At 38.1% G+C, this 72,089-nt stretch overlaps 3 protein-coding genes and 2 non-coding genes across 5 annotated transcripts; 3 read left to right on the plus strand and 2 right to left on the minus strand.

The window, feature by feature from the left end:
• Window positions 1-9,861: 9,861 nt before the first annotated feature.
• Window positions 9,862-9,967, minus strand: LOC133820286 (small nucleolar RNA R71). The gene has a single exon (XR_009886706.1). It is a non-coding gene; the product is annotated as a small nucleolar RNA R71 (small nucleolar RNA).
• Window positions 9,968-11,804: 1,837 nt separating this feature from the next.
• On the plus strand, window positions 11,805-12,284 carry LOC133814987 (uncharacterized). Its single transcript, XM_062247886.1, has one exon. The coding sequence runs from the start codon at window positions 11,805-11,807 to the stop codon at window positions 12,282-12,284; it is 480 nt and encodes a 159-aa protein (XP_062103870.1).
• A 2,741-nt stretch (window positions 12,285-15,025) lies between these two features.
• LOC133814988 (uncharacterized) lies at window positions 15,026-15,445 on the plus strand. Its single transcript, XM_062247887.1, has one exon. It carries the CDS (start codon window positions 15,026-15,028, stop codon window positions 15,443-15,445), a length of 420 nt encoding a protein of 139 aa, XP_062103871.1.
• Window positions 15,446-49,410: 33,965 nt separating this feature from the next.
• On the minus strand, window positions 49,411-50,654 carry LOC133814989 (uncharacterized). The gene is made up of 3 exons (XM_062247888.1): window positions 50,304-50,654; window positions 49,990-50,148; window positions 49,411-49,884 (listed from the first exon to the last, which is right to left on the minus strand). Exons 1-3 carry the CDS (start codon window positions 50,652-50,654, stop codon window positions 49,411-49,413), a joined length of 984 nt encoding a protein of 327 aa, XP_062103872.1.
• LOC133820272 (small nucleolar RNA R71) lies at window positions 50,380-50,486 on the plus strand. Its single transcript, XR_009886693.1, has one exon. It is a non-coding gene; the product is annotated as a small nucleolar RNA R71 (small nucleolar RNA).
• Window positions 50,655-72,089: the final 21,435 nt, after the last annotated feature.

The following is a 72,089-nucleotide window of genomic DNA, read 5'->3' on the forward strand; positions in this document are numbered from 1 at the left end:
AAAATCATTATATTGTGAGCTATTGATCTGCCTTTTACAAATGCACCCTGATTAGCTTGAACCATAACAGGAAGAACCTTAGCTAATCGAGACCAAATTAGCTTGGAAATACACTTATAAATGGTAGAGCAGCAAGCAATTGGTCTATAGTCACTAGCTCTTGAAGGATTCTCACATTTGGGGACCAGAGATAACGTGGTGTCAAGGAACTCCTCAGGGATTTTCCCTGTATCAAAAAACTGATTAATAGCTTGACAAACTTCATTCCCAACCTCCTGGCACATAACTTTGAAAAATCCTAATCCAAAGCCATCCGGACCTGGGGATTTAATGCAAGGAATGCTGAATAAAGTTGTTCAAATTTCCTGATGAGAAAATGGCTTTAACAAAGAGAGTTGCTGGTCAACATTCAGTTTAGGACCCAGCGCTATACATTGAGTATTTATCTTCTGCTTAGCTGAACTAGGTCTTCCCATAATACTCCTGAAGTGGTTCAAAAAATGAGAAACCACCTCAGAAAAATTATCCACCAAACTGCCTTGCTCATTAATAAACGAGGCTATTCTGTTTTCAGCTCTTCGTTTCTTAAAGTAAGCATGGAAATATGCTGTATTTGAGTCTCCCTTCCTAAGCCAATCTATCTTACTTCTCTGCATCAAAAAACTGTGATACATCTGTTCTTTCCTGCCAAATATTTCAGCAGCTGTCTTAACAACATTCTGGAGTGCTATATCACTAGGGAAGCGCTGAGCAATAAGACGGGCATCTTGAAAGTCAGTTTCAGCCTTCTGAAATTGAGAGCCAATATCTCCTATTTGATCTTTATTGAACTGTTTCAACATATGTTTTAGCCTCAATAATTTATAATACAAAGCTTTTAAAACTTGCTCCAGCTGTCAATAACCACTGATTTGAACCTTCTATGGCCTGCCCAGAAATTATAGAACCTGAAGAGTTTGACCCCCAGAAACTCCTTAGTCTGAATAGAAATAGTGCAAGAACTGTGGTCCGAAATTATTTCCCATTTGAAAATTGCTGTGGCAGTAGGAAATAAATCCTGCCATTTCTCATTAGCAAAAGCATGATCAATTTTTGAATAAATTCGAGCCTGGCCTTCTTGATTGTTCGTCCATGTAAAAAATGAACCTGTTTGATTGAACACATCAAGCTGAGAATTATTTAACCATTGAGAAGAGTCCACAATCTCAGCCTTGGAGATAGGCTTTCCACCGTCCCTTTCATTAGCCTGAAACACTGCATTAAAGTCTCCCAATATTATCCAACCATCAGCTGTACTCATAGGTAATTTGTGCCAAAGGTTCTTACTTTCCTCCAACGTGTTGCGCCCATATACAAACGTTACATAGAAAGGAAATTTCAACCCAGCCATTCAAACTTGACAGTGAACAAACTGACTATCTTCTTCAATCACAGTAACCTTAACAAAGGCCCTCCTCCAAATTATTAAGATTCTCCTTTCAGTAACTGAACTAGAGTAGTAATCCCAGTTCATAAACCTATTACTCATCATCTCAGTTATTTTTGATCCCCTCATTTTTGTTTCCAAAAGAGCACCCACTCCAATTTTATTCTTACTACACATATTCAACACTTCTACCTGCTTTTTCGGACCATTCAAACCCCTTAAGTTCCAGCTCATAACATTACAATTGTCCATGAGATGAGCAAGGATCACTGAAACCTCCTTTCCCTCTCTCAACCTGATCTTGCAGAACCACAAAATAGTTAGATTGAGGCCTCTCTAAATCAGCTGAGTCCATGTTTTCCCTCTGCTGTCTTCCATCTAGCTTCCCCTTCTTATAAACCATCTTCTTAGGAGATTTCCAGACTGCTTGAGGCCCCCTCTGGCCCTTCTCATCTGTCGAGACCTCAACAGTCTTTTGAGTCTGATCAGTAGCCATTTCTGCATTATTTGAACTCTTTTTTACTGAAGATATCCCAACAGGTACCTCAACATCGTCCTTTTCCTTATCTTTCCCAGCCACAACAGACATATCAGTAGCCTCCTTACCCTTGTCTCTCCCTGTCAGTTTAGAGCTCTTTGAAAGAGAATCCTTCTGCATCCCCTGAACTTTCTGCTCCTTACGGCAATCAGCCATTGAATGGCCATACCCAGCACAAGCTTTGCATTTCACAGGTAACCATTCATATTCAACCCCTTGTTCAACTAACTGACTATGCTCGTTCAAAAACTGAATTGTCCTGGGTGGGTTATCATTGATTTCCATCTCCACCATAACTCTAGCAAATTGAATACTGGATCGTTCTCGAGTAAACTTGTCCACCATGATTGGCTTACCTAAAGTACTAACAAGAGCACTAAGGCATTTGCTTCCCCAATATTGGAGACCAAGATCTTGTAGTCGGATCCAAAGGGGGACTGACCGAATCAATCAAAATGCACTCAAATCTGGAGACCAAGGTTGGATAATCACTGGTTTCCTGTCAAAGTGTAAAATTCCAGTTTCCAAAACCTAATCCCTTGTGGCTTCATCATTAAATTTAAGCATTGTCAAACCCATTATCATCATTGCTATCTGCATAATCCCTAAATGACCCCAAACCCATTTGATAAACCCTTCAAACACAGCCAGGGGTGGGTTTGCTCCAAGCACCATGCAAATAACAGCAGAGTTCCAATTAGTCGACTGGCTTATGACTTCCTCTACATCCATTTGAGCAATTTTCTTGCCATCCTTAAACAATGGTTCAGTATACTCGAGTTTTTGGTCAGAATTTGAGAGGTTACTCGAATTGAAGTTCTTCCAATGGCTCTGGGCTGAAGCTTGGAAGTCATTGGCATCCATGGAGTCCGCCCATCTGGGAGACGATTCCCTCATTTTCACATTAGCTCCAATCGCACTGGGAGTAGCTTCCGTCACTTTCGTTTCTTCAACAACATTGGGAAAATCAGCCTTCATTTCATGACCATCCATCAACGTTGCCTCATCAACAACTCCATCCAACACAGCTTCTTCTTGGATTGAAGGCAGGCTCTCTAAAACTGATCGCGTAACAAGCTTCCTTGTTGATTTCTTCCTCTTCGCCATGGAAGAGAGGAAAACGAGCCAAACAAGCCCTTACTTTACTTTTTTATTTGGCACAATATTTTGGGTTTTAAATAAAGTTATGTTATTTCTTATATATGTATTCAAATTAGTAGTTATGTTTAGTAGTTTATAATGGTCCGAGGTTTAGAATTGGTCAGGACATTACATGTTCATAGTGAATTGGCTGCCTAACAACCCTCCTAGTACAGCGAAACTCTCAATTGTTATGACTAGAACTTGTTGTTTCCTCTTGTCGTTGTTCATTGGAAACATTTGGTGATCTTATTACTTTATCTGAGATCTCTCCTCCAGTACAACCTTACTGCGAGGTTTGTGATTGTTAATATAGTCATATTAAAGAAAAGTAGCATTTTTTGATAAAAATGTTTTGTTTTCTTTAGGACTATAAAATATATCACCTCTAGTCTCTTTAGATTATCCCACAAACATGTACAGTTTAGTGGGAGATTCCAGTTTTCCAGTCTTTCCTTTCAGCACGTGTGCTGGACACCCCCAAATATGAAAAAATGGTGTAAACTAGGTTTAATACCATTCCATAATTCAAATGGTGTCTTCTTGATAGACTTGGAAGGAACGACATTCAATATGTACATTGCACATTGAATGGCAGAATGACAGTGGCAATGATGAGTAACTCATCATTGATCTAACCATGTCTAATAACGTCATGTTCCTTATTTCATAAACACCATTCTGCTGTGGCGTTCCTAGTGCAGTGAGTAGGGATTGAATTCCATGCTCACGTAGGTGGTCCTTGAATTCATAATCCAGGTATCCTCCTCCTTGATCAAATCGAAGAACTTTCAGTGATTTACCTAATTACTTTTCAGCTTCAGCTTGGAATTCTATAAACTTTCCAAAAGTTTCAGATTTCTTTTGCATCAAATATAGGTAACCATATCTAGAATAATCGTCAATGAAGGTGATGAAATATTCAAACCCTACTCTAGCTTGCACATTAAGTTGTCCACACACATTAGTGTGTACGAGTTGGAGTTGTTCTATGTCTCTTGAACCCTTTGCAGAGAAAGGTATTTTGGTCATCTTGCCTTCCAGACAGGATTCACAGACTGAAAGAGAACCAAAAGTTAATTCTCTTAAAGGTCTCTCCTTTTCTAGTTTGTTAATTCTATTCAAATGTTTAACGCTCAAAACGTGCATCCACTAAGCGGCGGTTGTAGTAAAGATCGGGCGGTCGATTCCACAAGGAGGTAACTAAGAGCAAAAATATTAGTGGAAAATAAACAAAAAGGTTAGTGAAAGATAATGAAAGGGAAATGAATTTATGATTTTGGTTTGAGAATTTGATTGTAAAACAAAGCAAATAAAAATAAGATGTAATCCAAGATTAGAGAATAGAAAGGCATCAAGAGTCACCCATATGCATTGTTAGCTATTTAGATCTTTGATTCATAAAATTTACACAAACAAATAGTTCACATCCCAACTATTTATTTGGAGGATTTAACATTAAAGTGCACGCATGTTTCACAAATATATATTTGAGCAAATATGTTCTTAATTTGGAAGCAATATGTTAATATTATGAAAAATCTAAGAATGACACCATACCATTAGGCCATAATGCAATAAAATATTGAACATAAAGCTAAGCATCAATGTTATTAATACTAACTTTAAATACATAGAAAAGGCATGAATAATTCTATATATAATATTAGCAACAATAAATAAAGATGAAGAAGATGATAGAAGAACATAAATTACTCAAATGTATAAACTTTAAAGACACATATATTGAATCAAAAATATAAATAACATCACTTTGCATATGGGATCATCCTTAACCTTCCAAAGAAGATTAGGCCATTATGCACATCATTCTCACAAAAATTCTATAAAGAAATATGAGAGGAAATTTTTCTATAGTTTCTTTACTCTAAAAATTACATCCCAAATAGATAAAAAAAGCTCTTATTTATAAATCCTAAAAATGACTAAAAAAATAAATAAAGATGATTTTTGGGGTTTGCAAATAAATATAATATCAATAATAAAATCTTATTATTTAAAATAAAATAGAAACTAGAAATTAATTATTTGGTAATTGATAAATCAGTCTTCATGGGATAATACTCGTTCTTACCGAGATTTATTACAAATTGTGATTATGTATACTTGCGTAGCTTAAATTTTGCAACATGTTTTTGGCGGCGTTGCCGGGGACTGAAATATTATCAATATCAAATTGTTAATTTTATTTTTAATTTGGTTTGTTACTTAATCATCTTTCTAATTTGGTTTGTGTGTGTTTTGTGATCTCCATTTCAGGTACTATTGTTATATGTGCAGTAGAAGGAGAGCTGACAACTTAGTTCCTATAAATCTCGAAATAGAGAAAACCTGCAAGCAAAACCGAAAAAAGAAAAGGGCAGAAATCAGAATGGGTGATGTTAGGGATGAGAAACATAATGTTGAATGTAGGTTCTAATGTCGCTCAGGGCCAAAATGCACGAACACTCAGAGATTATGCACTCCCTAGTATTATTGGAGTACATTTGTGTATTAGACATGTAGCATCCCGTGTTTTGAACACCGTTAGTAGCCGGTTGGTGTCGGTGAAGAATTATGTGAAATATTATTTGGAAAAATGATATTATATGAATTTACGATGATTAGTGAATTTTATAGCCACTGTAATGATCCGATAATGGATCTAGCTTTATGCCAATAAAGATTGGTCTCAGACCAAAGAATAAACCCTAATGGAAGAAAAATCTTGGATTTAATAAAATAGGAAACACTATGGCATAAAAATATTAATTTTTTCTAGCAACTAGGACTTTATAGTCGAGCCAATAAGTTAAGAAAAAATTGATTGAGGTTTGAATTCCAATCAACTGGGCTTAAGAATGAGAATTTCTTGCTCAGGCCACTAAGGGCATTTTTTTCAATTTGATAAAATTACCAAAATTATGTGATATGTGAGAAATGTTATTTGTTAGGTCATATTTAATTTAATTAATTAAGCTTGAAGATATTTAAAAACTATAGGGTAAAATTTAGGGAATTTTAGATAAGTAAAATTACCAAAGGGCCCTTGAGTGTCTAAGGAGAGAAGTAAAGATGAACAAGGGCATAAATGTCTTTTCCAAGGGAGGAGAGAGAGAGGGGTGGGCGGCAAGAGCTAGGCCTAGGGCTCTCAAGAGCCTAGGACACCTACCCTAGGAAGAGTAAGATACTTACCCACCCATTGGCTAAACCCCCAATCAATTCCCTCTTACAAATCCAATCATTTAAAAAAAAAAAAAACTTTTTCCTCAAAAAATAGCTCTCTCCATTCTCTCTGCCCAAAACTGAAGCCCTAGTCTCTCTCTACTCTCCATTGCTACCATTTTCTCTCCAAGAGCAAGAGCACTCTTTCCCCATTTAAGAAGGGGAGAAGCTCAAGAGCACACTAAGGAAGAGTAAGTTTCAAACCCTACTCTATTTTTCTCATCTCTTCCTCTTCAAACCTGAAATCCTAAGGGTTTATGTTGCATGCATGTGATCTAATAGCCATGCATGGCTTTGATCTTGTGTTCTAGGGTTCAAGAGAGGCTTGTACGAATAGTACTTCAAGGAGACAACACTTTGGTGATCTAGTGGAAGCAAGGTAATGAATTTTGGTAGTTTGCATGTTTTCTTTCTCATCTAAGTTTTCTACCCTAATCATTTTCTTAAAAAATTGCATGTGGAACTTGGGGCTCGGTTTTGAGAGTTTAGAGCACTAAGGGATGGTCTTGAAGAGCTAAGGAACACATCTCCAAGCTAGGAATTCGAAAGGTAGAATCTATGGTTGAGTTCTTTAATTTTTTTGGTGATTCTTGTAGATCTGGTTGTATAGAGTGTTTCAATAGTTTTTGAGCTTATTTTATGCTTAAGATTGATATTTATGTGTGGTATGATAATTTGCATGCATGCATGTGGCTAGGGTTATGCTAGAAATTCTTATTGATGTTAGGTTGTGTAAAAATGTATGCTGCCAAAATTTTGTGGTCTGGCTTCCAACGGGTCAGATCGCACTCTACTGCCTCTGTCTATGAAAAATATTTGTGTTGTTGCATATTTCCTTGTGAGTACTTGATGATAAGTTTTGGAAAATAATAAAAATGTATTTTTAAACCCAAGTTATGAACGTTTTGGCATTTTCATGTAAAAATTTTAGAGGAAAATTTGTTAAGTTATCAAAGATATGAGTTTTCAATGTTTGCCCTAGAATCTGGAAATAAAACTTCTGGGCAACAAGCACTGCCCAGATTTCTTCAAATTTTTTGATGAATTTTATTATTAAAAAAATTATGAAATTTTTAAGAAAGCTAATTTAGACATTTTTAAAGATGCCTATAAAATTTTAGAAAGAATTGGGCTACGGTATTAGAGAAGTGAATTTTCAAAGTTACCTTAAAATCTAGAAAAACTTCTGGGCAGCAGGCACTGCCCAGATTGCTTTACAAATTTGAATGAGTTTTTCCATCCCAAAAATTATAAAATTTTGAGAAAAATTAGTTAAGATGTGTATAAGGAATTTTGTAAAATTTTAGAGAAAAATGTATCATGGTTTAAGAGAAATAATTTTTCTAAGTTTTCCCTAAAAAACTGAAAGGTATTAATTTCGAACCTTAACGAAAAATGATTTTTGGAAGGTTAGTTCTCTTAATCTAAAACAAGTTTTGACGTGAGACTTTCACCTAGTTTCCATCCTTATGACACATAACACATGAATGATAGTTTAAGGGTTTTTGCCCAAAACTCAACTTAGGGAAAAAGGTTAAAAAGGAGACTTTACCCCTTAAGTTAAATAATAGAAGTAAAGTTTTGGAAATTAAAAGAAATAATCCTTTGTAATGATAACTAAGGATTTGGAGACTTAACAAATCCCAAACTAGTTTGAGTTAAATTAAAATTTTATTTTTACCATTTTAAAGTTAAGGGTCCAATTTCCCTTCTTTTAAAAATAACGTAAAAAGAGATCCTAGGTTATGGATAAAAAATGGTAAGAATGAGAGTTAGGTTTTTGTAGAATCTTTAAGAGAATGGTATAACATTGTCATTTATTATTTGTAAATGGTCAAAAAGTGGTATTTTGGTAAATGATATAAAACGGTAAACTTTCGTGAGAGGACCACAAGTTGGTATTTTTCTAAAGATAGGAGTTGAGTAGAATTCCTTTTTCCAGAAACCAAAATACAAGTTATCCAATAAGAGAGTTCTCTAGTTAAAGAATATTAAGATGCATGACACGGAGAGCGTGTTGCGGTGAGGCCAATTTTCTCATGATACTATAAAGATGGAAACAAAATTCGGCATTGTACACTGTAAGGTGTATAAGAGGCTATAGTATAGAGTCTCTAAGGGAATGTTAGCTATCATAGAATATTAGCTATAAGAGTATGTCATAGTTTAATCTGAGTACACTGTATTAATTACAGTAATTGTGAAAAAGGAAAATGAATAGCAGTGTTAAAGATCCAGCAAGGAGCTAAGGACTCCAAGTAAGTTAGCCTTTCTCTTTCTTGGCTACAACATGAATATAATATTGTGTGCTTGTAGTAGTAGATTACACTAGTTTTTTTTGGGTCATTAAGACCAGGGTATGCTTAATGCCTACTCTTGCAATGCTTTTTAGCATTCTGTGGCTAAATGGTAAGTAGGTTCGGGTTGGAGCTAGAACCCTAGCGTAAGATAGTCCGGGTTGGAGCCAGGACATAACTGTTGGAACCGGGTTGAGACCCGTATCCCTTGCCGATGATTAAATTGCTTAGTCTTGATGCGTGTTAAATATATCTTTAATATTCAAAGAATCTTTTGAGTGCAACTTATTGTGATATATGTGAACTGTGTTGTTAGAAACAACCAGAGTATTTATTTAAGATATGGTTATTTATCTTGAATGTCTGGGATTTTCTGAATGCAGGTGGTTTTGATATGTATGAACATTGGTTGTTGGGCACAACCAATGTGCTTGATTTTCTGTTAAGACTATTATTAAGAATTGTATGATAAGGTTGGGATTTATCCAATACCCTAGTGATTGATAGTGATAACTCCCTTAGGGCGACCTGTTAATGGGTTTAGTATATTTGTGTGAAAGGCTATTCTTACTAAGCATTTTTGCTTAACTAGTTGTTTCATGTTGTAGGTAAGTGCAAAAGCAAAGTGGAGCAGTGAACGCCGGAGTCTGCTTGTGGATATGTACATGTGGCTTGACCTGGGGAGGTTTTTGATGGATCACCATTCTGAAAAGAAAAAAGCTGGAAGTTTGTTATTTCTTTTGGGGTAATTGTTTTGTTCTAACTTTGTGGAAGAGTAGTTGTATTTTTATTTACTAAACTAAAAGTGTGCGCAGGCGATCTTTTAAAAGTTGTTTTTTTATGGATTTTTGGAACAATGAGTTAAAAGCAAAAAAATTTAAATTTTCGCATTATTTGGTCTTGTATGTTTTGAGAGTCGTTACAACACCACTGGTGGTTGCTACAAAAACCTTTGAAATAAAGCTAAAAATCTTACAAATTGTCCAGTCCACAGTTTAGTTTGGTGGACTCCCCTTAGAAGATCCTTATGTGCACATAGCAAATTTTCTAGAGCTATGTGAAACGTTCAAATATAATTGGGTGAATGATGATGCAATCAGGTTAAGGCTATTCCCTTTTTCACCGTGTGATCGAGCTAAGAGCTAGTTGACTCCCTTTAATCCAATTCCATTACTACTTGGCAAGATTTAGCTCAAAATTTCCTGGCCAAGTTCTTTCCCCCATCCAAGGTTGCGAAGTTGAGGGTGAAATTAATAATTTTTATCAGCTAGATGGGGAATCTCTTTATGATGCATGGGAAAGATTCAAGAAGCTGCAAAGGAAATGTCCCCACCATGGGATTGAGAAGTGGGTGTTAGTCCATGATTTTTACAATGGGTTGTGTGGTACTACGCGTACAATTATTGATGCTACAGCAGGTGGGGCATTTATGAGCAAGATTGATATTGAAGCACATGAGTTGCTAGAGGATAGGGCGATGAATAATCACCAGTGGTCGAATGAGAAAGCCACCAATAATAGAAAAAGGGATGGGGTTCATGAGCTTGATGCTATCACTGCTTTGACTACTCAGGTAGCTTCATTAACTAAGTAGTTGCAGCAAACTACTGTCTAAGCCGATGCTATTTAGATGCACACCGGGTGTGAAATTTGTAGGGGTCCTCATCCTTTTGATTAGTGCACAATAGTTGACCTTCATAATAATGTTCCTATGGACCAAGATCAGGTCCAAGCGGTGGGGAACTTTCAAAGGCAGTATAATAATCCGTTTTCCAACTCTTTTAATCCTGGGTGAGGGAATCATCCTAACTTCTCTTGGAGAAATACTCAGGGGCAACAACCATTGTTTCAGGGTCAGTATCAATAGAATATGCCTCAAAACATGCACCAACAACAATCTATGTGTTGACGCGGTTCTTCGCCAACAGGTAATTAAGAAAATAAGAGAAAGGGATTAGCGCTGAATGATGAACCGAAACAGATGAATGATCTTAAAATGAACTGATGACATGAATGCGTTTTTAGGTGGTTCAAAGGTTAAAATCCTTCTACTCCACTAGCCAATATTATTGGTATATTTATGGTATTCTTTATAGGGTATTTCGTTACACAATTGAATCCAACCCTTTGCAACTCCCAGGGTCTCCATATTTATAGGAGAGGGCACCTGAGAGTTGGTAAAAGGGGGGGTCATCCCGTGACCTCCTTACCCATCATGTCACTTCTGTGACATTCATGATTAATTCCTAAAACCTAACAAATGAAGTGTGGTCTAATCAATAGGTAAGGGGGATAATGGGCCGCACGGCCCAACCCAGTCGTGGGTGCCTGAACATGCACGTTCATGCGGCGTGTTCGAGAATTCAGGGATATATCAGACATGTGATGTCTGATATATGCACGTTTACATTGCGTGGTTGACTTTATAAAGGATCACAGCTTCCAACTCCAGCTCGTGCCTCGAGCTAGATGCCTTCTTGACCTGCGGTCTTCATATTTCTGATTCAGCCCTTGAATAATCTTGATAAACCTTTGGCTACCTCAAGCTAAAGAGGTGGGACCTGACAACAGTAGCTCCAGCCACGTGGTATCCACGTGGCTGATATAATTATGCCATATCTCAGCTCGCTAATAGCCCGTGGAAAATTAGGGCGTACACTATGCCTCAAGCATCATCTTCTCAACAATTCAGACCACCAGTGCCTCAAGAGAAGCCAAATGAATTGCAAGCTGCATTGTTGACTCTTACAAATACCTAGACTCAGTTCATGACATAAACTAGATCCTTTATCCAGAATCTGGAAACACAAGTGGGTCAGTTGGCAAACATGCTGAATAATAGGTCTCAGGGGAACTTGCCTAGCAATACTATGGTGAATCCGAAGGAGCGGGTCAGGAAATAACTCTGAGAAGTGGGAAGAAAGTTGATCAGCCTGTGTTACAGCAGTCAATTGAACATAATTTAGATGTGGGGGAAAAATCTGAATAGGTTGAACATGGGGTTACTGAAGACTGACCTGTTATTAGCAAGAACACACCAGTAAAGGTTTAAACACAAGTCAAGATTCCATACCTTCAAAGGCTTCAGAAAACTTCTCTTGATAAGCAATTTTCCAAGTGTTTGGAGGTCTTTAAAAAGTTTCATATCAACATTCCCTTCGCTGAAGTGTTAGAACAGATGCCCAGTTATGTGAAATTCATGAAGGATATTTTTATGAAGGAGAGAAAGATGGAGGATTATGAAACTGTGGCTCTAACTGAAGAGTACAATGTCATTTTGCAAAGAAAACTTCCCCAAAAGCTTAGAGATCCAGGGAGTTTTACTATACTGTGCGCTATTGGGAATTTTGAGTGCGAACATGCTCTATGTGATTTGGGGGCGAGCATAAATCTGATGCCTTTATTTATTTTTCGTCGACTTGGTTTGGGTGAAGCAAGGCCGACAATAGTGACTCTACAGTTAACAGATTGGTTAGTGAAGCATCCAAGGGGTATCATTGAAGATGTGTTAGTGAAGGTGGATAAGTTCATTTTTCCAACAAACTTCATTGTTCTAGACATGGAAAAGGATATTGATGTTCCAATTATTCTTGGAAGACCATTCTTGGCCATGGGGAAATCACTTATTGATGTTCAGAAAGGTGAGTTGAGGCTCTGAGTTCATGGTGAAGAAGTTGTTTTTAATGTGTTCAAGGCAATGACGTATTCTAGAACAAGTGACAGTTGTTACTCGATTGATGTGATAGAAGGGGCAGTTTCTGAAATGAATGTTAGCAACGATGCTCTTGAGGTGGTTTTGACACAGCTTGAGGAGGATGATTGTGATGATGTTGAGCTCATGAATTATGTCAAGTGGGTAAATTCTTATGGGCCATACTATCGAAAGAAATATGAAGAGTTGGGACAACGGCTTGAAAGACCATTTCCTTCTATTGAAAAGCCACCGGTGTTAGAGTTAAAGTCATTGCTAGACCACCTTTGTTATGGTTATTTGGGTGAGAATGAAACCTTGCTAGTGATTGTGTCCTTGTGTCTTTCTAGCGTGGAAGTGGAAAAATTGTATAGAGTCTTAAGGGCTCACAAGATGGCTATTGGGTGGACATTGGCAGATATTAGAGGAATAAGTCTGTCAATGGTGATGCATAAAATCCAAATGGAAGATAATAGAAAGTCATCCATTGAAGCTCAGAGAAGATCGAACTCAACTATGAAAGAGGTGATGAGGAAATAAATTCTTAAATGGCTAGATGTTGGTGTGGTTTATCCAATTTCTGACAGTACATGGTGAGCCTAGTGCAAGTGGTGCCAAAGAAGGGTGGTATGATTGTGGTGAAGAATGACAATAATGAGATCATCTCGAATAGAACTGTAACGGGATGGAGAATATGCATTGACTATCGCAAGCTGAATAAGGCAACAAGGAAGGATCATTTTCCTTTGCCTTTTTTGGATCGGATGCTTGATAGGCTAGCGGGCCATAGCTACTACTGCTTTTTGGATGGTTATTTAGGGTACCATCAGATTGATATTTCACCAGAGGACCAGGAGAAGACAACTTTTACATGTCCATATGGCACATTTTCTTTCAGAAGAATGTCATTTGGGCTCTGCAATGCCCCTACTACTTTCCAATGGTGTATGATGGCAATATTCTCTAACATGGTGGAGAAAAGTATGGAGATTTTAATGGATGACTTTTCAGTGTTTGGGTCCTTATTTGATGAATGCTTGAAGCACTTAGAGGCATTGTTGTAGTGGTGTGAGGAATCTAATCTGGTTTTGAATTGGGAAAAGTGCCACTTCATGGTGAAAGAAGGAATTGTTCTTGGGCACATGATTTCTAACAAAGGTATTGAGGTAGATCGAGCAAAAAAATTCACTATAGAGAATTTACCACCTCCAGTTTCAGTGAAAAGGGTTAGAAGTTTCCTTGGGCATGCAAGGTTTTGTAGAAGGTTTATCAAAGATTTTTCTAATGTTTCAAAGCCTCTTTCTATCTTGTTAATGAATGGTGTTGCATTTGACTTCAACGACGAATGCCTTCATGCTTTTAAGAAACTCAAAGAGAAGTTAACTACAACACCTATAGTTGTTGCACCAAACATGGATTTACCATTCAAATTAATGTGTGATGCAAGCGATTACACAGTGGGGGCAGTTTTGGGGCAAAGAGTGGATAAGGTATTCCAGTCCATATACTATGCAAGTAGAACATTGAATGACGCTCAACTGAATTATGCTACTACCGAAAAGGAACTTCTCGCTATAGTGTATGCATGTGATAAGTTCAGACCATACCTGATTGGTAATAAGGTGATTGTCTATAAAAACCATTCAGCATTAAGTATTTGATGACTAAGAAAGATGCCAAGCCCCGTCTCATTAGATGGGCATTATTACTTCAAGAGTTTGACATGGAGATTCAGGATAAAAAGGGCACAGAGAATCTTGTAGCAGATCATTTGTCAAGGCTTGAGGTAGGGGAAAGTCAAAATTCCAAAGAAGTACAAATAAATGATCATTTACCCGATGAGCAACTGTTTCAGGTAAGTGAAAATCTAGTGGCGCCATGGTATGCAGATTATGTCAACTTTTTGGCAGCAAAAGTTGTACCTCCAGAGAAATCAAGGCAATAGCTCAAGAAATTTTATTATGAGGTGAAGCATTATTATTGGGAAGAACCCATCTTAAACAAGCATTGCGGAGATCAGATTATTCGTCGTTGTGTGTGTGAAGATGAGATGGTGTCGATTTTGACTCATTGTCATACTTTCCATTGTGGTGGTTATTTTAGAGCAACAAGGGCAGATGCAAAGGTATTACAGTGTGGTTTCTATTGGCCTACGTTGTGGAAAGATGAAAATACCTTTGTGAAAGTTTGTGATCAATGTCAACAAGTTGGCAGTATTTCAAGGAGAGATGAGATGCCTTTACTTGGGATTCTTGAAGTGAAATTATTCGATGTATGGGGTATCGATTTTATGGGTCCTTTTCCATCTTCTTACAATAGCAAGTACTTCCTGCTGGCGGTGGATTATGTATCTAAATAGGTGGAAGCAGCTGCAACTCATACAAATGATAGCAAGGTGGTACTAAATTTCTTGCACAAGCACATATTCACTCGTTTTAGCACACCTAGGGCGTTAATAAGTGACAAAGGCAACCATTTTTGTAACAAGATGATGGAGGCCTTGCTTGCTCATTATGGTTTTCTTCATAGAACCTCTCTGCTATACCATCCTCAAACCAATGGTCAAGAGGAATTTTCAAATAGAGAAGTCAATAGATCAAGAAGAGAAAGGTCTAAGAAACTAGATGATGCATTATGGCCATACAAGATAGATTCCTATTGGCATGTCACCCTACCGGTTAGTTTTTGGAAAAGCTTGTCATTTAACTATGGAATTGGAACATAGAGCATACTGGGCAATGAGGGAGTTGAATATGCATGCCACAACAACAAGATATCATAGGTCTTTGGAGCTGAATGAGATGGAGGAGTTTCACAGCAAGGCCTATGAGAACGCCAAGATCTATAAAGAGCGTACTAAAGCTTTGCATAATAAAAATTTTGTTTGCAAGGAGTTTCAACCTGGGCAGCAAGTGTTATTGTTCAATTCTAGGTTGAAGTTATTCTCAGGAAAGTTGAAGTCAAGATGGTCTGGACCCTATACTGTAGTGAGGGTATTTCCTTATGGAGCGATGGAATCACAGAACAAAAATAATGAGACTTTTAAGGTAAATGGTCAACAAGTGAAGTCATACTTGGGTGGTCCCGTTGATCAAGGCAAGTCTATCATCATGTTGAAGCCGGTCTGAAGTGAAGGAAACATCTAGCTAATGATATTAAACAAAGCGCTATTAGGAGGCATCCCAATCATTTAATTATTTTACTAGAATTTATTTTTCGTTTTTGTTTTATTTTTGAACAATTATAATTTTTGTTTTGTTTTGTTTTGGAATTAATCTTGTAAATGTTGAACCGTGGAAAGAGTTACTGTGGGGATTTTGAGTCGCGGGGCCCATTTTGTTTAGCCGCGGCCCCTTTATTTTTGAGGCATTTTGAGCCGCGGCGGAGGTGTCAAGCACCGCAGCTAGGGGACTTCCAGAGGCATTTTACTTTTTGGGTAGAAGACAAGGGCCGCAGTGCAGAGGAAGAGAGCAGTGGTGCTTGGAGTTGAATTTTTCCAGAAAAAAAAACACGGGCCGCAGCGCCCAGAGACATGAGTTGCGACGCTACATTGAAAACAGATGGTTTTGAGGCAAAAAGCCCCAAAAATTTTCACAATTCTCATTGCCATTTTCTCCCATTCTCTCTATAAACTTCGACCCATACCCCCATTTTCACCATTTTCTACCTTCCACTCTCACAAATTCATCTAATTTTCTCCATTTCAATTTCCTTGAATCCTCACCCAACAAACTTTTACCCCAAAAACCTCCCAAAAAATCACCTATTTCTCCTAATCCAAACCCTTGGTAGAAAATGGAAGGGAATTCTCCATTCAAGATGGTTCTTGAAGTAATGTGGACTCATTGAAGACTTGGAGTACTTTTCTCTACAAGTAAGTGGTCTACAAATTTTTTTGTTAAGAATCAAGCTTTTGATTTTGGGTTAATTTCATAATTGGGAGGGGCAGAGACTTTGTGGTGATTGTGTAGTGATTTTTGAGAAATTTGTGTTGTTTTGAAAAATTGGGATAGTGAAAAAATAAGGGGAAGTGCTGCCACATTTTTGATAGAAAAGTTGGGTTTTAGATAAGATTGTTATCATGGGTCTGAAAAGAAACCAACTTCAATCATCCAAAGCCCCATCCTCTAGAAATCCTTCTCAACAACAACCTACACCACAAAATAAATTTGATGCTCACAAATTTGTCAATAAAAATGCATTTGATTTGTATAAGCGTTTATGTGAGGGCTCATTGATTCTAGAACGGGGTATGGAATACCAAGACCAACCCTATGTGAACAACCCCATTTATGAAATCACCAGGATAGAAAATGGCAAGCTTTTGTGGATAAGAAAACGACTAAGGCAAACTCTTCCTTAGTCTATGAATTTTACGATAATTTTCCGGAACAAGGTGCACAATAAGAAGTTTTTAGTAGAGGCAAGCGAGTCCCTTGTCACATACAATCCATAAATGCCTTGTATGGGTTGCCATCTCTGGATGAGATTAATGATGAGTATCATCAGTTTGCCCATTTTAGTGTGGTTGATTTTGTTGAAGTGGAAGAAACAATAGGCATGTTGGGTGCTCATTTCACTTTTTCACAAGGTGTGGCCAAGCACATGTGGAGATATAAGTTAAACCCAATAACTCGTGCTTGGACGTATATTGTGAGTGCTCGATTGCTGCCTTCCACCCATTTCTCAAAACCCAATTTATTTGTAATATCATTTTATTATCAATAAAAGAATATAAATCATTTTTTGACTTGGTCAATCACTTTGCTCACATGTTTTATTTTCATGATTATTTGTTTAATATAAACTTCTTTAAATCCCGAGCATATAGCTAATCGTATTTATAGTGACGTAATCACAGTGAAATATAAATATGATTATATGTTCAAAATAAGTCAGTCCTAAGATTAGTCAGTGCATAAGATTTACACTGACTTGCCAATTTACGATATGATCTACTTACACATTGCTGTGTTATGTTCTTTCTAGAACATTAGCAAAGTAGATAAGATTAGATGTATTTGTTACATCGAACTGGACCGATATTGACAGTTGACAGGATAAGTAAACTACTGTTACTATCTATTCTAGTCATATCATATAGTTGACCATAGGTCAATTCAATCACAATTCTGAGTGGTTAGTATTCTAATTGATTGTATTATTTGAGTTCTTTGACTTGTTTGTTACCAGCTTACCCTACGCACTAGCCCATACTTACATCTTGGGAACTCGGTAGTATAATTGAGTGGGAGTGTTAATCATAGATATGAGCATCTATAGCTTCTGATGAAGAAGTGAAACGATGGTTTCCTTTTAGTTTGGTTCAATGTGCTAAATGATTGAGATCTCATTTCAGTAATTAATATTAGTTTACTGAAATATCATTTACAAGGAACTAAGTGTTTTAAGGATAAAATACAATGAGGGGTAAAACAATATTTTAGACCCACCTCATTGTAGACCGTCTATAGAGGTTTGAGTGACAATTATGGTTGTAACAATGGATAACTAATAACATATCTATATTGCTTATAGAACATTCTATGAATTCAAGAGTGCAATTCTGAGTCTTTAGTGGAGTCACGAGGAATTAGTAAGTTGGTAAATTTATTTGTTAGAATTTTGATAACTAATTGGAGCTTGATTTCATAGGCTCATGGTCCCCACTGTACCTTGGATAAAATCATCTAGATAGTCTCAATTAATTGATTTAATTATCAATTAGAATTATCAAAGTTGATCAGGTCAATTTTGGATAGTTTCAAAGAGTTATGTAATTAAAGAAGAAAAGAGAAATTATGAAAGTTTTATTAATTAAGATAAATTGATATCTAAATTAATAAATAAGTTTAAATCAAGGTTCAAATTATAAATAATTAATTTGATAAAGGATTTGAATAATTATTTAATTAATTAATCAATAAAAAATAATACAGGCCTTAATTTTAAATCCACAGGCTTATAATTAAATGGGAAATTTCATGGGCCTAAAGCCCATGATAATTTCGACCTAGGGCTGATATTATCTATTATTTTATTGATTTTTTAGTTAAATTAAATGGTCTAATTGAGTCTATAAAAGGAGTGCTAAATGGCAGAAACAAGTTTTTGAGAATATCAGAAGATCTAGTAGGTTTTAAAATTTCTCTACAAACATAAGTCATTTTATAAACCTCATTATTCTTTTCTCTTCTTCTCTCAGTATTTATCTCATGTGTTGAGAATTGTCCACCCTAGTCTAGGTGATTCTAAGGACACTTTGGAAGGCTGTGAAGAAAATTGAAGAATGGTTCAGTTTCTTGGTAATACTCTGCAACAGAAAGGATATAATGGTTAGAGAAACTGAAGGAATGATTCAATCATTCAGCTGCATATAATGTAAGTATTCTTGTCATTATTTCTGTTTGAATTAAATTTTAGAAATATGTTTTAGGTTTTCTTATATTAATTCGTTTAATATAATATCTACATGAAAATAAACAAGATCTTGTATTTTTTTTTCCAATAGTTGGTTTATGCCATTATGAAGGGTCTCTCGATTGATATCGGTCGAGTACTTCATATGAGCATCTGTGATATTTTTCTGTTAACTACTACAGGAGGTTTAGGTCATGGATCCTTGATAACAGAATTATGTAACATCTCGTGTTTTGAATACATGTTAGTAGCCGGTTGGATCCGGTGAAGAATTATGTGGAATATTATTTTGATAAATAATATTATATGAATTTGTGATTATTAGTGAATTTTTATAGCCGATGTAATGATCCAGAAAAAGATCTAGCTTTATGCAAAGAAAGATTGGTCTCAGACCAAGAGATAAACCCTAATAGGAGAAAAATCTCGGATTAAATAAAATAGGAAATACTATGGCATGAAATATTAATTTGTCTGGAAACTGGGACTTTATATTCGAACCAATAACTTTAAGAAAAATTTATTGAGGTTTGAATTCCAATCAACCGGGCTTAAGACTGAGAATTTCTTGCTTGGGCCCCTAAGGTCATTTAAGTCAATTTGATAAAATTACCAAAATTATGTGATATGTGACAAATTTTAATTTTTGGTCATATTTAATTTAACTAATTAAGCTTGGAGATATTTAAAAACTATAGGGTCAAATTTTAGGGAATTTTAGATAAGTAAAATTACCAAAGGGCCCTTGAGTGTCTAAGGAGAGGTAAAAATTAGCAAAGGCATAAAGGTCTTTTCCAAGGGAGGAGAGAGAGAGAGGGGTGGGCGGCAAGGCTATGCCTAGGGCTCTCAAGAGCCTAGGATACCTACCCTAGGGGAAGAGTAAGAGCCTTACCCCACTCACAAGTTAAACCCTAATCATTGTTCTCTTACACTTCTAATCATTTTCTCAAAAATTCCCTTTCTCTCAAGAAAAACACTCTCTTCCATTTCATCTCCCCAAAACCGAAGCCCAAAAGCCTCTACCCCTCCATTTCTAAAATTCTTTCTATCCATAATATAAGCCCACTCATTCCCCATTGAAGAAGGGAGAAGCTCAAGAGAACACTTGTGTAGAGTAAGTTTTGAAACCTACTTCATATTTTATTCTCTTTTCCTCTTCAAACCTGAAACCCTAAGGGTTTATTATGCATGCAAGTGATCTAATATTCATGCATGGAATTGATCTTGTGTTCTACGGTTCAAGAAAAGCTTGTCCTAGTTGGATCTCAAGGATTTAGCACTTTGGTGATAAAGTAAAAGCAAGGTAAGAGATCTTTGTAGTTTCATGTTTTGTCCATCATCTAAGTCTTTCTGCCCTAACTCTCTCTCTTAAAAATCTGCATGTGGACTTTGGGGCTTGGTTTGAGAGTGTAGAGCACAAGGGGGAGTTAAGAAGCTAAGGAAAATACATTTCTAAGCTAGAACTTGTCCAGCTACTTTAAATCCTTCTGGCTGATCCATATAAATGACTTCGTCAAGCTTTCCATTAAGAAAAGTTGTCTTGACGTCCATTTGCCAAATCTCATAGTCAAGAGCGGCTACTATGGATTGGAGGATGAGAATGGACTTGAGCATGGCTACTGGACCAAAAGTTTCCTCATAGTCCACGGCTTCTCTTTGGGTATAACCCTTTGCCATTAATCGAGCTTTATAAGTCTCGATATTTCCATTAACACCTCGTTTCTTCTTGTAGATCCACTTGCACCCATTGGCTCTAAAGTCACTAGGTGCTCCCACAAGATCCCAGACGGAATTTGAGTACATGGACTCCATTTCCTGTTTCATGGCTTCGAGCCATAGTTCCTTTTCAGGTCTAGCCATTTCCTGTTTGAAAGACAATGGATCATCATCACTAGTGTCACCAACAACCATATTGGTTTCACCATCCAAACCATAGCAAACTGGGTTCCTAGAAACCCTCCCACTACAACGAGGCTCTGTGACTGTTTGCTCAGGAACAGTGGTACTTTCTTCATTTGAATCGACTTGTGTCGGTTAGACATGAGGAGTGGGAATTTCATCATCAACTTGTGTTGATGATGATGGAACATTGGTTGGATTCAAATCTTTAACCATCTCCTCTAAAACTTCTTTGCTGCGAGGTTTAAAGTTTTGGACATAGTCATTTTCCATAAAAGTGGCATTTGTAGAAGTAAACACTTTCTTTTCTGAATGACTATAGAAAAGTCCACCCCGAGTACCTTTTGGATAGCCAACAAACATGAAAACTTCAGTTCGCGGTTCTAGCTTTCCCTCCTTTTTCCTCAGGACGTGGGCGGGACACCCCCAGATTCTATAATGGCGTAAACTAGGTTCACGACCATTCTAGCGTTCTAAAGGTGTTTTGGGGATTGATTTAGATGACAAGACATTGAGAATGTCGTTCGCGGATTCAATTTCATGTCCCCAGAATGAAGTTGGTAGAGTTAAGTAACTAAGCATGCATCTAACCATTTCCATTAAAGTTCTGTTCCGACGTTCTGCTACACCATTTTGTTGCGGAGTACCTGGGGCAGTAAGTTGTGATAAAATCCTAAGTTCAGTTAAATGATCTTGGAACTGCATATCCAAATATTCTCCACCCCTATCAGATCTCAAGATCTTTAATGTTTTACCTAATCAGTTATGAACCATTGCTAGAAATTCTTGAAACTTCGAAAATGTTTCTGATTTCCTATGCATTAGGTAAAGACATGAGTATCTAGAGTAATCGTCAATGAAAGTGACAAAATACTCAAAACCCCCTCTGGCTTGTACATTCAAAGGTCCACAAACATCTGAATGCACAAGATCAAGTGGTTCTTTGGCCCTATCACCCTTTGCAGAGAATGGACGCTTTGTCAGTTTGCCTTCTAGACAAGATTCACAGACAAGTAATTCACCTAAGGTGAGTTCCCTCAAAGGTCCATCCTTTGTAAGTCTTTGAATCCTATCATAGCCAATGTGACCTAGTCTCAAGTGCCATAAATACGTCATATTATCGTTATCGGTCTTTTGACGTTTATTGGTCGTAGGTTTAGCTACTTTGAATAAATCATTATTAAGAGAGATGGGTTCGTTAGGTCACAGAATATAAAGCCCGTTTTCCAAACATTTAATACACAATTGTGATCCATTGAAAGAAATAGATATATTAGAACTTGTGAAAGTCATAACAAATTGTTCTAATCGTAACATGAGAACTGAAATTAAATTTCTACTAAAATCCGGAATAAAAAATACATCATTTAAAATTAAAAATTTATTTCTGAACTTCAGATGAGCTCTTCCTTTAGCTTGGACCGCAACGAACGCTCCGTTCCCAACTCTAAGCTTTAAGCCGCCTTCGTTCACTTCCTCCTACGATTCAAGAAGCTGTAAAGAGTTACAAACATGGTTAGTAGATCCATAATCAATAATCCAAATAGATTTATCATTCTCTAAAACACATGTTTCCAAGATAAATGAACTATAATCATTACCTTTGTTTTTCGCTGCTATAAACTTTGGGCAATCTCGTTTCCAATGCCCCTTCTCTTTGCAGTGAAAACACTTTTCTTTACCTTTCTTGTTCTTCCCCTTAGGCGTCTGTGGACTAGGTGCACTCGTCTTTGAAGCCTTTACAGGCTTAGTGTTGTTGTTTTGTCCACCTTTCCTCTTATTTCCAGCTTCCGAAGACGAAGCCGGGTTTGCTTCAGCCTTAGCTGGATCAGCAGAAACAACAATAGTTTTATTTTGTCCTCCTTTACTAGGTCCACCCATGATAGACTCGAAAGTCTGAAGCTCGTTCATGAGCTGCGTCAGACCATAGTTGAGTTGATCACAAACGTGCAGACACGGTGCTATTCGAGCATTCACGGTGTCATCACGTATGTGCGGAGATGGTGCTGTCCAAGCATTTATAGTGCCATCACGAACATGCAGACACGGTGCTCATTTTGGGGATTCCTCAATCATGACGAATTCAGAGTTGTCACCAATCAACTCTATGTTGATATTCTTCTTCTAATTAAGGAAGTTTTCTCCAGTGAGTTTCTCCATCGAAAGTTGAGAAAGGATGGGAGTAGACACAGACACTACTTAACATAAAACTACAAATTATCAATAAAATAGCAATCAATCACATTTGCTCAATAAAACTTCTATTCACACAAATTTCAAGAAATAGCATAACATATGCAAAAAATATGTAAGATATGAGAAAAAATATAAAAAACAATCATATCTCTATTTCTTTAGGTTTTTAACTAATCTATTATATCCTTGTCCCGGTTGGTGAGAGTAAGAAATATCACTGGTTAAATAGAGTTGAAACTCATTTAATAATGGACACCACTATTAACAACCTACTATTCCATCAAAATAAGAAAACAAAATCTCTTATTTTATGAGCTAGACCCACGGTTTCGATAATCATAGATTTAGTCCTAGTAGTCACCGTAGGGGTGAGTCTAGTAGAATTTGATCTATAATTATTTATCTTTCGAAATCTAACATTGTCAAAATAGCTAATGAACACATTTTGTAGGGGGACGAATCAAAGCGCTTCGAGGCCTCAATAAGCTATTGATGTTGTTAAACCAACGGTGGAGATCGAATATAAATCTTAAAATAAGCTCATTATTAAATTAAAAATAATATTTTTATTATTTATTTTTAGAAAATTAATGACTATGGTTTTTCAAAAAATTGTAAGATTAGAATTTTTTAAACCAAAGTCCTATAATTTCCTATTAATTCTAAAGTGTCACATTGAAACAAATTCAATTAATTTAGAATTAATTTGTTGCTAATCAATATTTAGGTTTAACAAATATAATGAACCTATACAATTAAGTCCAACTCAGGTAAATGGGCCTCAACAATTGGGCTTGTATGGAGGAGGGCTGGGTCCAGTATATCGTTCCCACTATAAAGGCCCCCTATATTCCTTACAAGGTCCAAAAGACATGAATTTAAACCTTTGTTTTATTAATTTTTATTTATTGATTAGGCCCACTATAGTCATGCAAAGCAAATGAGCCTTCACAAGTGGAATCACCCACAAAGAGAAGAATTTAAACTTTACATTTTCTAATGGGTCCAAATAAAACCTATCATTTTATGAATATTTTATTTGGAAAAATCCATATATCTAACAAACATAAGGGCCACTATATGCATCTAAGCCCAATTGAAAAAATACCACATATAGTGCAAACAGACATGTTATAATTGAATATGCCTAATCATGTTACTATATGAGCAATTCTATGAATTTATGCAAAAATACCACAATTAATTATCTAGAATTGATCAAAAATTCGAATTAATTTAATTTTTACAAAATTAAGTCAATTTAAATGAAATTTATCAACAATTAACAATAGTTAATTTAAATTTCATGTATCATCAATCAACTTTGTTTTGGTTAATTTGAAACAAAATATTAATTTAATTTAAATAGGATTTATCAACAATTAACCACAGTTAATTTAAATCCCATTTATTAAAAAATATTTTATTAATTGGCTCACAAAAATGATATTTTTCAAAATTTAACCAATTTTAAATTTTAAAATCAATATCTTAACTGTTTTTCAAAAATGTCTTGTGTTGTTACAACTATAGCAAATATTTTAACCATAAAAAAAATAAAATATTAATAGTTATAACAATTATAAAATATCTCAAAACAGTTAATCAAATTCAAATATCTATAAAAATATCTAACTAACAATATTCAAATTTCAAATAATTTAAATATTAAAAATTATAGAATAAAAAGATATTTATATTTTCAAATAAAGATTTAATAAAAATATCAAGAATTTAAAAGAAAATATCTTAAATATCTTATATCTTAATTATAATATTTTAATATATTAAATGATTTAAAATAAAGTTGTTAGTCTATTTTTAAATTTGAATTTGAATCTTTGTAGAAAATATCTAATTATTTAAATCTTAACTAACAAAAATATCTTATTTTAAAAAACAATTTTAAATACAAAAACAAATCTGTTATTTTTAGCATTGATTATAAATAATTAATTTTGAAATTTTTTATTTCTATTTTTAAAAAAAATAAAAAATTAAATTATGGATGAACAGTACCACGGGTACTGTTCATTGCGTGGTTGGAGCGCGCGGGTGGCGCGCGCACATGGGAGTCAAACCAAATTTTTCAAAAAAAAAATTTGTGTAATTTTTCAAACCAAAACTATTTTCTAATTAATTTTTAACATGTTTTACACAAAATAAAGCATATATAAAAATTTATAGCATAGAAAACACAACAAAATAACCTAAAAATTGCTAATAATCACATAAAATTCAATATGCTTCAAAAAAACATGAAAACCATCCAATTATTCAAACATATCAAATAATCCAATTTTAAATATGTTCATTCATGAAAATAAAGATTACCAAAGGCTCTGAGGCTAGTTGTTGGGAAAAACTTATACAAGATCTTTATTTATTTTCATATAGATCTAATATTAACCAAATTAATATGAGATAACCTAGAACATGTTTCTAAAATTGAATTCAAAGAGAAACAATGATAAGAATAGTTACAGTATACGCAGCGGAATGAATGAGTCATTCCTACAGTTTCTCTAACCCTTGTATCCTTTCTGTTGCAGAGTATTATCAAGAAACTGAACCGTTCTTCTATAATCTTCACAGTCTTCCAAAGTATCCTTAGAATCACCTAGACTAGAGTTGGAAATTCTCAACACATGAGATAGATACAGAGAGAAGAAGAGAAAATAACTAAGAAGAGGCTTAGAAAAGGACTTGTATTTAGAGAGAATATAAAACTATTAGAAAACCAGTGATTAAACTTATCTGTCGTCTCAGAAATCTGAACTTATGACTTCTCTCTAAGCACTCCTTTTATAGACTCAATTAGGTCATTTAATTTAATTAAAAAATCAATAAAGTAATAGCCAATTAGAAGCCCTAGGTCGAAATTATCACGGGCTTTAGGCCCGTAAAATTTCCCATTTGATTATAAGCCCATTGGACTTAAAATCAAGGCCTGTATTATTTTCTATTGATTTAATTAATTAAATAATTATTTAAATCCTTTATCAAATTAATTATTTATAATTTGAACCTTGATTTAAACTTATTTATTAATTTAGATACCAATTTATCTTAATTAATAAATCTGCCATAATTTCTTTTTTCTTCTAAAAAATACATAACTCTGTGAAACTATCTGTAGAGTCCTAGAATTTTACTTAGCTAGTTAAATAGTAGTAGTAGTAGTAGTAGTAGTAGTAGTAGCTAGTAGTAGTTATAGTATGATAGTTACCGTGGAATTTGGTTCAAGACGGGACTTAGTTGAACACTCATAGCAACACTTATAGATTTTATAAGTTTAACCTATAGTTTAAGAATATTAATTATAACATAAGGTTTGATTAATATAGTTGGTTATAAGAATGTCATTTATTATACTATAAGGTTTAGATATAACTAATAAGATCATGACACTTGTCGTGGGCATGTTTATTAAGGAATTAAATATTTTTGGTGAATAGTTTTTAAAAAAATAAATATTTAAAATCTCTAGGACCTGCCAGCAGCTTTAAAACCGTATTGTGACTCAGTCAAAGTTGTTTATCCAATTCAAATTAAGCTGAAAAAGTGCAATTACGTGTCTAATATTTTAGCGTATGCCGATATATCACAGCTATAGGGGGCGATATATCGGCCCCACCTATGTAATTTTGAAAGTTTGGTTTTTCAATTTTAAAAATAGCCTTAACCTCTTAACTAGCCTCTGAACATTTTTGACCGAGTCTTAAGCATCTGTTGAACGAATATTCAAATGTTTTTCAATTAATATTCATTATTTTATTCAAGCTAAAAGGGGGTAGTTTCACTCCTTGAAATCTATAAATAGGACCTAGTACCCAGCCATTTTTCTCATTCTTCAAGCTGTGTTCAGAGCCTTCAAGCTGCTAGGTTTACTATAGAGTGATAAACACTTGGGTTGAGATAAAAGCTTTATCATTGTAAGCTTTATAAACACTTGGGAAGTGAGATATAAAGTGTGTATTCAATATCGAGGTGTAGTTCGGTTATAGTACATCCAAAGGTATTCTTATTCTTAAGTTCATTTCAATTTAATTCTTTAGTTTTCATTCAGATCCTAACTCATTATTTTCAATTCTTGGTTAGGTATTTTAGTTCTTTGAACTTATGGTTTCTTTTCGGTAAGCTTCTTCTTAGCGGTTTAGTTCTCTTCTTTATCATCTATTTTCTTCAGAAATACTCACATTCTTATTGTTGGTTTTAGGAGTGTTCCAAATCCCGTCTTTGTTCTTAAATATCTTGGTGTTGGTATGGAAAATAGGATATATTTTATATGTTTATATGATATGATATGTTATGCTTATGTTATGTTATCTTATGTTAAGTTATGTTATGTTTACATTATGTATAGAATGTTTATAGTCCTTGGGCATATGACTTGTCTAGCTAGCAATTCCCAATAATTTATGGGCATATGACTTGCTAAGCTAGTAAGCCCCACAAATCTATTAGGCATATGACTTGTTTAGTTAACAATCCCCAAGAAGTATGATGGCCATTATAGTATTATATGATATAGTTTATGTATATATTTTATGTTGTTAGTTGATTTTCCTTGCTGAGCATTAGACTCATTCCATTATTTTTATGTGATGCAGGAAAATAGATATGGCGGCGGAAGGATTCATGGTAGCTTGGCTTGTGTACTGAGGAAGAAGGGATTCGATGGACTGTGTGATGATTCGAGGACGACGTTATTTTTTGTCTCTTAAAATTATGTTTTTTTTTTAATGTCTTTTTCGCATTTAGCTTTGTATTTTATTTCATTTAGTTTAAAGTTATGTTTTATTTTAAAAAAATGGGATCCCATACCGCTTATTTATGTATTTCAATATTTACTTTAGAGTTTTTAATAAAGTTGTGAATATTTCTTATGTATGTTTTCTCGAAAATAGTGTCTATGTATAGTAGTTTTAATAGTCCAAGGTCTTAGAAATAGTTGGGTCATTACAGTTGGTATCAGAGAAAACGGTTCATTCGCATGAAGTTCTCCTTGATACACATACTCAAGCTCCGAATCTAACTGCCAATGTAAGTATTTATGCTATAGTTGTTATGTTTATATGTATAGCTAATGTTTAAGCCTTATGGTTTTAGTTAAGAATGAATGGAGCATTAACCTATGAGGATATCCGAGACATTAAGGCCTTGAAAAGAATTAGAGAGCCAAGAAATACCGTAGGAGTGCTAGAAAGAATCACTCGGAGACTACTCTTATTCCACAGGGAGATAGGTCACCTCCAAGCAACTAAGCAAATCATGATGAGAGCTACGGAGCAATATGTTTTAGTGATTATACTTTTTAGAGATTATCCTACTGTAATTGCAACCTTCGAAGATATATGGGAGACTATAGATGACGAAGATGAATTACTGGTAGCTATGAGATATTATTTTATCATACGTAGGTTCACTTCTAAAATGGAATTCCAATTTACCAATGAGCAAAAACATAGAATCTTTACAAATCTTCCTCGAGGGCATTTTGAGGCTCAAGATAATGATGACTATGAGGAGATAGATGATGATATGTTAGATGAAGGATCAGATGTTAAAGATTCTGATTTTTAGAATAGATTAGTTTCTTTATTTATTCTAATTTATTTATGATTGTAATTAATGAAAATTTTTTTCCAAATAAATATCATTGTTATTTTGTTAACATGTATGAGTTTGATTTTTCTTTTGAAATCATAATAAATAATAAATTTAATAAATAAGGACCAAGTTCGGTGAGGGTGGATACAAATCAATGAACCAGGTTCTATATTGAGAGTTAGGGGGCCATACTAGTGGGAACGATTTTACTGATCCCAACCCTCCCTCAATATGGTTAACTTTGGAACAACGACGAGTTTCGAGCCTGAGAATTTAGTCATGTAGGATGATTAGAAACAGACTTAGAAAATAATAAAGATGGCTTATTTTTCTAAGTATGGAAACACACCCTAATTAAAAGACAGCTTATATAATTCTTTTCATAAAAAGTCACAATTAATAGGTCTGAGTTATGTTTGCTTAGATTAAGTTTTTGCCTTAGAAGCCTATTAAGGTAAGTTCTAACATGTTTTTCTCAACTGTTAGAACTTCGCTGAAGATGTCGCTTAGAAGGTCTGCTCATACCAATGCCAATGCCTCCAACGCTGCTCCTGAAAGCAATGAAGCCCCTCCAGTTCGCAGAAGGGGAGTGCGTTCTACTGCCAACCGAAGTATGTCGTCGCCACCGTCGGTTGACAACAATGTAGAATTGCCAAACTACGACAACAAGTTGAGGAATTACTGCAGCAACAATGACAACAGGCTCCGCCTCCACCGCAACCGCATCCTCAGCAAATGGCTCAAGCACCCCATCAAGTAGGTCCTTATTGGGGATGGCCAATGGCGAACTATGCGCCATACCCAGCTCAACACGTGGAGCCAATTTACGAGCGATTTCGTAAGCAACACGCTCTGAACTTTGAAGGAACAACAGATTCCTTCGAGGTGGAAGAATGGCTCAGAAATGTGGAGCCAATCCTAGCGCACATGAACCTCGACAACGCGGACTGCATATCCTGCGTTTTGTCTCTGCTTAAGAAAGATGCTAGAATATGGTGGGACTTAGTTCAGCAAACTCACGATGTCACCACCATGACTTGGACCAGATTTGTGGAGCTATTCCACAAAAAGTACTACAATTCGGCAGTCATCGCTTCAAGGGTCAAGGACTTCGCTAGTCTAAAGCAAGGGAACTTATCAGTAGCAGAATATGCTCGACAGTTGACCAATTAGCCAAGTTTGCACCAGAGATGGTTCCAATTGACTTTCTGAGGGTGATCAAGTTCGTTAGGGGACTTCGACCATAGATTTAGTTAGGGGTTAAGCTAGCAAACCCGGGAAATACTACCTATTCCGATGTTCTAGAAACGACAATAGAAGTAGAAAGGCTTCAAGCGAATGTTAGTAAAGAGGAGGCCAGTAAGCCCGAGCCTAAACATCAGAGTCAACCTCAGAATGGTTGGAACAACAACAACAACAATCAGTCCATCAACAATAGTAACGGTCAGAAGAGACGGCATCTTGACAACAAGCAGTCCAATAACAATAAAAGGGCACAGACAAACAATGGAAGTAATAGGCCGGGTTATGTAGAATACCCGCAATGTGCTAAGTGCCAAAAGAAACATTCTGGTGAATGTCGTACAAACACCAAGGGATGCTACAATTGTGGTTAGGAAGGACACCGGAAGAGAGAATGTCCCTAACTCAAGACAGAGGAGAAAAGGGACAACAAGATGGTTCCTGCCAGGGTATTTTCCTTAACCCAAGGAGAAGCTGATGCTAGCAATAAAGTGGTTACAGGTTAGGTTTCTATCCTCAATAATGTATGTTCTGTATTATTTGATTTAGGAGCCACTCATTCATATATCTCGTTAGGAATGATAGAAAAACTAGACAAACCTTGTGAAAGATTTAGAACTAGGTTTGTAACAGAGTTACCTTCGGGCAGTAGTTCTATCATCACAGATAGTACGAGGCGTACCGATCAAGATTGAGGACGTAGAATTAGAAGGAGACCTGATAGAAATGGAGATCAAAGACTTCGGCGTAATACTGGGAATGGACTGGCTAGCAAAGCATGGCGCAACCATCGACTGCAAACGCAAGAAAGTGACGTTCGAGACTCCTGATGGCCTAAGACTATGATTTATGGGACAAGTATCAGGACTACGCACACCGCTTATATCATCTCTCAAAGCTCAGAGGATGATAGAAAAAGGATACCAAGCATTCTTAGCCAGCGTCACGAATATGGTAAAGGAAACACCACTAAAGGTTGGAGACGTCAACATTGTAAAAGAATTTCCAGAAGTATTTCTTGACAACTTACCAGGGCTACCGCCAACTCAGGAAATTGACTTCACAATCGAACTAGTACTGGGTGCCAAACCTATCTCAAAGGCACCATACCGGATGACACCTACCGAACTCAAGGAGTTAAAGACGCAGCTACAAGAACTCTTAGACTTGGGTTTCATTAAACCAAGCCATTCGCCATGGGGAGCACCGGTTTTATTTGTGAAGAAAAAGGACGGAAGCATGAGGATGTGTATAGATTACCGCAAGCTGAATAAGGTGACGATTAAAATAATTACCCGCTACCCCGAATTGATGACTTATTTGATCAATTCCAAGGAGCAACTGTGTTTTCAAAGATTGATCTACGGTCCGGGTATCACCAGCTCAAGGTATGGGAAGAGGACATTCCTAAGACAGCTTTTAGAACTCGTTATGGGCATTACGAGTTTTTAGTTATGTCTTTCGGTCTTACCAACGCTCCAGCCACGTTTATGGATTTAATGAATAGGGTCTTTAAGGACTACTTGGATAAATTTGTCGTAGTATTCATCGACGATATCTTGGTGTACTCAAAGGACGAAGTCAAGCACGAGGAACATTTAGGGTTGATCTTATTACGACTAAAGGAGCATCAAATTTATGCCAAGTTCAAGAAGTGCGAACTTTGGCTTTCGCAAGTAGCATTTCAAGGCCACATAGTATCCAAGGACGGAATTGTAGTAGACCCATCCAAGGTAGAGGCTGTGAAGGATTGGCCAAGACCAAAGAACGCGTCAGAAGTAAGAAGCTTTCTGGGATTAGCAGGTTATTATTGGAGGTTTTTAGAGGGCTTTTCTAAGATAGCCACTCCGCTTACCAACCTGACCCAGAAACAACAAAGGTTCAACTGGACTGATAAGTGTGAAGAGAGCTTACAATTGCTTAAGGATAAGCTATGCTCAGCTCCAGTACTTTGTGTACTGACACCCAACGACAAGTTTGTAGTCTACTGTGATGCGTCAAAGCAAGGGTTGGGTTGTGTGTTGATGCAAAATGACAAGGTGATAGCCTACGCCTCAAGGTAGCTGAAGGAGTACGAGCAACGCTATCCAACACACGGTATGGAGTTGGCAACGGTGGTCTTTCCGTTGAAAATCTGGCGCCATTATCTTTATGGGGAACGATACAAGATTTATACGGACCACAAAAGCTTAAAGTATTTCTTCACTCAGAAGGAGCTCAACATGAGGCAGCGCAGGTGGTTAGAACTAGTGAAGGATTATGATTGTGAAATCCTATACCATCCAGGAAAGGCAAACGTAGTTGCTGATGCGCTCAATAGGAAGAATTATGGAATTCTAGAAGCATTAGCTGGAATAGAAAAGCCACTACAGCAGGAGCTGATCAGTGCCGGAATAGAAGTAGTCATCGGTAATGATGACACGTTGTCTATCAAGTCAACGTTAGTAGAAATATCAGATTGGGCAAGGGAATGATGACACGTTAGTAGTACATATAGATGCAGTTAAAGAAGGCAAGGCCATAGATTTCTCAATATCAGGATCGGGGTTATTAAGATATGAGGATCGGGTATGCGTGCCAAATGATTAAGGGATTAAGATGAAGATTTTAGAAGAAGTGCATAATACCCCATACTCAGTTCACCCAAGGTCAACCAAGATGACTCACGACATTAAGGCAATATATTGGTGGCCAGGAATGAAGAAAGATATAATGTAATTTGTGTCTAAATGTTTAGTATGCCAGCAAGTGAAAGCAGGACATTAGCGGCCTGCAGGCTTATTGCAACCACTTAGCATTCTAGAATGGAAATGGGACAATATAGCCATGGATTTCGTGACGGGTTTGCCACGAACAAATAAGCAGCATGATTCGACTTGGGTAGTAATAGATAGACTAACCAAGTCAGCTCATTTCCTGCCTGTTAAGGCTTCGTACACAGCAGATCAATATGTAAACGTTTATGTCCAAGAAATAGTATGACTCTATGGAATCCCTAAAACAATAGTATCTGATAGAGGATCGGTGTTTACATCGAGATTTTGGGGAAGTTTGCAGCAAGCCATGGGTACCAAGTTAAGTCTTAGTATGGAATTTCATCCTCAGACCGATGGACAGTCCGAGCGTACCATACAGATTTTAGAAGATATGTTGCATGCTTTTGTACTTGATTTCGGAGGATCATGGAGTAAGTATTTGCCGCTGATTGAATTCTCCTACAAAAATAGCTACCAGTCAACAATCGGGATGGCGCTTTACGAGCTACTTTATGGAAGAAGGTGTCGATCGCTGTTACATTGGGATGAGGTAGGAGAAAGCAACTTCTTGGTCCCGAAGTTGTTAGAGAAGCTCAGGAAGTAGTAGCGCTGATTAGAAAGTGTATGCTCGCTGCTCAAAGTTATCAGAAAAGTTATGCGAAAGCCAAGTAGCGTGACGTGGAATTCAAGGTCGGAGATCAAGTCTTCCTAAAGATATCTCCTATGAAAGGTGTAAAGTGGTTTGGGAAGAAAGGCAAGCTTAGTCCCCGGTTTATAGGTCCTTTTGAGATATTGGACAAAGTGGGAGCAGTTGCATATAGATTAGCCCTACCGCCAGCTCTAGCAGATAGCCACAATGTGTTCCACATCTCGATGCTACGTAGATATGTGTCAGACCCATCTCACGTCCTCAAGTACGATACGATAGCACTCCAGAAAGACTTGAGTAACAAGGACCGACCTTTTAGCATCCTAGATAGAGGGATGAAGGATTTATGGTCCAAGAGTATTTCGATAGTCAAGATCCTATGGAATAATAGTTCTGAATGGGAGGACACGTGGGAGTGGGAGGAGGACATGTTAGCACTTTTGAGGACGAAATTCTTTTTAGTAGGGGAGAATTGTAGAGTTCCAGAATTTTACTGAGCTAGTTAAATAGTAGTAGTAGTAGTAGTAGTAGTAGTAGAGCAGCAGCAGTAGCAGAAGTAGTAGTAGCAGTAGTAGTAGTAGTAGCAGCAGTAGTAGTAGTAGTAGTAGTAGCTAGTAGTAGTTATAGTATGATAGTTATTGTAGATTTTGGTTCAAGCCGGGACTTAGTTGAACACTTGTAGCTTCACTTATAGATTTTATAAGTTTAACCTATAGTTTAAGAATATTAATTATAACATAAGGTTTGATTAATATAGTTGATTATAAGAATGTCATTTATTATACTATAAGGTTTAGATAGAACTAATAAGACCATGACACTTGTCGTGTGCATGTTTATTAAGGAATTAAGTATTTTTGGTAAATAGTTTTTTAAAAAAGAAATATTTGAAAACTCTAGGACCTGCCAGCAACTTTAAAACTTTATTATGACTCATTCAAAGCTATTTATCCAATTCAAATTAAGCTGAAAAAGTGCAATTACGTGTATAGTATTTCAGCGTATGCTGATATATCGCCACACGGGAGATACGAAAAATACGTCGACTTTGCACGAACGATCGAACCAGCCTCACGAATACTGGGAGAGGCGATATATTTCCTATAGGGGGCGATATATTGGCCCCACCTATGTATTTTTGAAAGTTCAGTTTTTCAATTTTAAAAATAGCCTTAACCTCTTGACTAGCCTCTGAACGATTTTGACCGAGTCTTAAGCATCTGTTGAATGAATATTCAAATATTTTTCAATTAATATTCACTATTTTATTCAAGCTAAAAGGAGGTAGTTTCACTCCTTGAACTCTATAAATAGGACCTAGTACCCAACCATTTTTCTCATTCTTCAAGCTGTGTTTAGAGCCTTCAAGCTGCTAGGTTTACTATAGAGTGATAAACACTTGGGTTGGGATAAAAGCTTTATCATCTTAAGCTTTATAAACACTTGGGAAGTGAGATATATAGTGTGTTTTCAATATCGAGGTGTAGTTCGGTTCTAGTACATCCAAAGGTATTCCTATTCTTAAGTTCATTTCAGTTTAATTCTTTAGTTTTCTTTAGTTTTCATTCAGATTCTAACTCATTATTTTCAATTATTGGTTAGGTATTTAAGTTCTTTGAACTTAAGGTTTCTTTTCTGTAAGCTTCTTCTTGGTGGTTTAGTTCTCTTTTTTTATCATCTCTTTTCTTTAGAAATACTCACATTCTTATTGTTTGTTTTAGGAATGTTCCAAATCCCATCTTTGTTCTCAAATATCCCATTGTTGGTAAGGAAAATAGGATAGATCTTAAATGTTTATATGATATGTTATGCTTATGCTTATGTTATGTTATGTTATGTTTACATTATGTAGAGTATGTTTATAGTCCTTGGGCATATGACTTGTCTAGCTAGCAAGCCCCAATAATTTATGGGCATATGACTTGCTTAGCTAGCAAGCCCCACAAATCTATTGGGCATATGACTTGTTTAGTTAACAAGCCCCATGAAGTATGATGGCCATTGTAGTATTATATGACATATGTTTATAGTATATGTTTATGATATAGTTTATGTATATGTTTTATGTTGTTAGTAGATTTTCCTTGCTAAGCATTAGGCTCATTCCTTTATTTTTATGTGATGCAGGAAAATAGATATGGCGGTGGAAGGATTCATGGTAGCTTGGCTTGTGTATTGAGGAAGAAGGGATTTGATGGACTGCGTGATGATTTGAGGACAACATTATTTTTTGTCTCTTTAAATTATTATTATTTAATTTATGTATTTTCCACATTTAGCTTTGTAAACAATTTCATTTAGTTTAAAGTTATGTTTTATTTTAAAACAACGGGATCCCATACCGCTCATTTATGTATTTCAATATTTACTTTAGAGTTTTTAATAAAGTTGTGAATGTTTCTTATGTATGTTTTCTCGAAAATAGTGTCTATGTATAGTAGTTTTAATGGTCCAAGGTCTTAGAAATAGTTGGGTCATTACACTATCCAAAATTGACCTGATCAACTTTGATAATTCTAATTGATAATGAAATCAATTAATTGAGACTATCTAGATGATTTTATACAAGGTACAATGGGGACCATGGGCCTATGAAATCAAGCTCCAATAAGTTATCATAAATCTAACAAATGAATTTACTAACTTATTAATTCCTCGTGACTCCACTATAGACTTGGAATTGCACTCTTGAATTCAAAGAACGCTCTATAACAAATATAGATACGTCGTTAATTATCCATTGTTACAACCACAATTGTCACTCAATCCTCTATAGATGGTCTACAATGAGATAGGACTAAAATACCATTTTACCCCTCATTGTATTTTATCCTTAGAACACTTAGTTCCTTGTAAATGATATTTCAGTAAACTAATTTAATTACTGAAATGAGATCTCTATCATTTAAAACCTTGAACCAAACTAAAAGGAAGCCATCGTTTCACTTCTTCATTAGAAGCTATAGATGTTCATATCTATGATTAACACTCCCACTCAATTATACTACCGAGTTCCCAAGATGTAAGTATGGGCTAGTGCGTAGGGTAAGCTGGTAACAAACAAGTCAAAGAACTCAAATAATACAATCAATTAGAATACTAACCACTCAGAATTGTGATTGAATTGACCTATGGTCAACTATATGATATGACTAGAATAGATAATAACAGTAGTTTACTTATCCTATCAACTGTCAATATCGGTCCAGTTCGATGTAACAAATACATCCGATCTTATCTACTTTGCTAATGTTCTAGAAAGAACATAACACCACAATGCGTAAGTAGATCATATCTTAGATTGGCATGTCAGTGTAAATCCTGTGCACTGACTAATCTTAGGACTAACTTATTTTGAACATATAATCATATTTATATTCCATTGTGATTACATCACTATAAATACGATTAGCTATATGCTCGGGATTTAATAGAAGTTTATATTAAACAAATAATCATGAAAATAAAACATGTGAGCAAAGTTATTAACCTAGTCAAAAAATGTTTTCTATTATTTTATTGATAATAAAATGAGATTACAAAGAATTTGGGTTTTAATTAGGGCATAAAACCCCAACATAGCACACCCGAACCACGGAGAGTGCGATATGGAAAACTTGGATCAGCCTTTCTCCGTTGTTGATAGCATACCTCGAGGCAGGGCAGTAGATTCTGAGAAGGACCCCGAGCAACCGGACGAGTATACTGACATAGAGCTGGATATGTTGATGGATAACCTAGATTAGGTTATGTTGTGAGGGTATTGTTGATACTTTTTGGTAAAGACTTGGCAAACCTACTAGGTTGTTGGGCTTTTGTGCAGTTGTAACACGCCAATGTAGAAACCCGACGTGTAGCTAGGGTTCTCTTCTTTTTGTATTTATCGTTCTAATAACTAAAACCCTATAGCATGATCATTCACGATCATTTTGTATTGCTAGATTATATCCCTGAATGATTGATTATCAGTTCTGAGTTAAATTTTTGTGAATTCTTTTTCCTTGTGTATAGGAAACTAGTATACTCAAAATGTCCTAAACATTGTAGTATAGAAACTCGCGATGGTGCCTAACACTAGAGCCAGGGGAGGTCAAGCTGTTAACCCACCAAACCCAGCCAAGAGAGCAGCAGTCACCTAAGAGGCAGGTCGTGGCTGAGGTAGAGGAAGGGGTTGAGGTCGAGGGAGAGGTTGAGGACAAAGGGTACAGCCGGAACCAAATATGGCAACTCAGATAGAGGATTTGAGAAGGATTTTGCATGAACAGAATGTGACAAACGCTCAAATGTTCAAGACATTAATGTGGAGATTCCTAGAAGCACCACACAACCCTGCACCTCGGGAAGACATTCCCGAACAATGGGGATTCCCGGTGCAAGAAGACCCACTGATGGGAGCAAATCCACCATCCAATGCATCTAGAATAGAACAGCCAAAACCGATCTCGGAACAGTTTAGCAGGCAAAACCCACCCATGTTCGAAAGGACTTCGGACCCCCTGGATGTAGAAGAATGGGTCAACGTGCTGGAGAGAATCTTTGATCTTGTGGCAGCAACCAAGAGGGAAAAGGTAATATGTGTTGTGTATATGTTGAGGAAGGACGCCCACATCTGGTGGGATATTGCTAGGAAGGGGCATGTTGTTGCACAAATGGAATGGGAAGAATTCCTAACCCTATTCAATGCCAAGTACTACAACCAAACAGTGATATATCGGAAGGTGTTTGAGTTCACCACCTAGTCCAAGGGTTATCTAGCGTACAGGAGTATGTGCGCAACTTTGACCAACTCTCAAGATTTTCTCTGGATCTGGTGAACATTGAAGCTAGCTAGAGTGGCCTGTCTGGAAGGTTTGCATACAGAGGCAATATAAGTGTGGGGAAGAACAATACTCCAAGAAACTCTCAGTTTCCCACTAGTGCAAATAATAAATGAAGAATGGAGCCACCAAGCCAAAGTTTGAAATTCAACAAGCAACCAAGGAGAGAAAAAAACTATTGGCCGCAATGCAACAAATGCAATTGATGCCACCCAGGTGAGTGCAACAACAACAACTGCTTCACCTGTGGATAGCCAGGTCATTTCTCCAGGCACTGCTCGACTCATGGTCAGAAGGGAGGAAACGACCAACCAAAGCCAATAGGAGTTGCACTGCGAGTCTATGCATTAACCCAGGGTGATAAAGGAGCTGTGACTTCAGACATGGTGTCAAGTCAGCTTCCTGTGGCTAATCACTCAACATATGTATTGATGGGCATTGGTGCATCTCATTCTTTTATTGTCGCATCTTATGTTGCTAAGATAAATAGGAAGCCTGAACTATGGAAAATGTATGTGGTGTATCCTTACCTTCAGGGCAGGATATGATGGTACGGTCTTGGATTAGAGCCATACCAGTCTGGGTAGAAGGTCGGGAGTTGGGCGTGGATTTGATAGTTTTAGATTTACATGAGTACGATGTTATTTTTGGTATGGATGGGCTAACCAAATATGGGGCAGTGGTGAATTGTAAATGAAGAAAGGTGACTTTTAACCCATTTGGGGAAGAACCGTTCGTGTTTCAAGACATAACCAGAGAGAATAATTTTGCTATAATCGCCACCTTGAAGGCTAGGAAATTACTGGACGATGGATCTATTGGATACCTGGCGAATGTAATAGACAAGGATAGAGAGTCTAAGCTACAACCAACTGAGGTAGCAGTGGTGTGCAAATTTTCGAAAGTGTTTCCTAAGGATCTTCCAGGGGTACCCCCAGATCGGGAAATTGAGTTTGAGATCGAGTTAATTCCAGAAACCGCACCTATTTCAAAGGCACCGTACTGGGTGCCACTAACGGAGCTTAAAGAACTGTAAGTGCAATTACAAGACTATTTGGATAAAGGATTTATACGACCAAGTCATTCTCCTTGGGGATCCCCGATACTATTCGTGAAAAAGAAAGACAACTCCATGAGAATGTGTATAGACTATCGCGAACTCAAAACAGTGACGATCAAGAATCGATACTTATTGCCCATAATCGATGATCTATTCAATCAATTACAGGGAACATCGGTATTCTCGAAGATAGATTTGAGATCGGGCTACCACTAGTTGAAGGTCATGGAATCATATATTCCCAAGACCACATTCTGAACTCGGTATGGCAACTATGAGTTTGTGGTGATGTCTTTTGGACTCACCAATGCGCCCGTAACATTCATGGATCTTATGCATAGGGTACTGGGTGAGTATCTAGATAAATTCATGATCGTGTTTATATTCGATATACTTGTATGCTAGTGAAACCAAGAAGAACACGCCAAGCACCTAGAGCTAATCTTATAATGATTATAGGAGAAAAAGTTGTACACCAAATTCTCCAAGTGCAAATTTTGGTTGACTCAAGTAAGTTTCCTAGGCAACATGGTGTCAGAAGACGGAATTGCAGTCGATCCAGCCAAAATTGAAGTGGTGAAACAATGGAAGGCCTCAAAGAACGCATAAGAAGTTCCTAGTTTCTTGGGTCTGGCAGAGTATTATAGGCGCTTTGTAGAAGGTTTTTCCAACATAGTGACGCCTATGATCACACTAACCCAAAAGAACGTCAAATTTGAGTGGAGGGACAGGTGTGAACAAAGTTTTCAAGAGCTAAAGACCAGATTCATGACTGCTCCCGTACTCACTATTCCAAAGGGTACTGATGGATATGCTATTTATAGTGACGCATCAGGTCAAGGACACAGAGCTGTACTAATGCAACACTGGAAAGTGATCGCGTATGCCCCACGAAAATTGAAAAAATATGAGAGAAACAATCCAACACACGACTTAGAGCTAGCAGTTGTAGTGTTCGCATTGCAGATCTAGAGACACTATCTCTATGGGATCCACTGTGACATATACACGGATCACAAGAGTTTGAAATATTTCTTCACCCAGAAAGAGTTAAACATGACACAATGGAGGTGGTTAGAATTTTTCAATGATTACGATTGCGATATACTTTACCACCCAGGCAAGGATAATAAAGTAGCTTACGCATTGAGTCGGCAGCCAATGGCTTATGTAATTTTGATGAAAGAAATACCCCAAGAACTACAAACCGATATCTCCAACTTGGATTTGGAGATAGTAGTGGGAAGATTGACAAAGTTATCCATGCAACCAACGATCATGGAAGAAATCCAAGGGGGACAACTCGCATATCCGTGGATCCAACGACTTGTGCATGAGACTACGAAAGACATGCGGCCAGGATTTTACATCTCGGAGGATGGAGTGTTTGGTTTCAAGGGTAGATTATGCGTGCCTGATGATAAGGAGATCAAGAATCAAATCTTTTATGAGGCTCATAATACTCCTAACGATATGCACCTGGGAATCGCTAACAGGTATCAGGATCTCAGAAGACATTTTTTGTGGGTATGAATGAAGAAAGATGTAGTGGAGTATGTGTCACACTGTTTGACGTGTCAACAAACCAAGGCAGAGCATCAGTGACCTGCAGGGTTATTTCAGTCGCTATAGATCCCTGAGTGGAAATGGGAAATGGTCACCATGGACTTTGTTACTAGGTTACCACACACTCCGAAAGGAAACGATGCAATCTGGGTTATTGTGGATAGACTGATAAAATTGTTCTGAATTTTTCTATACGCAAGTATACGTAGTTGTGTCAAGTAGTAAATTCCGTAAGAACGGATATCGTCCCACAGAGACTATCTTCCTAGTACCACTAATTGATTTTCGAATTCTATTTGGTTAATTAAAATTTAAGTGAACAATTAAAAATAAAATAAATCCTATAAACTATGAACCAAAATTAAAGAACTGGAAACAAAACAATGAATCACTACTTAAGAATCAATAATAAAAACAACCTAGGAATTAATTTCATCAACTGTTCATTCTATTAATTTTAATAATCAAATCTAAATCTCTTCTTTCTATTCTAATAGAAGGTTAATTTACTCGATTCCTATTCTTTTTCAAGACATAAGATCTCAATCTATATGCAAGTTTTCTACATTTCTGTGATAAACATAAACATATAAAAGGCATTAAACATGAAAACCTAATTACTACACAAGTCATATAGGTACTTTCGTCCAATATGCACCCTATGTCTATATGATGATAGCATATTCAATTCTCATCTTTCGAATTTTGAATCAAAACCATTAAATCAAGAAAATAGTGATCAAGTATTTACTAGCATTAAACACACATCATATGGATTAGATAGAAAAGAAAGATCAATAGAAAATCATAATAAAATTAAATAGAAATCCCAGTGACTACATTAATTCCTAGATAAAAGAAATTAGTTCATAAATGCCATGATGAAAATAAATTGCAAATAATTGTTCATAAAATTAACCTAAAGAATTCAGATGAAAAAGGAAACTAATTACAGCAGCCTCTTTTTATCTAGGGTTTATACAAACTTTTAGTCCTCACAAAATCGCAGAATAATGTCCCTTAAATAGCCCTCAAGTGTTCCTAAGTGAAAAGACCAAAGCACCCTTCAAAAAGTCGTATGAAATCTGAAAATCGCGTCACCAGCGCTATAGCGCTGTATTCTTAGCGCTGTAGCGCTATTGTCAGTAGCAAAACGTTTCAAAATCTGGGGCACTAGCGTTGTAGCACTCTTATTGTAGCGTTGTAGCGCTAATGTCAGAACCAAAACCCTAAAAGATTTCTTCCTAGCGCTGTAGTGCTATTATTGTGGCGCTATAGTGCTAGGAAGAAATCTTTCTTGCTTCAAAGTCCTTCACAGCGCTACAGCGCTCCCTTGGTGGTGCTATAGCGCTACTAACATCACCCAAAATTGCACCTTTCCATCCCGATTTTGTTCCACTTTCACTTCTTTTCACTATTTTTACCATTTTAGCATTAAAAACCTGAAACATGAAAAAACGAACATAATTCTGAAATAAAATAATCCTAAACTAACGAAAAACACCCTAAAAACTAGACCATAAACGAGCCTAAAACTCGTTTATCAAACTCCCCCAAACTAAATCTTTACTCGCCCTCGAGTAAATAATCTAACTAGACTCAAACCTAACAAACCAAGTTGACATAACTAACCAATTCAAACACTCAAGAATGTTATGCATATACAATTCTAAGGAAAAACAATCATGCTATTTAAACATTAATCTAGATTTTCAGTCTCAACCACTCCACAATTCACTGCAATCTATCAACACCAAAGCTTATTTACTCATAACTCGCAAATAAAATAATTGAACCACTTTATGCACATCAAATTCTCACCAACTAACCACAAACTCAAATATTCCATATGGCTGCATTAGTTACTATTCTCCATTAATATAAACAAATGCACAAATAAGAATCAATAGGACTTTATAAGGGTTGTAATAGAAGGCTTAGGTATAGGTAGATAAAGAGACAATTTTAGGCTTAATCATACCACAAGCATTCCACTAAACAAGCTTTCCCAACAATTTCACACCACTCATCCCTTGTTACCTCTTTTTCTGTGCAATGATTGAGAATATATATATATATTTTTAGATTAAACTCCCCCAAACTTCGATTTTTCAATAAATAATCATTTGGGAGCATAATCACTTTTCACTTTCTTTTTTTTTCTTTTTTTTTCTTTCTCAATCAAAAGAAATTTTTTGAATAACACATAATACAAACATCCCATTACACATTCACTCCCCTCATATAATAATTTTCATGCTCATGGTATGGGTCAAAAAAAAGTAAATGGTATTTCATTTTACAGTTAGGCTCAAAAGAGTGTGTTAATCAAGAAAATGGTTGCAAGGCTCAAAAGGGTTGACTAAGGATAAAATTCAATAGGGTTAGCTTGAAAGGCACAACCAGTCCAAAAATTGCCTATATCATTTTCCTAAATGTGCACTGTTTCAAATTTCATCTCAAATAGTAAGCAAGCAGGTTCTAGAATTTTTTTTTCAAACTTTTCAATCCACAATCCAAATTTGACATGCATAAAATAACTCAAGTATAACCTTTGCAATGTATAAGCAATAGATCTCTAATGTCAACAAATCACAGTGAAAAACAAAGTAATCTAACCAAGCACACAGATTATTTTTAGAAACGCATCAATTTTTCCTTTGGATTATAGTACAAAACAGTCAATCATATTGAAATGGAAATTATTATCAACTTAATTTATACTCTAAAACATGACTCCAAACGAACAACTGATGAAAATTAAAAACAAACAAACAAACCGGAAAAAATGCATCAAAGAATACCAGAAATAAATCTCTCCCCCAAACTTAAAACCAAACATTGTCCCCAATGTGAAGTATATAAAGAATGAGAACAGAGACTTACCTGACCAGCCACGTAAGTATGGCGGTGGTGGTGGCTGAGACAAAGGTCCCTTGAAAGGTTGAGACTGAGGAGGCTGAGGCTCTGGAAAGCCAGCAAATGATGGGTGTGGAGGCGGAGAGTAAAATGGATAATACGGCGGATAGGGTGGTGGTGGAGCAAAATAAGTTCGATCTGATTCATCTAAAGACCAGCGACTCACCAGATTGTTTAACTGAGCCACATGATTCACCTCATAGTCGTACCGTTGGCCCATATACTGATTCATCATATGCTATTGTTGAACCATATATTGATTTTGTTGGATAAGATAATCCAACTTAGCATTGACTTGCTCCATACGCGAATCACTACTACCACCCAACCACAGTGGATCAGCTTCTTCCTCCACCTCAGTTTCCACACGACGCTTACCCTTTTTCCTAGTTTGTGGCATATATAGAACAAGCTCTGGATAATCATTCATCAAATTGATGGACAACGGTTGTTGCAACGACTGATAAATATCAGTAACGAATTCCGGAACACCAGCCTTACAACACAGCATAGTGATGACAGATCCATGGCCCAAACCTCCAGTGGTATGGCCTTTTTCAATAAAATTAATATTTGCCTTAATCCATCCCCGGTCTTTAGTCATATCAGACACATGACTAACCGGCATAAATCGAGCACACACAAAAAATGCCCAAAATCTCACCTCAATGTTTAGCTGGCACGATGCTATACTTTTAGGTAAACTTCCAGATAAATTCCAAGGAGCACCTTCAAAGCATAATTTTTCAGCCACAACAGTAAAATCTATAGATCCATTAAAAAACTTAGCATATTCCTCCTCCTCCTGTTTGATGTGTGGGACTTTGAACACCTTATTAATAGCTTTCGCAGTAAAAGGCACGCACTTACCTCGAACAAAAACTGTATCATTGTGCTTATCTTTTAAATTGGCATAAAACTCATATACCAATGATACGTTAGCTTGTGCCAATTTGGTCACAAAATTTTCCCACTTCCTACCTTTAAAATTAGCCCGAATCAATTCAAAAATCTGATGAGGAAAAGGATCAGACTGATATTCCACCTCACGCTCATGAATCAAAGTTTTTCTCACAAATTTCTCATAGCGCTCTTGAGCCTTAAAATTAATAAACCTAGTTTCATTGTATGCTTGCTCTGAACTATCATCCCTTTGTTGAGAAGCAGACGCTTGTCCTTTCCCTTTATCCTTATTCCTACCCGCTCTACTCTTAGGAGCCATTATCCACACTCTCACCAACCCACAAAACAGAATTTTTACAGCACCTCCCCTTATATTAAACCCTTTTCCTCTTCACAACCTCTTAAAATATGCAATCTTACAAACACATTAATTAAATACCCCAAATCAAAACCCCAAATTCAATCCACCAACAACCATCAACAATGCAATCCAATCCCAAATACATAAAAAATCTGAGAATAAAAGGGAAAGGAAACACTTACTAAACCTTGCATTGGACTCCTTTATGATTGAATTAGTACAACCCCTTTAAAATTTTGATCTTCATCAAGAAATTAAATCATTGAATTTCTAGGGTTTCAAAAATGATTGGGAACATTGGAATGGATTTGAGAAGAAAGAAATTAAAGAAAGTAAAAGAAAACTAAAATGAAAGAAGAAATGGAAGAAAAAGAGAGAATGGGTGGTGCAAATTCTGGGGAATAGGCTCAAAGGGAAGATTTATGGGGGCTATGGAGGAGAGAACACGGAAAAGGGAAAAAAAATTAGGTGGAATGAGGTGAAAATCGAAACCCCTGTGTTTTTAAAAAAAAACTGGACAGAGCGCTGTAGTGCTCCTTAAAATTTCTGGGCTTTTTCGTCTGGAAATAGCGCTGTAGTGCTCCAAGACCAGCGCTGTAGCGCTGATAACTTCAATTTTTTTTCTTTTTTGAGATAAGCGTCGTAGCGCTACTAATACAGCGCTGTAGCGCTCCTTCATCTTCAATCATCCCTTTTCTAACATTTTTCTTGAAAACTCTTGCGTTTTTTTCACGATTCATACAATACATCAAAAATAAAAATAACAACTAAAACAAATTTCCTAAACATTGTTCCAAACCAAACAAATACAAAAATTATAAATGTTTTAAAATGTAAAATAAAAAAAATAAAAATAAAACTGAGAAATGCCTCCTCAAAGTGCTGTCTTTAACGTCTTTTAGCCGGACGCTTCTTTTTTTGACTTTAAGAATCCACCAGTGTAATATTAACCTTCCTCTCAATCTCAACTCCATAATAATGCTTCACCCGATGCCCATTAAATTTAAATGGCGAAGAGTCACCTTGTTGAATCTCCAAAGCCCCGTATGGAAAAACCTTTGTAACAATGAATGGCCCCGACCATCGAGACTTTAATTTTCCCGGAAATAACTTGAGATGAGAATTAAATAACAACACCTGATCGCCCAACTGAAAAGTCTGATTGACAATATTATTGTCATGCCATTTCTTTGTCTTCTCTTTGTAGATTCTTGCATTCTCGTAGGAATCATGACACAATTCTTCTAGCTCATTCAGTTGAGCTAGCCTTAATGCTTTCAATGCTACCGGATCAAAATTCATCTTTTTTAATGCCCACTGCGCCCTATGCTCCAGTTCAAATGGCAAGTGACAAGCTTTACCATATACAAGACGGTAGGGAGACGTACCAATTGGCGTTTTAAAAGCTATCTGATAAGCCCATAACGCATCATCGAGCTTATTCGACCAATCCTTTCTATTAACTTGCACCGTCTTCTCTAAAATCAGCTTAATCTCACGATTTGACACTTCCACTTGCCCATTTGACTGCGGATGATATCCCAATGCCATCTTGTGTTTAATACCATACTTCTCCATTAAGGAATCAAAAATCTTATTGGCACAATGAGTCCCTTCATCACTTATAATCGCTCGAGGTATGCCAAAACGAGAGAAAATGTTCTTTTTCAGAAACTTGGCTACCACCTTAGCATCATTAGTTGAAGTAGCTACTGCTTCAACCCACTTACTTACATAATCCACTGCCAACAAAATATACAAATTACCAAACGACGGTGGGTAGGGTCCCATAAAGTCAATACCCCAAACGTCAAATAATTCAACCTCTAATATATTAGTGAGAGGAATTTCATGATGTCTTGAGATATTACCTACCCTTTGACAACGATCACAGCGTTTCACATAGTCATATCTGTCTTTATACAAAGTAGGCCAATAAAATCCACATTCAAGAACCTTTGCAGCAGTCCTTGCTCCCCCAAAATGTCCACCAGTAGGTGATGCATGGCAATGAAACAAGATGTCCTTCATTTCTCTTTCAGGCACACATCTTCTGATAATCAAATCCGGACATTGTTTGAATAAGAAAGGATCATCCTAGTAGTAATGCTTCACATCATGATAAAAAAATTTCAATCTCTGCCATACAAATTCTGGTGGCACTACGTTGGCTGCCAAATAATTCACATAATCGGCAAACCATGGCACCAACTCATCTTCCACTGCAAATAATTGTTCATCTGGGAAACTCTCATTAATCTCCCCTGCAGCAATTTCGGATTCATCCCCCAACTCAAGTCTTTATAAATGATCCGCTACCAAATTCTCTGTACCCTTGTTGTCCCGAACCTCCATATCAAACTCTTGCAAAAGAAGTACCCAACGAATAAGTCTGGGTTTAGCATCTTTCTTAGCAATAAGATGCCTGATTGTTGAGTGATCCGTATACACAATAACTTTGTCCCCCATCAAATAAGGCCTGAATTTATCGAATGCATATACAATGGCAAGAAGCTCTTTCTCAGTGGTGGCATAATTCAATTGAGCACCATTTAGTGTTCTGCTGGCATAATAAATAGTTCGAAATACTTTGTTAACACGCTGCCCCAAAACTGCACCCACTGCAAAATCACTTGCATCACACATTAACTCAAATGGCAGCTCCCAATCTGGTGAAATTACTATAGGTGCTGACACCAATTTTTGATTTAGTATCCTAAAAGCTTCAAGACACTTCTCATCGAACTCAAATGGCACCCCATTCATCAACAATGCCGAGAGTGGCTTAGAAATCTTGGAGAAGTCCTTTATAAATCTTCTGTAGAACCCCGCATGACCAAGGAAACTTCTCACCCCTTTCACTGAGACTGGAGGTGGTAAGTTTTCAATAATAGAAATTTTAGCCCTATCAACATCAATACCATTCTTAGACACCTTGTGCCCAAGTACTATGCCTTCATTTACCATGAAATGGCATTTTTCCCAATTCAGGACTAAATTCGCCTCTTCACATCTTCTCAGCACAGCCTCTAAATTCCTTAAACAATCGTCAAAAGACGACCTCATAATAGAAAAATCATCCATAAAGATCTCAATGCTTCGTTCCACCATACCAGAGAAAATAGCCATCATACACCTTTGAAAAGTGGCTGGAGCATTGCACAACCCAAAAGGCATACGGCAGAATGAAAATGTACCATATGGACAGGTGAAAGTCGTCTTCTCTTGATCCTCAGGAGCAATGGCTATTTGATGGTACCCTGAGTAGCCATCCAAAAAATAGTAATACCGGTGTCCAGCCAACCTGTCTAACATCTGATCAATGAAAGGTAGTGGAAAGTGATCTTTTCTGGTTGCTTTGTTCAGCTTGCGATAATCAATACAAATCCTCCAACCAGTTACTGTACGCATTGGGATAAGTTCATTATTGTCATTCTTCATTACTGTAATCCCTCCTTTCTTAGGGACTACCTGAACTGGACTTACCCAACTACTATCCAAAATGGGATAGATCACACCAGCATCTAACCACTTCAAGATCTCCTTCCTTACCACTCTTTTCATTGTTGGATTCAATCGACGGTGTGCTTCAATGGAGGGCTTACTGTCCTCTTCCATCAAGATCTTGTGCATAACTGTGGATGGACTTATTCCCTGAATATCTGCCAACGTCCATCCAATTGCCAACTTATGGGTTCTCAACACCCTTAACAGTTTTTCCATCTCCTCATTAGAAAGAGAAGAAGACACAATGACTGGTAAAGTCTCCTTCTCACCCAGAAAAGCATATTGAAGATGTACAGGCAATGTTTTCAATTCCAACTCTGGAGGTTTCTGAATTGATGGTATTGGTCTTTCAGGTCCTTGGCCCAAATCTTCATATTTTCGATTATAAATTGGCCCTTTAGAATTCATCCACTGTACACACTCTTGGACCTCACTGTCTAACTCAGCATCTATATCATCAATTGTCAAACTCTTCTGAAGTGAATCCTCTGTGAGATTAATTTTTGCCACTGCTTTCTCTACCATGTCAACTTTAAAACAACTATCATTTACATTTGCAAACTTTAAGGCCTTAAACACATTGAATACCACTTCTTCTCCCTGGACTCGAAGTGTCAGTTCCCCCTTTTGAACATCAATTAAAGCCTGCCCAGTAGCTAAAAATGGCCTTCCAATAATGATTGGGACATTTTCATCTTCTTCCATATCCAACACTATGAAATCTGTCGGAAAGATGAATTTGTCCACTTTAACAATGACATCCTCTATGATTCCGCTAGGGTGTTTAATTGAACGATCTGTTAGCTGTAATGTAACTGTTGTAGGACTAGCCTCCCCCAAACCAAGTCTTCTGAATACAGACAAAGGCATCAGATTTATACTCGCCCCCAAATCACACAAAGCATGCTTACATTCAAACTCCTCGATTGTACACAGTATAGTAAATCTCCCCGGATCTCTCAACTTTTGGGGAAACTTTCTCTGCAATATTGTACTGCACTCTCCAGTGAGTGCTACCGTCTCATAATCTTCCATCTTCCTTTTCTTGGATAGAATCTCTTTCATGAATCTCACATAGCTGGGCATCTGCTCTAAGGCCTCAACAAAAGGAATATTGATGTGCAAATTTTTGAATACCTCTAGAAACTTAGAAAACTGTTTATCTAGTGAAGTTTTTCTAAGCCTCTAAGGATATAGAACATGAACTGGCTGGTCAACAATAACTGGATAACTCTTCTCTGGTCTCTTGTGGCCTTCAGTAACCCCTTTCTCATTTGTATCTAATTTCTCACCCAACTCCTTATTACGGACTGCTAACTGTTGAATACTGGGCTGCTCCACTTGCTTACCACTTCTCAACGAAATTGCCTGACAATTCTCCTTAGGATTTACTACAGTATTGCTAGGCAAATTCCCTTGCGATCTGTCATTAAGCATGTTGTCCAACTGCCCCACTTGTGTCTCAAGGTTTCGAATAGAAGATCGGGTCTCAGTCATGAATTGAGTCTGGATATTAGTAAGAGTCAACAAAGCTGCTTGCAATTCATTGGGCTTTTCGGGTTGAATCTGTGACTTGGGCTGGTGTGACGATGAGGCTTGGTTCATAGGCTGTTGTGACATATTCTGCCGGTATTGGCCTTGAAACTGTGATTGTTGACCCTGATTATTTCTCCATGAGAAATTTGGGTGATTGCTCCACCCAGGATTGTAAGTGTTGGAGAACGGGTTTTGATATGGCCTTTGAAAATTACCAACTGCCTGTACCTGAGCCTGATCAACTGGCATATTACCATACATGTTGGCCGCTGTACACTGTTCATACAAATTAGGCCCTCCACATAATTCACACCCTGATTGCATCTGTATAGCCTGGGCTTGAGCTGAGATCTTGTTTTGTTGCAACTGCTTTGTTAATGAAGCAACCTGAGCAGTTAAAGCAGTGATAGCATCTAATTCATGTACCCCAGCTACTTTTCTCTGTGAGGTGTCTCATTCGGCAGGCCACTGATAATTTTTCATAGCCATCTCCTCCAACAATTCATATGCCTCATCAGCCCCTTTACTCATGAAAGCACCACCTGCTCTGCATCAATTATAGTGCGAGTAGTACCGCACAACCCGTTATAAAAGTTGTGGACTAACATCCACTTCTCAATACCGTGATGAGGGAATTTCTTGAGAAAGTCTTTGAATCGTTCCCAAGCATCGTACAATGACTCTCTCTCATTCTGATAAAAGTTGTTGATTTCTCCCCTCAACTTGGCAGCTTTTGCAGGAGGAAAGAACTTGGAGAGAAACTTCTGAGCCAACGCTTCCCATGTATTAATTGAGTTGGCATGCAGAGAAATAAGCCAACTTTTTTCCCTGTCCCTTAGTGAAAAAAGGAACAATCTCAACCTTATTGCATCATCGCTCACCCCATTAAACATGAACGTTGCACATAGCTCAAGGAAGTTCACTATGTGCAAGTTAGGATCCTCATTGGGGAGACCACCAAAATGACAGAAGTCTGGACCATTTGTATCATCGCCAGCTTAATCTCAAAGTTATTAGCAGTAACAGTCAGCGGTCTAATGCAAGAGTGCACTCCTGTGACAGCAGGGAGCACATAATCTCTTAATGCTAATGCTCCTTGCTCCCTTGGAATGTCTGCAGCCCCTTGAACATTGTTAGCACCATTTCCCATGTTGTCAGCCATGGTAAAGTCCAATCTCCTCTTTGTTTTCCGGTTCTTTCTGCACATTCTTTCAATTTCCAGATCTATTGGTATAATCTCCTTTTGTTTATTGCTTCGCATATACCAATCAGTCCTGAAACACAATGAAACCTTGATCCAAATAAATGTTAACAGAAATTAATTAAAATAAAATAACCAAATTAGAACAAATAACAATAACTGTGATATTGGAATATAAGTCCCCTGCAACGGCGCCAAAAACTTGTTATGAATTTTTCTATACGCAAGTATACGTAGTTGTGTCAAGTAGTAAATTCTGTAAGAACGGATATCGTCCCACAGAGACTATCTTCCAAGTACCACTAATTGATTTTCGAATTCTATTTGGTTAATTAAAATTTAAGTGAACAATTAAAAATAAAATAAATCCTATAAACTATGAACCAAAATTAAAGAACTGGAAACAAAACAATGAATCACTACTTAAGAATCAATAATAAAAACAACCTAGGAATTAATTTCATCAACTGTTCATTCTATTAATTTTAATAATCAAATCTAAATCTCTTCTTTCTATTCCAATAGAAGGTTAATTTACTCGATTCCTATTCTTTTTCAAGACATAAGATCTCAATCTATATGCAAGTTTTCTACATTTATGTGATAAACTTAAACATATAAAAGGCATTAAACATGAAAACCTACTTGGGTTTGCATGTTCTTTCTCAATCTTTTTTAATTCTATGTCAATCAAAATTTTGTGTAGATTCTATTTCTTGAGGTGGTGTTATCTCACTCTCCCCCAACAATCTAATACTATATAATCGGAGATAGCATTTCATGAAATAATCTAACTCTAGCATATCATGGAAGAATCTAACTCTCATTCAGCATTGAAATTCATTACTCAAGACTTTGTTAGATTGGACTAACTTTTTTCATTGTCAAGAAAAGATTAGATTCTTGTTCATTACTTTGAAAGTTTTCTATGTCTTGGATAAAGACCTAAATGCCTTGGAAGAGCCCAAGGAAGATGATACACAAGAAGTTGCCAAAGAAAGGAAGAAGCACAAAGAAGATGAGTTGATTTGTAGGGGTCACTTCCTCAATGCCCTCTCGGATAGGCTATATAATCTCTACACCAACACCAAGACCGCCAAGGAGATTTGGGAAGCCTTGGAAAAGAAGTACAAAGCAGAAGAGGAGGGTACTAGGATATTCTTTATTACTCAATATATGGAATTTAAATTTTATGATGATAAACCCCTTCTCCCTCAAATTCATGAGTTGCAAATTATTTTGAATAAATTGTATACTCTTAAAATTGTATTGTCGGAACAATTTCTTGTGGGTACCATTATAGCCAAGTTACCCTCTTCATGGAGAGGCTATAGGAAAAAGATTCTCCATAGAAATGAAGAGATTTCTTTGGAGAAAATTCTCAAACACTTGAGAATTGAGGAGGAATCTCGCTCTAGAGATATGAATGAATGGGCAAAGGAAATGAAAAGAACAAGGGCAAGGGTCAAAAACCCTTGGGGCCCAAGAAGAATGAGGGAAAATTCAAAAGTTCCAAGGGACCTTGCTTTGTGTGTGGCAAGAATGGCCACTTTGCTAGAGATTGTAGGCTTAAGAGGAGCCAAAACAATGAGACAAGAGTCAACTCAGCCCAAGAGGAGCTAGTGGCAACACTAAGTGAGGTTAATGCCATTCATGGAAAGGTGAGTGGGTGGTGGTATGATACTTGTGCCACCATTCACGTTACCTATGTAGAACTCTATTCAAGACCTTTGAATCTTCAAAGGAATGACATGAAATCCAAATGGGCAGTGAGAAAAGGTCCAAGGTTGAAGGAAAATGAACTATTGATTTGTTCTTCCAATCTGGCACGAAGGTTCCACTCACCAATATTTTGTATATACCGGAAATGAGTAGAAACCTTGTGAGTGGCAATTTACTTGGAAAACCGGGAATCAAGGTTGTGATATATTTTAGCAAGCTCATTTTATCTAAAGACAATGTCTTTCTGGGAAAGGTATATGCTTGTGATGGCATGTTCAAACTTTGTACTTCCATTGATAATGTGAACAATAAAATCTCTTCTTCTTGTTATATGCTTGACTCAAATTCTATTACTTTGTGGCACGTTAGACTTGCACATATAAGATTTAGCACAATTAAAAGGGCTGTCAAATGTGGATTAATTAATTGTGATAATGTTGAGCATGAAAAATGTGTATTATTTGTTAAATCTAAAATGGTAAAGAAACTTTTTCCTAGTGTTGAAAGAAACTCTAAGTTGTTAGATTTGATACATAGTGATTTATGTGAACTTAATGGAATGTTGACTAGAGGAGAAAGTTGATATTTTATTACTTTCATTGATGATTGCTCTAGGTTCACATATGTATATTTTCTTAAAAATAAAGATGAAGCATTTGATGTATTTAAGGTGTATAAAGCGGAAGTTGAAAATCAACTTGAAAGGAAAATTAAATTGCTTAGAAGTGGTAGGGATGGTGAATATTTTTCAAATGAATTTAACTTGTTTTGTGAAAAACATGGAATAATTCATGAATGTACAGCCCCTTATACTCCACAAAAAAATGGTATAGCGGAAAGAAAAAATAGAACATTTATTGAGATAATTAATGCTATGCTATTACACTCTAAATTGAATTTTAGTTTGTGGGGTGAAGCCTTACTATCCGCTTTTCATATTTTGAATCGTATTCCCATGAAGAAAAATAATATATCTCCATATGAGTTGTGGAAAATAAAGAAAGAAACCAAACTTTGGTTATCTTAAAGTGTTGGGGTGTCTTGCTTATTGCAAGAGCACCGATTCAAAAAGGACCAAGTTGGGTCCAAGAGCTATAAGATGTGTATTTGTGGGTTATGCCCAAAATAGCAAATCTTATAGATTATTAGACTTAGAGTCTAATGTAATAATTGAATCTAGAGAGGTTAAGTTCTTTGAGAACATGTCATGCGATGACAACAAGTTAGAACCAACTCAAACTAGAGAGCCTCAAGTAGAGACTCCTAGAATAGTTGGTGAGCAACCTCAATTGCCTAGAAGGATTCAAAGGCTCAAATACTTGGGATCAAGTGAGAAGTGTTCTCCAATAGAGACAATATGTCTTGTTGAAGGTGATAATGAGGAAGTTACTTGGAAACATCCAATAGTACTTCAAATAGAAGATGATCCCAAAACCTTCAAAGAAACAATGTCCTCAAGGGACTCCACTTTTTGGAAGGAGGAAATTAATGATGAAATGGATTCAATTATGTCAAACCACACTTGGGAATTGGTTGACCTTCCAAAGGGGTCCAAACCAATTAGGCGCAAATGGGTATTTATAAATAAATATCATACTGATGGCACCATACGAACCATCAAGGCTAGGCTAGTAGCCAAAGGATTCAAACAAAGAGAGGGAATAGATTATTTTGACACATATGCACCGGTAGCAAGAACTACTTCTATAAGGTTGTTGTTTGCTTTATCATCTATATACAACCTTTATGTTCACCAAATGGATGCCAAAATGACATTCCTAAATGGGGATCTCGAGGAGGAGGTCTATATGGAACAACCGGAAGGTTTTGTTCTTTAAGGAAATGAACATAAAGTGTGTAGATTTGTCAAATCATTATATGGTTTGAAACAAGATCCAAAACAATGGCATGAGAAGTTTGATAAAGTCATTGTTTCTAATAGATTTAGATACAAAAATGCCGATAAGTGCTTATACTCTAAGACTTGTGATGATTATGCCATACTTGTGTGTCTATATGTTGATGATATGTTGATTTTGAGTAATGACATGAAAGGAATAATGGAAACGAAGATGTTTCTATGTTCTAACTTTAAAACGAAAGACCTTAGAGAGGTGGATACCATTCTAGGTATCAAAGTTAGAAGGAATAGTGGAGGTTTTGTGTTGAGTCAAACCCACAATGTTGAGAAAGTGCTCAACAAATTCAGTCATCTCAAAATCAAAGAGGCACACACACCATTTGATTCAAACATGAAGTTTGAAAAGAATGAAGGAAGAGTGATGGCTCAATTGGAATATGCACGTGCAATAGGTAGCCTAATGTATACCGCTCATTGCACAAGAGCGGACGTTGCATATGCGGTTAGTAAACTTAGTAGGTTTACTAACAATCCAAGTTTCAAGCATTGGAAGACTATTGAGAGAATTCTTGGTTATATTAAGGGCACCAAAGAGTATAGTCTTCACTATAAAAAATTTCCAAAGATACATGAAGGATATTTCGATGCTAATTGGATATCGGGAGTTGGAGATAATCTCTCCACCACCGGTTGGGTGTTTGAAATCTCATAGGGCTCCAAGAAGCAAATATATCACACTCAACCATGGAAGCAGAGTTTATAGCTTTAGCGGCAACCGACAAATAAGCCGAGTGGCTTAGGAATTTCATGATGGATATTCCTTTAACCTCATATATGGTATAAAAAATTTCAATACATTGTGTTAGTCAATCTGCACTTGCTAGAGCATATAATAGTGTGTATAATGGAAAGTCTAGACACATTAATCTAAGACATGAATATGTGAGACAATTGATTCAAGGTGGAATCATATCGACATATATGTTAAGACAAGTGAGAACTTAGCAGATCCATTTACAAAACCTCTTTTGAAAAGGTTAGTAAGTTCTACTTCAAAAGGGATGGGATTGAAACTCCTAGAACAATAGATTCACCAATGATGGAAACCCAACTCTCAACTTGTACAAATCAAGGGAAAGATTTCAATGGGTAAGAGCAAGTCATTGATAAGTGAATAGTTTCAACACTAAAATTTATGTTGAGTTCTATCCGAGATGGTTAGTGTTGGTTGCTACCGGGTTAGGGTTAAGCCTAGGGCTTTTAATGAAGTTTAGTTGAGTGTAACAAACATCTATAAAGGTAGCAAAAATGTTGTAAAAACTCCATCTATGTGGACTTAGAGGTGGTGCTGCCTCTCATGGGAGTTGTAGTTTCTCCCCCGAAAGTCTATGAAGAGATGAACACATGGCCATGATAGTGCTAAGCAAGAAAGTGGGAAAACAAAAGATGTGGTGGAGGTGTATGAGGTATCACCAATTTTATCACATGGAGTACTTTGTTCAAGCTTTATGCAGCTAATGATTTCGATAAGACCTTGTGGTATTTTCACTAAGGTAAAGTTCAAACTGAAAGGCACTTTATTTTATGTACCAAAATTGTTTAAGCTAGAGAATTTGGTTTGTATTCAACCAAGTGGAGATTGTTATGATTGGTTAAATACAAATGATAAGTTTTAAAATACAAGCAAGCTATAAACACTTAGTAGAATTCATATAATGAAGATGTGAATTTGAGCTCAAAGTTGTGGTCTTGCCTAGGGTTTTTGAAGCTTCATCAATGTTGAAGAACACCATTGTTCTACTTGGATTTGCATGTTCTTTCTCAATCTTTTTTAAGTCTCTGTCAATCCAAATTTTGTTTAGATTCTATTTCTTGAGGTGGTGTTATCTCACTCTCCCCCAACAGCGATTACATAGGGTTCCCATCTCTATAGTGTCTGATTGAGACGAACGATTTACCTTTGAATTATTGAAGAGAATGAAAATGGGATTGGGAACTAAGCTCAAGTTTAGTACTTCCTTCCACCCGTAGTCAGATAGCCAGAGTGAACGGACAATTCAGACCTTGGAAGACATGTTGAGAGCTTGCATGCTAGACTTTCAAGGTTCGTGGAGTGAAAAACTTCTATTAATTGAGTTTGCCTACAACAATAGCTATCATGACTCAATACCACAATTGGCCGCAATGCAACAAATGCAATCGACACCACCCAGGCGAGTGCAACAACAACAACTACTTCACCTGTGGAAAGGCGGGTCATTTCTTTAGGCCCTACCTGACTCATGGTCAGAAGGGAGGAAACGACCAACCAAATCCAATACGAACTACAACGCGAGTCTATGCACTCACCCTGGGTGATAAAGGAGTTGAGACTTTAGATATGGTGTTAGGTCAGCTTCCTGTGGCTAATAACTCAACATATGTATTGATGGACATTGATGCATCTCTTTCATTTATTGCTGCATCTTATGTTGGTAAGATAGGTAGGAAGCCTGAACCTATGGCACGTGTATTTTGTATATCCTTACCTTCCGGGGAGGATATTATTGTACAATTTTGGATTAGAGTTGTACCAGTCTGGGTAGAAGGTCGAGAGTTGACCATGGATTTGCTAGTTTTAGGTTTACATGAGTACGATGTTATTTTTGGTATGGATTGGCTAAAAAAATATGGGGCATTGGTGAATTGAAAATGAAGAAAGGTGACTTTTAACCCACCTGGGAAAGAACCGTTCATGTTCTAAGGCACAGCCCGAGAGAGGAATTTTGTTTTAATCTCCACCTTGAAGGCTAGAAAATTATTGGACGATGGATGTATCAGCAACCTGGTGAACATAATAGACAAGGATAGAGAGTCTAAGCTACAACCAATTGAGGTAGAAGTGGTGTGAAATTTTTTGGAAATGTTTCCTGAAGATCTTCTAGGGATACCTCACATCAAGAATTCGAGTTTGAGATCGAGTTAATTCCAGGAACCACACCTGTAACGACCCAAAAATCACTAATAAGGCTTAAGGGCCTTGATTAGTGTGCCGGGAGGGCATAATTGGTTTATATGTGATTTAAATGATTTAATGCATGATTCTGTGATAAGCATGCTTATATGATTATATGGATATATGAAATGCATGTTTATGGGTATCAATATGCATGTAGGCCTTGTTTTAGCTTAAAGAGGCATATTTGTAATTTTGGCCCATTGAGGGCATAAATGTGATTATATGTTATAGCTGTGGAGACCACATTATTATGTGGATATATATTTGCAGCATGCGGCTAGAGGCGATCCTAGGGAGCCAGTTAGCAGGAAAGTCACAATGGGACCCAATACCTGACTCGGGGCGAGTCAAGGGGTATTTTGGGTATTAGATATTTATTTGGGTTATCGGGTTGTGAAAATAAATAATTGGAGATATATTTGAAGTTAGGGAGCTTAGGAGGGAATATTGGGGAAATTTACCATTTTTCCCTCGAGGACGTTTTTGGTACCCTAAGCCTCGGGATTAACTTAAGTTAGATGCATGAATATTGGGGAAACAAAGGTGTAACGACCCAAATTCTCTATTAAGGCTTAAGGGCCTTGAGTAGTGTGCCTGGAGGGCATAATGGGATTTTGTGTATGACTTTAATGAGTTTAATGCATGATTATGATTTAATGCACGTTATATGACTATTTGATTATTTGAGATGCATGACTATGTGAATTAGTATGCATGTAGACCTGATTATCTTAGAAAGAGCATATTTGTAAATTGGCCATTTTGGGCATGACTGTGTTGATATCTGTGATCTGTGACTCGAGACGATCCTAGGATGAGCGGGTTAGCGGAAAAGTCAAAGCGGGAATCTATACCCGGCTTGGGTTAAGCCTGGGGAGTTTAAATGAGAATTTGGGAAATATATTGAGGTTAATCTTGATGATGAGGATTGTATATTTGGTGATTAATCAGGTATTGGGTAGCGAGCGGGAATTATTAGGAACACTTGAGGAATTAGTGGGAATTTGGGTAATATGACTAAAATGCCCCTTTATGGGCATAAAGGTTTAGAATTATTATGGGAGGGCATTTTGGTCTTTAGGCTTGTAAGAGATGAGTTAAAGGGGGATTTATACTTAGTGGATTTTGTAGAAAAGAGTTATAGGCTGAAAAGAAAGAAAGAAGGAAGAGAAAAGAAAAGAGGGAAAACAGAAGGGTTTGACTTTAAAGAATCGGTTTGTGGCTCTCCCAACCATTTTCCTTCATTTTCTTGGAGTTAAGCTCAGTGGAGAGCTAGGGTAGGCTGAGCATCAAGGATCCTAAGCTAGACTTGAGGATTGGCAAGGATTAGCAAGATCACATCAGAAATTTGAGGTAAGTTCTTGGAGATTTCAGTTTTAGGGCATGACTGGTTTGAACTGTGTATTTGAGCTAAATAGATGGGATTTTTGGGGAAATCAAGTCAAGGTTGTGAAGGTGCAAGCTAAGGTGGTCTAGGGTTCATCTCAAGGTCGAATTTCTATCCACGGTATGATTTCCAAGACCTTATCTTTGTTGTTTGAGTGAATTTCTGGTTTTTGGGTTCATTGTGTTAGATTTTGAGTTTTGGGTTGCTTGAGCTTGGGGTATGAATTCTTGGGATGCTTGGGATGAGTGTTAGGTGTTGATAAGTTTGTTTTTGGGCTTGGGAAAGGTTTGGACAAGTTTGGGGTTGAAATGGTAGAAGGAAATCGCAAGAAGCGATTTTTGGGTTTGGTCTGGCTGCAACTAGCGCTACAGTGCTAGTCAGGGGGCGCTGTAGCGCTAGCCCCTGTTTCTGGTGGGTGGTTCTGCTTGTAGCGCTACAGCGCCCTCTTTAGAGCGCTGTAGCGCTGCACTGTTCACAGAAGGGGATTTTTGGGTTTTTGTTAAGGGATTTTGACCTAGGGTTCAGGGCTCGATTCCACCATTTTGTTTTGGGGATCTAGGACTTCCCGGGGGCTCGGGATTGGTCCCGAGGCTAGGTTTTGGACTTGAGGTTTGGTAATGACTTTGACTTATGGATGTTGCTTAGGTAAGCGCTAGGGCTCGAGTAGGATCGTGCTCAAGGAGTCAGGTGATCAAGGCTATCGAATTTAAAGGTAAGAAAACCGTAACACCCGGGATCAGGGCATGGGCCCACAGTGTTATTGCAGGGCATGGCCCTAGATTGTTTTACTTGCAAATGTATGCCCTTGGATGAATTATTATATGTTTGAACAATTATTTCGAAATGTATTATGCGTACGATTATAATGAAATGAACGGCTAAGGCCGAGAGCGGCAAAGGCCGGGTACGGCCTTGGGGCCAGAAGTAACACTCAGCACATGGGGTGCTTATAGCAAGGGTGGGACCCAAGGGATACATGAGTTATCCTGACGGTGAGGACCGAGACCCCAGGCTTTCGTAAGGCCTCTGGGGCGGCATGGCCGTGCTTGTTTAGTCTGATGGTTTTCCTATTTATCAGTGGATTATGTCAGCTATATTCTGCGCATATGTTATATACTGTATGGGTTTTCTTGCTGGGCTTCAGCTCACGGGTGCTCTGTGTGGCAGGTAAAAGCAAGGAGTCAGTCAACCGGCCATGAGTATGGAGAGCGTGGGGGCGGTGCGTACATGTTCGGCCTGCCCGACTGCTTTGGTTGGGGGCATTTTGTATATGGCTGTATTAACTCATTCTTTTGATAGTTAACCTGGTGTAAATCTATTTTTGAGTTGTAAATATTTTGTAAACCTTATTTTTGGGATCCCAGATGTTTGATACTTAATGTTTTCAATGAAACTAAACATTTTCAAAGAATACAGCCTTAAGTTCTGGTTTATTCACACTTTTGGTTTTAGAAACCACGTAGAGTCAGTCTAAAGCACGATTTCTGTTTTAAAACTCACTAAGTAACGACTCTAAGGTAGTAGGGCGTTACAAAAGGAAACAGTAGAAGTTGCCTAAATCGACCTTCCCTTTCTCTCAGCTCACTCATCTCTTTCTCAAACTCTCTCTCAAGCTAACTTGTGGAACCCAAGGGAAATTTGGGCTAGAAACCTCAATGATTTGAGCTGGAATCTTGGGGACTAATTCAGTAGCAATCTGGTGGTTCAGACAAAAGTTGAGGTAAGTTTTGAATTATGATTTTAGTTGTTTAATTTTGTAGTTTTCGGCTGGGTTTTGAGTGTTCTTGGGTTCTTGATATTGAAGATTGAATTGAATTTTGGGATGAGGATTTAAGCTAGGTTCTTGTAGGGTTTTGCTACTGGGAACATGTTAGGGTGTTTGTGATAGTTAAATTATGCCATTGGGATAGTTTTGGGTTGATTTGTTTGAGGTTTTGTGGTTGGAAATGGGGATTTTTCTAGGTTTGAAGGGGTCGGGTCGCGACCCTCTAGAACAGATGGGAGCCGAAATGAAGGGCGGGCTGCGGCATGGGAGTGTAGGGCCGCGACGCGTGTCTGCTGCATGGGGAGGTTGGGCCTCTAATTGGAGGCGGGCCGCGGCATGGAGGGCTTAGGGTCGCGTCTCTTAAGAGCATTTTTGGCATTTAAGAGGTTTTAGGTGTGGGAACTTAACCTAGGGTGGTCGGGATTGATTCCACTGCCGTATTTAGTTGAATTCAATGTTCCGAAGGCTAGTCTGGAAACCTTTATTCAATTATTATTAATGGAATCCCTTATCTTGGTTGGGACTAGGTGTACGCTAGGGCTCAAGAAATGGATCGTGCTCAAGGGTCATTTTTCGTAATCAGAACACTTGGAATTAAAGGTAAGAAAACTACACCCGGTTGTGTGTCTATGTCGGGACTAAGGGTGCCCTATACTTGTATGAATTATTGTATGATGGTGTTATGCCATGTGAACATGAAATAAATGACCTAAGGGTGCCGGAATTAATATTGGAGCATAGGACGCGACTCAGCCACTAGTAGCTGAGGACAACTTAATATTCACTGAGCTCGGTTTAAGCGGACCAGAGTCAGTGGGGGTAAACAGAGGGTGCGACCTAAGGGCGTCCACCCAGTTATTGTATGACTTGATTATTAATGTTAATTTGATGAATTTGATATGTTGAATGTCTGAATATTAGATTGTGGATGTACTGATTGTGTTCACTGATTATGTGAATGCCATGGACTGCTGAATATAGGGTTATGCTTAATGAATTATTTTATTATTGATACTATTCATGCTATGATGTTATGGTTTTCTTGTTGGGCCTTGGATCACGGGTGCTACGTGGTGCAGGTAAAGGCAAGGGAAAGCTAGATCAGCCATGATTCGGAGAGCTCTAGAGGCAAAATATACATAGTCAGCTACTCGGCCGCCACGGTCGTGGGATGGACAGGAACAGGAGAATCTTAAATATCTATTTTGTCCTTAGTGTGGCTAGTAGTCGTATATAGCACATAATTGTTCTTATTCCTATCATGTGGGCAAACACAACTCTTGTCCGCTTATTATAAGCCATGATGGGCGAACATGTATGTATTGAGAGAATAATTGACAAGAGTTGTTGCAGCTCAGATGCATGAGTCACTATTGTTTTAGCTCATATGTGTAGGCCAGCTCGGATTAAACATACAAGTCCATTCAGAGATGACTACAGGTGCAATTTAGATAACATTTGTGAGTCAGTTCGGAAATGAGAAAAGGACAACTTTAATGACTAGTATAGGATAGCTCAAGTGACGTATATCAAACAACTCAAAATTTCACCAGCAAATATTATCAGCTCCCTAGCTCCATATATTTAACAATGCCATTTTGCCTTAATGTTGTTTGTTCTATGCGTAAGAGTTGAATGAACATACTTCTCCTTGAGGTGAAAGTTTGAAACGAAACTTGAGCTTGGCGAATCTTGCTAATTGTCTTCATTTACTTTTGTAGAGTCCAAGAACTTTACTTAGCTAGTTTGATAGTAGTATAATAGTAATAGTAGTAGTATTTTTATGACTGTGGATTTTGGTTCAGACCGGGATTTATTTGGACACTCATAGTAACACTTGTAGATTTTCTAAGTTCAACCTATAGTTTAAGAATATTAATTTTAACCTAAGGTTTGATTAATATGACTGATATTGATGGTAATATTCATTATATTATAAGGTTTAGATAGACCCAATAAGAAAGTAACAATTGTCATGTGCATGTTTAATGATAATTAAGTATTTTTGAGGAATAAGTTTATTAAGAGTAATATTTGAATATCCTAGGGTCTGTCAGCAGCTTTGAAAACGTTAGAGGACTTAGTCAAGGCTATTTACTCAATTCAAATTAAGCTAAAATTGTGTAATTTCGTGTTTAAATATTCAGTGTATGCTGATATATCGCAGCTATAGGGGGCGATATATCGCAGTACGGGGATACGAAAAACACGTAACTTCGCATGAACACCTCGACGAGCCTCGGGCATGCTGGCCCAGGCGATATATCGCCTACAGGGGGCGATATATCAGCCCCTTCAGTGCATTTTGAAAGTTTTTGAAAACATTCTCATTTTAAATCTTTAACCTCTTGATAAGTCCAGCATCTTTCTGAACGAGTCTTCAGCCTCTGCTGAACGATAATTCAATTATTTTTCACTTAAAAAGCCATTATTTTTATTCAAGTTAAATGAAGATCTTTTCATTCTTGAACTCTATAAATAGGACCTAGTACCCAGCCATTTATTCATTCATCAAGCTAAGTTCAGATGCTGCAAGTTGCTAGGTTATTGTGAGAGTGTAAACACTTGGGTTGGGAATTATAAGCTTACCAAGCACTTGGGAAGTAAGGTTTATAGCACATTTCGGTTCAAGGTTTAGATTGGCTATAGAAGCATTCAAGGTATTCCACACTCTAGTTCATTTGGTATTATTTTTCTTTAAGTTCTTATAGTTTTCTACTCAGCATCCTAACCTTATTCTTTATTATTGGATAGGAAATCTAAGTTCTTGAACATAAGGTTTTTGGTAAGTATATTCTTGATGGTATAATTCTTTCATCACTTTCATCTCATTCTCTTTAGTATACTCACCCTTCCATTTATGGTTTTTAGGAGTGTTCCAAAGTCCCAAATCTGTTCTCATATCCCGATATTTTTGGTAAGGAAAATAGGATAGGATTCTATATGTTATGTTATGTGTTATCTTATAATATATGTGTTATGATTAACCTATGATTTATGTGATGTTATGTTTGTTTGTAGACTTGGGCATATGACCTGTATAACTAACAAGCCCCAATAAATTTATGGGCATATGACTTGCTTAGCTAGCAAGCCCCACAAATCTAATGGGCATATGACTTGTTTGTTTATGGGACCCCAAGTAATAATGGCCATTATAGTATGTATGTGACATATGTTTATGATATGTTTTATGTTACATTATGAATTTTATGTATATGGTTTATGTGTTAGATTTTCTTTGCTAGGCATTAGGCTCACTCCTTTTATGTTTATATGTGCAGGAAAATAGCTTTGGTGGCGGGAAAGGTTCTTGGTAGTTTGGGCATGTGTATTGAGGCGAAATGGAATCGAAGGGTCGAGAGTTCGATTCGAGGATGAAGTTTCTTTACTTATGGTTTATATGTATTTTTCCGCATTTTACTATGTAATCAATTATGTTATGTTTTTCTTTTAAAACAATGGGATCCCATATCCTACTTAAAGTTTTATATAGTTTAACATTTGTTTTTACAAGTTTTTAATGAAGTAATATTTATTTCCCTTGTAAGTTCTATTAAAGATTAGTGTCTATGTATAGTTATCATTAATGGTCCAAAGTCTAGAGTAGTTGGGTCATTACAACTTTCTACTCATCATTTAATTGCATATATGGGCAAACAACTTGCACATTAGTAACCTTAACTTTGTTTTTTATCCTGTTCGCCCCATGTATGATTGTATGGGCGAACATGTTTCATTCGAAGGATGTGCATGGATAGAATCTTCAATTTTTGGTTCAACCATCTTTGCTTAGTCTGGTATACCCCTTATGTGTGTTCATAAGCGAACAGACTCCATTTTAGTCATTGAATATCCTTTTGATTCCTAGTCATCCCTAGTATTCATATATGGGCGACTAGGTTATATCTGTGTAACAACAACCTTTATTTAGATTTTAAGTTTGGCTCAGGTGATTAAATTAGCTCAAAGATGAACTTTGAACCCAACTTGGATGTAAACACATGGATTAGTTTGGAAACAAATTTTGGATACTTGCTCAGGTATAGATATCGGAGACTCCTCGTTTCTCTCATAGAGTGGGCGACCAGCTCGGGTATGGATACCGGATACTACTTAGATGACTCATAGAATGGGCGACCAGCTCGAGTATAGATACCAGAGGCTGCTTAAGCTTTGTTGCCAAGGATTGCAAGCTCTCTTCCTCCATAAGTATGACCATGCAAGGATCCTTGTAGCACCCCAATTTTTTTAATAAGGCTTAGGGCCTTGATTAACGTGATGGGAGGGAAATAATTGATTTAATTATGATATATGTAACGACCCAAATTTGCTAATAAGACTTAAGGGCCTTGATTAGTGTGTCGGGAGGGCATAATTGGGATCAGAATGAATGTTGTTGACGCGGTTCTTCGTCAACAGGAAATTAAGAAAATAAGAGAAAGGGATTAGTGCTTATGTTGAACTGAAATAGATATATGATCTTAGGAAATGAAATGGTGACTCAAAGTACGTTTTTTTAAGTGGTTCAAAGGTTAAAATCCTTCTACTCCACTAGTCAGTATTATTGCTATATCCTGGATATTTGATTACAAGGTATTTCTTACAATAAAGAATCCAACCTCTATTAACTCCCAAGGTCTCCATATTTATAGGAGAAGGCACCTGGGAGTTGGTAAGAAGGTCATCCCGTGACCTTCTTACCATTCATGTCAACTCTGTGACATTCATGATTAATTCCTAAATCTGACACATAAGTGTGGTCAAATCAATAGGTAAGGAGATAATGAGCCGCACGGCCCAACCCAGTCGTGGGTGTCTGAATATGCACATTCACGCTGTGTGTCCGAGAAGTCAGGGATATATCAGACACGTGATATCTGATATATGCACGTTTACCTTGCGTGGTTGACTTTATAAAGGGTCATAGCCTCCAACTCTAGCTCGTACCACGAGCTGGATACTTAACTCGACCTTCGGCCTTTAGAGCCTGGACTCAGTCCTCGAAGTAACCAGAGACGAACCCTCAGGTTACCTCGAGCTAAGGAGGTATGATCTTATGATGGCAGCTCCAGTTTTGGGGATGTCCATGAGATAATCATGCTTAGGACGTAGCTCAGCTCGCTAATCAGCCCGTGGGAAAATCAGGGCGTACATCTGCCCCCCAAGCTCCTGCTTGTGGCATATGACGTCGTATAAGGCCACAGTAGGGGATTTTAGGCTTCCCCATGAACTCTTCATATTCCACATTTTACGCAGGCGCCTGATACGTGGAACATCATGGTTGGTGACGGTACGTCTTCCGAGAACCGCATTTAATGGCCTAGCCTATGCCCATCCGTCGTTTCGTATTTCGAGTGGAGGGCCTTGGATCCCACATCAAGGCCATCCAATGGTCCTTTTTACGTGACCCTTCGCGTATATAAAAGGGGTGGCCACCCTACGCATGGGCCACCCTTTCATTTGAAATTTCTCAGAAACTCTCTCCTTCTTCTCTCTTCATCTCAGAAGAAAAACCCTCTTCTTTCCGACTGCCATTTTCAGCGTTCAAGAAGCTCAGGCGTAAGGACTCCTTCAAAGCTTTGGAAACAAATACTCCTACGAAGCTCCCACCTAGGCGACACCTTCATCCACCTCCCAACCAAACACTTTGTAAGTCCCCTGACTATGCATGTTTTGAAAATATTTTTTACTGTAGTCTAGGTAAATATTTACTGTAGCCACATGCAAGGGTTTACTGGTTTTTGTGGGTATGAAGGGTGAAAGCCTTTTAGGTTAGGGTATTTTTTCTGTAGGAAATCGTTTAGGAGTATGGTTTACAGGATGCATTTTCTGGGGAAAATTTCTGGGTAGGAGTTTTAGAATTTTCGGTGCAAAACCGGGTAGCTTAGGGGACACGCTTCACAGGCGGTTTTGCCCTCTTTTCCTACTGAAACTTTCCCTCCAAGGAAAATTCTATCCTGACCCTCTTGACACACGAATTCCGAGTAATCGGGGATCTGTTGGGAGCACAGGCGCGTGTTCATTGAACTGCGTGGTCTCACTCTCCACGGGCTGGGCTTATCTTAGCTCGTGCAAAGAACACTCCTTTTGACTCTTCCTTATGCTTAGGTTGCCTTTTCTGAAATCTTTTCTTTTGTTCGCTAGGCGACCAGATGGCACCGAAGAGGAACGCTCCAAAGAAGACCGTCGAAAGCTCGGCCTCCCAGCAAGACAAAGGAAAGGCGGTGATGCCGGAATCCCCGATCCCCAATTTTGGGCCGGCAGTGGAGCAGGCGCTCGAGGTGGCTCCTGATGCATTCTTTGAGGCGGAGAGGATCGTCTCAAAGATTACCGACCAGACAAAGATCAACAAGTTATTCCTCTCCCACAACATCAGGCTGGGGAGAGCATCAGTGATTGCCCGACCTCCCGCGGAAGGCGAGCGGAGCTGCGCACCGTTCGACGAGGAATTTGCGGCCTGGAGTGGCGAGCATTTCAAGGCGGGGGCCTTCCTCTCGCTGGACCAGTATTTTGCTGACTTCCTAAATTATGTGAAGTTGGCCCCCTTCCAGCTCCCCCCCAACTCTTATCGGTTGTTGGCGGGGTTGAGATATTTATTTTTGAAGCACGAGTGGGAGGTCCCCACTCCCGCGAATATTTTGTACTTTTTCTGCCTCAAGGCCAGCCCGGATCAGCGGGGGCGAGGCGACGGGTTTTACTATTTAACCCGATTCCCCAACACGGCTGCGGTCATCGAGCTGCCCAGCCACCCCAACGACTTTAAATATCAATTCTTCATGTCGACGGGGTTCAGAAACTGCGAGCTCCACTACTTCAATCGCCCTCGTAAGTGCTTTTCATCCTTAGCTCGTAAGTTAAGTATCGTTTAGCTCCTCCTGTATCCCCTTCTGACTTAGATTAATCTTGCAGCTATCTTCGCGAGGACAGAGAAATCTGTGACCCTCGGGGCTCAGTACGAGAGACTGGCGGGCTTGCCCCCCAACGAGAAGGATTACCGCGTGCTCGTGACAGACGAGACAATGGTGGCCTGCAAGCTGATTTTCCCAAATCAGACTCTGAACCTAAGGAGGCCCCGGGGGCTTCCCCCAGCCCGCAATACCAGGCCCATCATTGTGGAGGAGGTCGTGGGAAATGAAGATGAGGAGGACGAGGTTCCCCTCGTGAGAAACAAGAAGCGGGCGTTGGAGGTCGCCCAGACATCGGGCGAGGAGCGAATCCTGTCCGGAGCAGCCGCGGGTCCTTCTGGCCAAGGTAACCCTTACTTGTTTAGGAGTTTAGATAGGGCCACAGCAGACCCCCGGCTGGCTAGGTTCAATCCTAGGCAGCTCGTCCATCGTCACCGAAGTGATCCGGACCTGGACACCACCCTACTCCACTGTGTCGACCGGCTTGTGTTGGACTACCAAGATAGCCGGCCTAGGGGTACCGTAGTAGTAGATAACACCCTAGCCTTTAGGTCGATCCTATTCGAGGAGTATGGGACCAACCTTCGGTCATGGCCATCACTCTGGAGGGGTGCCGTAGCTCCGGGGCTTAGGCAATATGTCGAAGAGTCTAGCCCTGAATCAGCCTCGGACCCAGAACTTGCGCCAGCTCGGGAAGTAATTGACTTAGATTCTTCTTCTAGTCCGGGGGGTAGGATTCCCTCTAGTATACATATACTTTAATTTCTCTTTCTCCCCCTTTTTTTTTTGTTTCTGTATGATTGCTAACTCTTGTACTAACCACGTCTTTGTTTTGACAGAAGAGATGTCTCAGCTCGAAGAGAGCCTGCGAGGTGCGTTCGCCGGGGGGAACCCCTCAGCTGGGGCCACTGGGCCAAGAATGAAGAGGCTCCGGACGTCCAAGCACGCCACCGGGACCCCACCAAGTCTCCTGCAAAGGATAAGGAGCAACCCCCAGCTGCCCAGGTCGCGGGAGCGGTTCCTCCTGTTGCAGGGGGAAGCAACATGCCCCCACCTCCTCTGCGAGCTCCGGCCCCCGTCCAGGATGCAGGGGCGGAGCCCGGGGCTTCGGCAATCGTACCCTCCGAGGTACGCATCCCAGTCAATCCCCAGGACTTGGAGAAGATCCCAGAGGCCTTCTGGGGAATGGTGTATGAGTCGGCGAACTACGCCGTCAGCCACATATACAAGTTCAACGAGAAGGAGCTCCGGGCCATCGAGACAATGAGCCCGATGGGCGTGCTGGAGTCTTCACTGGGCATGACCCTTACGGTAAGCTGACTTTACCCTTTTATGGCTTTTTATTATTACACTTTGCCCTGTTTTTTCTTTCTTCTCTTTTTTCTAAGGCAATTTCCTTTTCGCCTTTGCAGAGCATCGTTGCCCTTCATCGGAGCATCACCAGGACCAAAACTCAGCTCGAGGATATGAGGAGCGAGCACCAGACTTCTATGCAGGCGGCTAAGGATGCCTTGGCAGCCTCGCAGGCCGAGTTGGAAAAAACCCGCCCAAAGGTACGAGAGCTCGAGACCGCCCTTGCCACCGTGCAAACAGACCTAGATGCCACGAAGGCTGAGGCCAAGGCCGCCCTGGAGGCCGAGCGGACAACTTTGGAAAAGGCCTTGGAAGACCTGTTCTACCATTGCTGGGCCTACAATCCAGACGCTGACTTCTCTTTCCTGTCAGCGAACCTCTGGGAGCACTTTCTGGTGAAGTTCCAAGCTCGCCTTGATAAAGAGGCGCCCTCCGAGGCCGGGGAAGGCTCCAGCGCAGCTGAGCAGGGTGAGACGGCGACCTCCAAGGGGCCACCTGGCGGAGCCTAGGGCCTTCTTCTCTCGTGCCCTCCTCCCTTTCAACATTTTTAACTCCTTTTTTTGTGTGTAACCTATGCATGAGGTGCTTCCACCTCTAGAAAATTTAACTTAATTTTATTTTTAATTGATTCTTTCTTTTGCCCCTACGCATTTTGGTTACAATTTTTGAAAAACTTAGTTCGCGTTAATCTTTATCCATATCTCGAGCTTCTTTAGGAAGAACAATGATCAACAGATTTAAATTAACTTCTAAGTTTTATGACCTGGTTATATCCAGGAACTTAATTTGAAAACTTAGTTCGTGTTAACTTTTATCCATATCTCGAGCTCTTTAGGAAGAACAACGATCAATAGATTTAAATCAACTTCTAAGTTTTATGACCTGGTTATATCCAGGAACTTAATTTGAAAACTTAGTTCGTGTTAACTTTTATCCATATCTCGAGCTCTTTAGGAAGAACAACGATCAATAGATTTAAATCAACTTCTAAGTTTTATGACCCGGTTATATCCAAGAACTTAATTTGAAAACTTAGTTCGTGTTAACTTTTATCCATATCTCGAGCTCTTTAGGAAGAACAACGATCAACAGATTTAAATCAACTTCTAAGTTTTATGACCCGGTTATATCCAGGAACTTAATATGAAAACTTAGTTCATGTTAACTTTTATCCATATCTCGAGCTCTTTAGGAAGAACAACGATCAATAGATTTAAATCAACTTCTAAGTTTTATGACTTGGTTATATCCAGGATAGGACTTAGTTAGCGTTAATCCTTATAAATATCTCGCGTTTTTTAACAAAAACAACGGTCAATCGATATGAATCAACTTCTAAGTCATTAAGGCGACCCGGTTATATCCAGGTACCATATGCCCCCTAAGTAACTGGGAAAGGGTCTTTCGTGGTTACTTTAGATTACACTTGAAAAACATGTACAAATATGAACGAAGAGTTAATTCTCATTGCTTAATACATGAAAAATGGCCTTTCCGGCCTTACAAGGGAATCATTGATAATATTTCTTTAAATGGATGGCATTCCAAGTCCGCAGGACTGCCCCTCCATCAAGCCGAGCTAACTTGTAAGTTCCCTCTTTAATGACTTCGATGACCTGATATGGCCCCTCCCAGTTCGGTGCCAAGACTCCATCTTTGGGGTCCTTACCGGCTAAGAAGACTCTCCTTAGGACCAGGTCGCCAACGATAAAGGCGCGCTTTTTGACTTTGGAGTTGAAATAGCGAGTGATCTTTTGCTGATAATGGGCGAGCTGGAGTTGCGAATCTTCTTGCCTTTCATCAACTAGGTCAAGGGAATTGCACAGTAGCTCGTGGTTGCAGTCCTAATCATAAGACTGGAACCTATGCGAAAGCACCTTAATTTCCATGGGGAGGACTGCCTCACTCCCAAAGGTTAGGGAAAAAGGAGTATGACCTGTAGGAATCCGATGCGAGGTCCGGTATGCCCATAAGACCTAGGGGAGCTGTTCTGGCCAGACCCCCTTCGCTTCATCTAATCTCTTCTTGAGGCTCGCCTTTAGAGTCTTGTTGACAGCTTCGACCTGGCCATTCGCCTGAGGATAGGCCACGGAGGAGAAACTTTTCACAATTCCGTACCTTTCACAAAACTCGGTGAACAGGTCGCTGTCGAACTGAGTGCCATTATCGGAAACGATCTTCTTGGGCAGGCCGAAGCGACAGACAATGCTTTTAACCATGAAGTCAAGCACTTTTTTGGATGTTATCGTCGCCAAAGGTTCTGCCTCAACCCACTTCGTAAAGTAGTCGATGGCTACCATGGCGTAACAGACCCCACCTTTTCCAATAGGGAGGGCGCCCACCAAGTCGATCCCCCAAACTGTGAACGACCATGGGGATGAGATCATCTTCAGCTCGACTGGAGGAGCTTGGGCAACTGCGGTGAATCGCTGGCACTTGTCGCACTTCTTCACGTATGAAATCGAGTCTTTGGACAGAGTTGGCAAGTAATATCCTTGCCTTAGGACCTTTAAGGCTAGGCTCTGCCCCCCAGTGTGGTCTCTACAAAAACCCTCATGCACCTCCTGCAGGATGGCCTTTGCTTCGCCTGGAAGAATGCATCGCAGGAGAGGTAGGGAATGCCCACGTTGGTATAACACTTCATCTACCATCGTATACCTGGGAGCTTGATACAGGACTCGTCGTGCATCATTACGTCCTTCAGGCAGCTTTCCCTCGATGAGATACTCAAGGATATGGGTCATCCAGGTCGGCCTGGCATCGATCATCTCGACCTCCGTCCTGACTTCCTCTATACTTGGTTTCTCCAAGAATTATATTGGCACTAACCCCAAGGTCTCCATCTCCCCAGAGGTGGCGAGCTTGGCAAGAGCATCTGTGTTAGCATTCTGCTCCCGAGGTATCTGTTCAATCGAGCCTCGCCTAAACGCTGACAGCTCACCTTTTACCTTTGCCAGATAGGCAGCCATCTTGGGTCCACGTGCTTGATATTCGCCTAGAACCTGGTTTACCACGAGCTGGGAGTCACTGAAGCACTGGACGGAGCTCGCCTTCAGCTCCTGGGCTATCCTCAGCCCGGCCAGCATAGCTTCGTATTCGGCCTCGTTGTTGGAGGCCTTGAATCCGAATCTCA

Source organism: Humulus lupulus, chromosome 2 (assembly GCF_963169125.1).
Source record: "Humulus lupulus chromosome 2, drHumLupu1.1, whole genome shotgun sequence".
NCBI classification, from domain to species: Eukaryota; Viridiplantae; Streptophyta; class Magnoliopsida; order Rosales; family Cannabaceae; genus Humulus; species Humulus lupulus.

Bases quoted from the DNA above. Each gene is read 5' to 3' on its own strand.
- LOC133814987 (XM_062247886.1), top strand. From the start codon at position 11,805: ATGCCCAGTTATGTGAAATTCATGAAGGATATTTTTATGAAGGAGAGA.
- LOC133814988 (XM_062247887.1), top strand. From the start codon at position 15,026: ATGGAATTGGAACATAGAGCATACTGGGCAATGAGGGAGTTGAATATG.
- LOC133814989 (XM_062247888.1), bottom strand. From the start codon at position 50,654: ATGTTTAATGGGGTGAGCGATGATGCAATAAGGTTGAGATTGTTCCTT. The intron at 50,149-50,303 runs GTGGTGCTTTCA...TTAACTGCTCAG, and splicing joins CTATAATTGATGCAGAGCAG to GTTGCTTCATTAACAAAGCA. The intron at 49,885-49,989 runs GTACAGGCAGTT...AGAAATAATCAG, and splicing joins TGCCAGTTGATCAGGCTCAG to GGTCAACAATCACAGTTTCA.